This window comes from Dipodomys merriami, unplaced genomic scaffold (assembly GCF_024711535.1).
Source record: "Dipodomys merriami isolate MVZ:Mamm:240054 unplaced genomic scaffold, mDipMer1.0.p SCAF_622, whole genome shotgun sequence".
In the NCBI taxonomy this organism is placed as follows: domain Eukaryota; kingdom Metazoa; phylum Chordata; class Mammalia; order Rodentia; family Heteromyidae; genus Dipodomys; species Dipodomys merriami.
The window spans coordinates 178-70,995 of NW_027206205.1; the positions used below are offsets into that span (position 1 = coordinate 178).

The following is a 70,818-nucleotide window of genomic DNA, read 5'->3' on the forward strand; positions in this document are numbered from 1 at the left end:
TAAACTTACAATTAAACAGCTAAAGCAAAAAAAATTGTCAAACCTATGAAGACTGAACAACACATTGCTGAATGACCAGTGGGGCACTGAAGAGATTAGAATGGAAATCTGAAAGTTTCTGGTATTCAACAAAAATGAACACACAAAATACCAGCTCCTCTGGGACACATTAAATGCAGTACTTACAGGAAAATTTATAGCTTTGAATGCCTACATCAAGCAATTGGGGAAATCTCAAATCAGTATTTTTATCATGTACCTAAAGCTCCTTGAAGAGAGGAACAAGTCCAAATGTAAGTAGGCTGAAACATATAAAACATTAAATCAGAAATAACTAAATAAAGACAAAATAAAACATAGAAAGATCAACAAAACAGAGCTGGTTCTTTCAATAAATTAACAGACTTGACAGACCCTTACCAAATCTGACTAAAAAGAGAACTTATATAGATAGAAAGACAAGTAGAAAACTAACAGAGTGGGAGAAGGTCTTTATTTGCTCTGCAACATACAATGTCCTCATATCGCAAATATTCTTAGAGCCCCAAAATTAATGCCCCCCAAAAAACAAATCCTCATAGAAACAACAACCCTCATAATATAATTGAACTTAAGATTTAAGGACAGACCTCTCTGAAGAAGAAATATGAATGGCCAATAGACACATGAAGAAATATGCAACATTTCTGGCCATAAAAGAAATGCAAATCAAAGCAAAATTGAGATTCCACCTAACCCCAGTTTGAATGCAGAAAACTAATAATAACAGATGCTGGGCTGGTGGGGATGTGGCCAAAAAGGAACATTACTACACTACTGGTGGAAATGTAAACTTGTTCAAATACTCTGTAAAGAAGTATAGAGGTTCCTCACTAGAGCTCCCCTATGACCCAGCAATGATGGATCAAGAAAATGTTGTATATATTCACAACAAAATTCTATGCTTCCATCAGAATGATTGACATTGTCCCATTTGTAAGAAAATGGAATCATTTGGGAACATAATAATTCAAACAAGCCAGACCCAAAGAATCAGAGGCTACATGTTTTCACTCATTTGGAAAAACTAGAATATTTCTAGGATATTCACAGTAGCTCAATAGCAATACACATATCACCATAAAATGATGCTTATCAAAATGAGCTCCAAGAAATGGATAGAAGATTATTGTATAGTGAATTGTTTTTAGTTATTTCTATTTAGTTTTTCCCCTTTGGTTTATTCCCTGTACTCACTGTTTTTGATTTCTGTACCCTTTGTCTTATTCATAAGTTAATCTGACTTGGGGAAAGGAAGGGAAATCACAGAAATGGTGGGACAAAGATTAACCAAAGCAAGAGTGATATTCACTAGACACTATGTTAGAAATAAACTTTACAACTTTGTGGGAGTGGGATGTCAGTGTTGGGGGAAGAAGAAAAAAATGTACTCATTATTTATGTAACTGTAACCCACCTCTCTGTATATCACCTCATAATAAAAAAGACAAAACAATAAGAGAACTCATGCAAATACAGAAAATTAGAGACAAAAATGAGACCACAACAGATATAAGCAAAATTGAGAATGTTATAAGACAGCACTTTGAAAATCTGATGCCAATCACCTGAAGAATCCTGGAGAAATTGATGCGTTCCTATACTGGATCTGAAGCAAGAAGTAACACATAAGAAGAAATGAAAATGAAATGTCAATAAACCACTTCCCATTTCAGAAAAATCTATGACTCAATAAATTTACCATGAAATTAAGGCCTGCAAAGAACTTACAATACATAGATGTAACTCTTCAATGGAATAGAAAGGGAAATGGAATTGTCGAACACATTGTATGATGCAGAATTAGACTCTTCCCCAAATTATATAGGGACTCACCAAAGAAAGAGAACTATGAACCCAATTCTTTGATAAGCAATGATGCAGAACTTCTTAATAAAATTCTCACCAACTAATTTCAGCAACAAAAAATAATATTGTATGATCAAATAGGATTCATCTTAGGATACAATTGGATTCAATATTCTTGTCAATAATCATAATACAAAACATCAGCAGAAGCAGGTAAAAGAAAAACATGATTGTCTATAGGGATGTAATAATAGCTTTTAACAAGCTCCAATACCCCTTTATGATTGTCGGAGAAGCTAGAAATGCATGGAACATACCTCAATATAATTCAGAGTATATATATGACAGATAATTAGCATTTACCCAGTGGAAGCATGAAGACATTAAAATCAGGAATGAGACAATGATGTTCACTCTCTCTACTACTCTTCAATAAGGTAGTGGACTTTCTAGCAAGAGCAATAAGCAAGAGAAAAACATAAAGGGGATCCAAATAGGGAAGACATAAAACTATCCCTTTTTACAGATGAAATGATCCTGTATTTAAAGGACCCTATAGCTTCCTCCTTCAAGTTACTAAAGGTGATGCTAACTTTCAGCAATGTAGCAGGGTATAAAAACCACAAGAATCAGTAGTTTTTGTGTTACCAAGAATGGAAATATCCAGGCTGAAATTCAGAAAACAACTTCATATGGATTAGCCTCTAAACCAAATCAAATCTAAACTAAACAACAACAACAAAACTAGGAATTAATGTAACTAAAAAATGTGAAGGACCTCTACTGTGAAAACTTTAAAAATCTAAAAAGGGAAATTGAAGGAGACTCAAGAAAATGGAAAATATTTTAATGCTCCTGGTTGGAAGAATTTACATGATGAAACTGCAATATGGCCGACAAAAAATTGACAATGCAATACTCATCAAAATCCCAACTATATTTTTCAATGCAGTAGAGAAAGCAATCCAAATTTAATATGGAATTACAAAATTACAGATGAAACAGAAGGCTTATGGGCCTATCATGATCTTACACACACACACACACACACAAACAAACACAGTGGAATTCTATTCACCCATCAGAGAGGATGACTTTTCACCAGTATTAATGAAAATGAAAGGCTTGGTAAAATTATACTAAGAGCAAAGAGAACAGAATGCAGACTCAGAGCAATATAAGTTTCATGGATTCATTCATTTATGGTAGCTAGAAGGTGCCCACAAATCTACAAGTAAACAAGACTGATTCTACCTCATCCCAGTTAGAATGGTCATTATCAAGAAGACTAACAATAGCAAATGCTGACATGGATGTAGCCAATTGGGAACTCTATTACACTGTTGGTGGGACTTAAAGAAACATAGCTCCCATGGTTTCCCTTATTTGTAATAATTAGTTCACACCAAGGATAATCTCATGTATTTTAATTTGATATTTTGTCCTATGTTGAGCATACAATATTATTGCTTTGCTTTATTGTTTGTTATTATTTCTGCTAACAGGCAGATATATTTAAAGAATTATGTTCATCTTATCCATTACTGGAGGAAGAGCATCCAAAAGAGCAACATTTACTAGGAAGAACAACTCCTACTTATTTAGCTTCATTCCTATGTAAGGCCAGTGTTGTCCCCTGTATCCTCATGTTGTACATTGTAACTCTATACCAGTTCATCCTGTATATCTACTATCTTCTACATTGTGACCTAAATGCCCCAGCAATTCCACTTTGCTTTACTTTTCAAAAAATTTCACTCTTAATGTTTGAGGTTGTGTGTGTGTGTGTGTGTGTGTGTGTGTGTGTGTGTGTGTGTGTGTGTGTGTGTGTGTGTGTGTGTGTGTTTACAAATATCAGAAGACAACATTTTTCCTCATTTAGAATACATCTTTCAGGTGATTGTAAGTTGTGGCTAATGGGAGAAATCTCTTGCTATTTTAAGGATGAAACAGAAAAATATATTTGTGCATGCACCACAGTTGTTTAATAGTCTGTAGTTGAACACTGAACTTCGATTTATATCTTGGCTGTTGTTGTGAATAATGTGAATAACAATGAACTACAGATATATTTATGAGTTACTCAGAGAGAAATAATCACATGATTGGTGGGTCAGTTGATATTTCATCTTTGAATTTCTTTAGAAAACTGCATACTACTTTCTACAATGAGAGTACTAACCTGTATTTTGACCAAGAGTGAAGAAATTTTCCTTTTCTCCACACTCTCACCAGCCAACATTATTACTTTTTTTTTAAGTTTTTTTAAAGGGCAGTTTTTTACTGTGTGCAATACCCAAGATGACCTCAGACCCAAATCCTTTTACTCCAACCTCCTAAAAGCTTCGAATTACAAGCCTTTACCATCACACCTGGTTCCTTTGATTTTTTTGATAAGAGTTATAGTAGTTATGAAGTAGTATCATAGTAATTTTGAATTGCATTTCTCTAATGACTTTTTCTTACAAAACATTAAACCAGTATAGAAGTTGTATTAAACACAACTTTGTAAACCCACTGGCAATTTTCAGGGCTTTTTGGAAAACATGTCTATTCAGAAATTTTGTCCATTTTTAATCAAGTTTCTTGTTAATCTCATCTTTAATCTCTCTATACAAAAGCAATAATTTATTCAAGGTAGTAGAAAGGAAAAAATTAAGCAACTCCTAACATTTTTTAGTTTTCAATAACATGATATTGATTAAATCATTTTCTGTTAATGCTTGAGACTATATAACTCAATTTAGTTAGACCTTATACAAGACTATATGTATTTTATTTTACGTTGATTTTTCTTTCCAAAGCCTGTGTGACTAATTTCCCTTCGTTTCTTTCTGTCTCATGTAGTTCAGATTTCAAACAAAAGAATAAATGGAAGGAAGCGAACAAAAAAAAATACATTTCCTCTCATCTGATGATGCCTCTACAAGAATGAGGAAAGACCTATGATAAAATATCAAAAAGACAATTTATTCTTCTGGGTTTTCATTATCTTTGTTATTTAACTTAAATGATGTAAAACACACTATACTGCTCAGATACTTTTATGTTTTCTCAGTTTTGTACATTTTCTTTTTTTTGGGGGGGGGGATCCGGTCAAGGGGCCTGAACTCTGGGCCTGGGCGCTGTCCCTCAGCTCTTCAGCTCAAGGCTAGTGCTCTACCACTTGAGCCACAGCACCACTTCCGGCTTTTTTTTCTTTTTGCTTATGTGGTACTGGGGAATAGAACCCAGGGCCTCAGACATGCAAGGCAAGCGGTCTACCACTGAGCTACCTTCCCAGCCCTGTACATTTTCTTTTGGACTTCATCTCAGTCTACAACATTCCTTCATTATTATGTCCCTGATATTTTTACACTAACAAGACTGAAGATAACCAGTTTGATTTACAGCATGAAAAGTTATCCACCTGGCTTCCCTGGAAGCAGAGCATGATCAATAGATAACATTACTTCTGGTTGCTCACTACATGTAATGGTTTCCGTAATACTTATGACATTCTATTTAGTATTTTAAAAAAAACTTCTGGCTAAACTCAAAGCTCATTCATGGAAGTTTATGTTAAGTATTTTACAAGTTTTATTTCTCTTAATTCTTAAGATAACATTTGCAATAATGCTAATGTTATTACCATTTTAGTGTTGGGAAAAATTGTAATTAAAGGCACTAAGTGCATGGCCCAAAGACACACAGTGAGGAAGGAAATGAGTCAAAGTTTCCAAAAGTCTTTCTGCAATACACAAAAGGTAGGTAAATTCTCTCCATTCTCTTACACTCTCAATTCAATATTCATATTTTCCAAGAAATAATAGCATAGCAAATATTGCCCATGGTGATTGTTTTCTGTCACATTTTGTCTTCAACACAGACTGTGTTGGTGACAGTGGGTTATCATGCACAGAGCTGAGCTTCTAAATTGAGGTCCAAAGAGAGGCAAATTTCTTCTGTCCCACAGTTCCAGTTTTTTTAAAAAGTACCAAAACTTTTAAATATCACTTACTCTCTTTTAAGAATCCAAAAATGAAATAAATTCACATTTAATCAATGCAAAATACTTTAAAAGTAGGAGACAATAAAACAGGCCCCCATGAAGTAAATTTTCTTCTACTTTTAAAATTATTCTGAAAGCCTTGTATTGGTTAGTCACACTTATAATCCTATCTACTTGGGATATCTACTCAGGAGCCTGAGATCTGTGGATAACCATTGGAAGCCAATCAGGGCTTCCAAAACAAACAAAAAAATTCATGAAATTATTTTTCAAAATTTTTAATGAACTAGCAAAGACCCAGGAAAGAAAATGTAGTTCATATAGTACCTCACCAACCTAGAGAGGAACGACCTAGCATGGCCTTTAAGCCCTGATTTCAAACTCTGAGCACGCCAACACACATGCATGCACATGCGTTTGCACGCATGCATCTTTTCCCTTCCCCTCCCCAAATTAGAGAAGCGTAAATACAAGAGGCACATGCACCAACTTCAAATACAGTGAAAACAAGGGTTATAGCATGGGGGAGGAACATACAAAGAAACAAAAATTCACATCGCACATTATAAGTACGTTAGAAACAATAGCAAGAAACAAACAAAAAAAATACTTGTTTCCCTATCTTGGAGTTCAATTCCCTTAACATCATCATATCTGTTCATATGAACATAGTTTTTGACATTGTCTGCTTGCCCTAGACATATATTCGTTATTGAAAATAAGGGAAACCATGGGACCTGTTTCTTTGGACTTGGCTTACTTCACATAATAAATTTTTTCCCAAGTCTTTCCATTTCCTAACAAATTGGGTGATGTCATTCTTTCTGATGGAGGCATAGAATTCCCTTGTGTATATACACCACATTTTCTTGATCCATTCATGTAGTGGGGATAGCTGGGTTGGTTCCATATCTTAGCTATGGTAAATAATGCTGCAATAAACATAGTTGAGCTGGTAGTTTTAGTATGGTCTTTTTGTGATCATTTAGTAAATCCCCAAAAGTGGGGTTGCTGGGTCAAAGGGGAGCTTTATGTGGAATCGTTTGAGGAACCTCCATAATGCTTTACAAAGTGGTTGAACAAGTTTACACTCCCACCAAGAATGCTGTATGGTTCCCTTGTGGCCACATCCCCTCCAGCATCTGTTGTTGTAAAAATATGGAACGCTCCACGAATTTGCATGTCGTCCTTGCACAGGTGCCATGCTAATCTTCTCTGTATCGTTCCAATGTTAGTGTATGTGATTCTGAATTGAGCACAAAATATTTTTATATCAAAAGTGCAATTGGATTTTATTAAACTAGACGATTCAACAAAAAGGAAGTTCAAAAGAATTGTCATGAAATTTTACAACCATATATTTCTTACATAAGCACACATTTAAGAATAAAGTCAAGATTGACATGTCAAAAACAAAATAATTCCAGATATTTGTTGTTCAAGAAATGTGTAGGAGGAGGAATTCAATTATTCTATACAAGGCACCTGTCATAATGAACACTGCAGCAAGTGTTAAGGTTCGTTCAAAGTTTTAATGTTTTAAATATATTCAATTTTGGGAATTGTTTCAATTTTGGGAACACAAGCCTCAACAATATGTCAATACTATCCTCTTATTTATCTCTAAAGGTTTATGCTTCTGGTCTTTTAATATTAAAACTTCAAAAAAAATTATCTTTAGCAAGTTGTGCAAAGGGGTTTTGCTTCATCATGTCAGTGTTGAATAGAGTGTACGTGCATTTCAATGTTCAGTGCATCTGGATCATTGTCAAATTTTCCTTTTTTCTTCCTTCCCTTACCCCAACCCCACCTATCCCTTCAAGTTTCCTACTTATATTCTCACATATGTACATTGAGTGTTATGACTGTATTAGTCCACCATTTCCCTCTCCATCCTTCTGCCCTATTTCCTCTAAGCCTAGCTCCCCTTTTAAGACTTGTTTCAAATTTATGGTGTTTTGTTAAATATCTCTACCTTTGGCATTTGGCTATGGGCTTGCCACATCCTCTCTTCCATGTTTGACCACATAAATGAATATATTTCTCCACATTTCTAATCTCTGAATGGCTGAGATAGGTCTATTTTACTATTCACCTTCTGTCCTAAATTTAGAATTGCACCTTCAGGACCATCCTATAGAGCTTTTTTCTTCTCTACACACTGAAGATGGAAAGGAAATAATTTCCATGCTCTCAGCATTATGCTATCCATCATGAATTTCCATCGCTTATCACTTCAGCAGTCTATGTTTAGGGACAATCTTCAATTTCTGATGATAGGAGCACGAGTCAGTTTTACCTATGCAGATTCCACTATGTAGTGAGCCCTGTAGTCTTAAATTTTCAATAAGTTTCGAGTAACTTTTTATTAATAATTTAAAAAGTTTTATTTCAGTATTTGAAATACAGCCCCAATTATTTTAAAAGTTTCACAATAAGTTAGACTGAACTTTTCCCCCCATTTTCCCCATTAGTTCAGGTTAAGTCTCCATTGGCTTTATTGTTTGAGAGGCCAAGGGATGAGGTTAAACAGAGAGATGATCATTACTCAGATATCTCCTTCCTCTTCTGGTTTTGCTATTCTTGTTGAGAGGAAGACTGTAGCAGGGAAAAGAGTGATGCTTGACTTCACCATACAAGGGAACATTCTTAGTATGTCAATTATTGTTTCTCAGAATAACTTAAACTGCTTACTCTTGCCTTATCTGTAACAGTAACCTAACTGTGGCTTCCTTGGTGCAGGAGGAAGCACACTAACAGGTTACTACCTGTAAATTGGTATTTTATATATCAACTTACTACCAAAAATATAAAGCTTTGGCTACATAAATGCAACGGCATTGATTGTCCAACAATACCTTAGTGAGCAGTAGACAATTCTACCCAGCTACCCTCTCCTCTCATATCCTCCCTTTCACTCCCCTCCACTCATTTACCCTCCCATCCCTTCTTTCTTTGTGTCTCTCTCCTCCATATTAATCTCTATCTTCTCTCTTTTTCTTTTCCAGTAGCAAGTGATTTGGCTTATCAGTCAACACATACATAATTGAACAAATATTTATTGCACCTCTTTTTGTGATTATTTATTCTTAAGAAGTGAGTTCTAGCACAGCACCAGTGGCTTACACCTAGATACTCAGTAGGTTCAAATTTGACAATTGCAACTCCAAGCTATTTTAAGTAGATAAACCTAAGAGATTCTTTTCTGCACTTGTGGTAAAAGGAAGAAGTGAAGGTGTGGCTCAGGTGGTGTAGAGCAAACATTGAGAATTAAAGCCCAGATAGAGCTCAAGGCCAGGAGTTCAAACCCCAGTACCAGCACAATATAAAAAAAAAAACTGAGTCCTTTGTCTTAGAAGGGATATTTCTCCAAAAATTCATACCCAGGGCAATTTTCAAGGTCCAAGACTCTTTGTAAGGTTCTTTCACATCTTAAATTGATTCCTCTGCTTGATTCACATTATGGAAAATAGGAGTCACACTTCACATTAAAAAGTATGCACATTGCTGTACAGTTCTTACCATTTTTAAAGTAAAGGAAGCATGACAGAGGAATTCACCTCACTTGGGTGAGTTAGGTTTGACTCACTGACAGACTTTTGCAAGTAAATGAGGGTCTGTTTACATGTAAAGAAGTCTATGCAGATGGTTTTCTAGGAGAGAGAACAAGGTAGCTGTTGTCCAAGTTTGAATCAGAGTAAGTTTATTCCTATGATATGGTAAAGAGAAGCTCATCTCATAGAACACTATGCAGACAGTAATTTCAAGGATTAAAAACTCATGTCTATATAGTGAACAGCTAAGTTTTCACAAACAAAAAACAGTTTCCTAAGCCATGAAAATATAAGTTAGAGCAAAAGGAACTATGTTAAATATAGTTAATGGCTGAGTGACATGTATAAAAGAGTTCTATAATCACAATTAAACTATAAATTTTTCATCATGTCCCTAACAAGAATCTCTAAGATAGGCCTGGCTAAATCTGTCATAGAGGACTGGGTTCATGCAATTGTCAGTTTTGTTTAGGGTGCAATATCTTCTACAGTCGCTTGGGTTGCAAAGAGCTCACACCACATGCAGTGTCTGGAAAAACGTGCTGTCTTGTTAGGCACCTAAGGGATTTTTGTGCCACTGTGAATATTTATCGTTTTTCTTCTTATAATTATACCTGTAAGTGTGAAGTCATTTTGTGATAAGAATAATAGTTTCTGTACCCTTTATTCCACTAACAAATCTCGGATGTAAATATAGCCCGGAGCTCTTGGCTCATGCCTATAATCCTAGCTACTCAGGAGGCTGAGATCTGAGGGTCACAGTTCAATGCCAGCCCAGGCAGGAAATTCCAAAGATTCTTATCTCCAATAAACCACCAGAAAACTGTAACTGGCAAAATGTCTCAAGTGGTAGAGCTCTTGCCTTGAGCTGAAGAGCACAGGGACAGCACTCAAGCCCAGAGTTCAAGACCCACAACTGACCAAAAAAAAAAGTATGCATATATATATATATATATATATATATATATGTATAAATGATGAGATGAATTACATTTAAATATAAGTCAATATTTATGGTACACATTTAAAATATAACTATATATGATATATTTATAATATATACATATATTTATGTATAAGATCATATTATATCAATGTTTATAAATACATTTGTAATTAATATCCAAAGAGTACATCTGAAGATTTGGGGGAAAATGTAGAGTGTCTAAAGGCTTACTATTGACCCATCATACTTTCAATCATTTTTTCCACTTATGACAATGTCTGGAATACTAAGACAATGATTATTTTATTCCTTAAGATTTGGGGTTTGAAACATCTACTTACTTGGTAAGAAATCTACCAAAATGTAATCTTGAAATCACACACCACAAACTGGACATATACATCAATTTAGCAACTTACAGGTCTCAAACTTTTATTTGAATCCTGTATCTCACATACATTGTTTCCTTTGAGTCAGCTACGTATACAAACATTCCTAGATTTTCATCTTCACATACATCCCCATACTCACATGACATAGTAAACATAACATTATAATAAAAATATTATAGGTACTGAAAAAAACATCTTTGCAAAAGTAGATAAATTTTATTCTTTTAATTCAATTCACTATTAAAATACTGATGAAAGAGTAGCTGAGAGGATGTTTCAAATATGAGAGTGCCTGCTTAAAGAGAATGTTTCTCATTCCAAGCATCATTATATGCATCCTTCCTTCTCTCACATAAAAAAATAAGTAACTACAGAATCAACCTACATTTTCCCTAATCACTCATTGAAGAAAGAAATTGTAATACATATATGCATATACACAATGATATACTATTTAGCCACACATAATTATGAAATAATATCATCTTCAAGAAAATAGATAGAACTTTGGAAAGTAGTATGGAAGTTCCTCAAAAGACTCCACATAGAGCTCCCCTATGACACAGCAATCCCACTTTTGGGTATTTACCCAAATGTTTACCAATAAGACCACATTAAAGCTACCAGCACGATTATATTTATTGCAGCATTAATTACTATAGCTAAGATATGGAACTAACCCAGGTGCCCCTCAGTAGATGAATGCATCAAGAAAATGTGGTATATATACACAATGAAATTCTATGCATCCATCAGAAAGAATGACATTGCCCCATTTGTTAGGAAATGGAAAGTCTTGGAAAAAATTATATTAAGTGAAGTAAGCCAGGCCCAAAGAAACATAGGTCCCATGCAATATCTAGTATATGTCTGAGTCAAGCAGAAAAGGTCAGATAAGGTGATGTTAGGGAAATGAACCCTAAGATATGTATTCAAATGTTTTTTTTCTTTCATGCGATTGTTTCTTACACATTTATAAGATTATTTCTTTGTTGCTTTGTATGTCCCTCCCCCACAGTATAACCCCTGCTTTCACTGTATCTGATGTCGGTATAATTTGTGGAGGGGAAGGGGAAAAACAAATCGTTTAAATAGGGATACAGGGGGACCCATTGCAACAATGAGATGTACAAGTCGTTATGTCGAAAACGAACTTTACAACTTTCGTGCGGGAAAGGGGGGCGGGGAGGATTGGGTGGGGGGGTGGGGGAAGGATGGGAAGGGATGGGAAGGGGAAACAAAGGAGGAGGGTACAATGCTTGATAAGAAATATACTCATTATCTTGTCCATGTAAATTTAACCCCTCTGTACAGTATTTTCAAAATAAAAAAATAGAACTGGAAACATTCATATTAAAGAAATTATCCATACTGTAAAAAACAAATACTAGATTTCTCATATGAAAATATGAATAACCCAGAAAATAAAATGAATAACCCAGGTGTAAAAGATAGAGCTGATTTAATTTGGAAAAAAGTAAGAGAGGAGATGAAGAGAAATACTGTGCAGTAAATATGTTCAAATATTCAATATGTTGGTATGACATAATAAAACATAAGTATAAAAATAGGCTAATGAAATTAATAAAAGGAATAAAATTTAGCAAGCTACATTATATGGACATATGTGTATAACACAATAAAATACTGTGTAAAGTTAATGTTTGCTAATAAAAAGGCAAAAATTCATTCCAGTTGTTATAGAGTCATATGTTTATTTCCATTTTTTGCTCAGATATTTCCCTGATAAAGTAAAAGGAGAAATAGGTTTTGTTTATTTAGAAAGACAAACGTCCAATTAGCATTAAATTATTCTAGTTAATTACTGTCAATGTGAAATTGCTCAACTTAATTATTATATTTAGAATATTTCCAATGCACTCTTCAAAATATTACCCTATAGGCATATACTTTTTGCTGGGGCCAGCTGCTCCATGTCCCGGTGGAAGACGTTGGGAGGGTTGCTGATAACCGGGCCCAGGGGTGCCCATGGCAGAAGGAGTATCCAGCTCCCCTCTGTCAAAGGAGACACAAAGCATGGATGGATCTACTGAGAGCTTCAGGGCATAGCCATCCAAATGTCACAAAGGTCCCTGGGAGAACTGTTTTATGGTGACAGCCCTAGGGCCTGACATCAGGGCCCCAGCGCTGTCCCCGACTTTCTTTGTCTCTAGGGGACCACTCTTTCACCTGAGCCATGGTGCCACTTCCACCTTTTTCTGTGTATGCAGGACCTAGGAATCCAACCCATGCTTTCTTGCATGCTAGGTGAGCCCTCTACCTCTAAGACACAATCTCAGCCCTGGATAGCTGTTCTTCTATGACCCCTCAGGCTGTCTCAGGACAGTCTCCAACATCTATACCAAGTCACACATCTATACCGAGTCTCTCAACAGCAGCCCTGGCTAGAAATGAACATACTCTGCTGTGTTGCCCATCATATTCAGCACCTTTGTACTCTGTGCTTCCTGTCAGATACTCCTTGTTAAGCAAGACCCCCTTTTCAAGTGCTGCCTCCAAGAAGACCATTCCGATCACCTTGGCAGAGCAGGAGCCTCTCCACTCTGCAGGCTGCCGGCTTGTCAGGCTCTGCATTCCAGCCAGTGTGGGTTGAGAGTGCATGAAGCGAAAGGCCTGGATTCCACCACCAGATCTCTGGAGGCCCTGATACACCACCCAGGGACAGGTGTTGTATCACACCCCATGAGAGGGGGCTTGAGGCCCTGGCAATGTGTGGGCAACAAGATGGGGCCATTTCTTTGTGTGGGCTTGAACTGAGGATCTGGGAGCTGCTCTCTGAGTTTTATTGCTCAAGGCTGGTGCTCTACCACTTGAGCCACAGCTCCACTTCTAGCTTTTTGGTGGTTCCATGGAGAGTAGTCTCCTTACGGGCTGTCCAGCTTATAGCTGGCTTCAAACTGTGATCCTCAGATCTCAGCATCTGGAGTAGCCAGTATGACAGGCATGAGCCTGAGCACCAGGTGATGGGCACCAAAGGTTGTTTGTTTTTTTTTTTTTTTTTGCTCCTGTTTATCTCCTGTCATCTAGCAAGCCCAAGTTAAAATAATCAATTACAGGGGATCAAAATTCTCTCTTAGGTCAGTTAATCCAAGGAGATAAAGTGTCTTTGGAAAAGGCTAGTCTGAGTTGGCTTAGGGGTATTTGTGTTTGTGTGTGTGTGTGTGTGTGTGTGTGTGTGTGTGTGTGTGTGTGTGAGAGAGAGAGAGAGAGAGAGAGAGAGAGAGAGAGAGAGAGAGAGAGAGAGAGAGAGAGAGTGTTGGGGATACCTACCCTCATCTCTGCAGTGCCTCATCCTCCCAGCAGGGAGTGTATCCAGGATCCTGACCCCAAGGAAGGTGTTTGGGGGAGGGTAGCTAAGGTCACATCCAAGGGGATGATCCGAATTCTGTCCTGCAACCTAAGCCTGGACAGATAAAGGAGAGGAGAGGTTTAGGGGAACATCAAGGGGAGCCCCTTACCTTTGGCTACAAGTACAGAAGAAAACTGTATCCATCTTTCTTGGTAGTCAGATAAAAGTTGTACACTGTTCATTTATTTTATGATTGTGTTAGTCTTAGGACTTGGATTCAGGGTCTGGGTGTTATCCCTGAGATTCTTTTTTCAAGGCTGTGGCTCTACCACTTGAGCCACAGCACATCTGGCTTGTGTGTGGGTTTGGGGAGGGAGGTAGTTTATGGGAGATAAGAATCTCCTGGACTTTCCTGCCCGGCCTGGCTCTGAGTCATGACCATCAAACCTCAGCCTCCCGAACAGCCAGGATGATGGGTGGGAGCCATGAGCTTCTGACCACCACCATGCGGCTTCCTCCTTATCCATAGCAATGACTTGGCTCTGTCACAAGAACAAATGTCCTCCGGGAGGTGTCAGGTCTGGGCACTTTCCTCTGCACCCCACCCCCCTAACCAAAACTACACTCGCCAGCAAAGGGTAGTAGACAAGGAGTGTTTTCATTGTCTTATAGCCAGGCCCTGACCAGATAGGTGGGGGTATGGGTCAGAGTCCCGGGATCGTGCTGGGCAGGGGGACAAGGCAACATCTCCTCATCCACTTTCCTTCAACGGTGTAGCAGAGGGATGTGAGGAAGGAATCAAGGGATGGACAATGAATAGCCATCAAAGTCTAGCCAGGGTACAGAGGGGCTTACCTCATGAAGCTAGTTCAACAGGCTGAGCAAAACAGCTCCTGACCCTCAGCCCACCTCCAGAATGAGAGGGACACCTTGGGTTCCAGCCACATGGGGATGCTGGGCCACCTCCTCCAGCACCTATTCAACCAGTTCCTGAAAGAGAAAGAGAGAGGGATAGAGAGAGAGGGAAAGAGTGGGGAGAGAAAAAGAGAGGGAGAGAGGAGAGGGGGAGGAGGGGGTGAGAGAGAAAGAAAGAGGAAGAGAGGGCCAGAATTACACTTAAGCCAGGTGCTGGTGGCTCAGACCTATAATCGTAACTACACAGGAGGCTGAGATATGAAGATCATGGTTCACAGCTAGCCCAGACCGGAATGTCTGTGAGACTCTTATACTCAAAGAACCAACAGAAAACCGGAAGTGATGCTGTGGCTCATGTGGTAGAGCGCTAGCCTTGATCTAAGGAGCTCAGGCACAGCATCCAGGCCTCAAATTCAAGCCTCAAAAATGAAAAAGTGGAAGTCCCACCACAAGAAGTGGACTGAATAACACCCACTGTCCTAGGAAGTATGGCAGAGAAGTCAGGCTTAGCTTCCTGTCAGCTGGAAGTCAAGAGTAGGTCACTTGGCTTCTCAATGCCTCATTTTCCCCAGCTGCAAGACTGAATACAGTGAAGGATCCCCTTCCTCATGGGGATAGGTTAATGATGAAAGAAAGCCATGTTTTGTTTCATAATCCTACACTTGTTGCACGATTTCTTCATGTGCTGTGGAACCAGCACTGGAACCTTTCATCGTGTATGACCCCCTCCTCTTCCCCCACCAAGACCTGGCACACACTGTAATGGTTTGTTGGATAAACGAATGAGCATCTGTCTATGACAATACTACAGAAAAGTCCCATCCAATTCAGGTAAGCATCCTGGGTGAGGGCAAAGCCTGATGTAGCTGTCCAACAGTTCTACCTCCTCCCTCTTCCCACCCTCCTGGTGCCACCGCACTTAACTGTTTTGGTTCCAAGGATGTGAGCCATGATGTACTCACTGTATTTTGGGGCCTCTGGGATGCCTATCTTCTCAAAGATCTCTGTCCGGCCACTGACCAGCTGTGTGGCACTCAATTCCCCACTCAGCTGTGAACAAGGTTGCCCTGAGGTGAAAGCCTGGCTCAAGGGGCCTCCTCTCCACTCCCTGGGGCCAGACAGGATGGTCCACCATATCTGGCCCCCAAGTTTCATGTTCCAGAGATAGGACCCCTGAGGCATCCCAGGTCTCTGAATCTCCCAGAGTCCAGTACAGTTCCTGGGAATTGTCTCTACTCACAGCTAGTAGGCTGCAGATAACAAGGTCACAATCTCTGCTCCCCATGACATCCTCGACTGTAGTGATCACCCTAGAGAGAGGTTGAGAAGTATCGGCAGCTGTCAGAGAAAGGCAGTCAAGGCACGACGTTCATAGCAGGAGACCATCTGGCTTGGGAACTCTGCTTGTGCTGCTTTGAACGTCATTGTTTGGTGGCTGAAATGGTCCATCTAATTTGACCCAGAATCCCAAGCATTAGTAGAAATTGCCAGCTTCAAGGAAAAACCCTGGAAAACCTGGCATTTCACATGTCCCAATCAAACTTAAAGGTTTCCAAAGTCAGTGGTCCCCTTTTCCTTCCAGACAGCCTACAGCAGGTTATAGAAAATGGCATTCAGAGAGCCTCAGGTAACTGCCATGTCCTGATCCCAAGTAGGCTCCAGCAGAGGGAACACACTTGCCTACCATTGCGCAGCTGGAAACAGCCCAGGAGGGACACAGATTGGAGTCTGCAGAACTCCAGGGAGGACTGCCCACCAGTGCACTGCCCCTGGAGGGAATCCATGCCACCATTGGGGGCCTGGAGCCCCCTGCCAAGATGTACACCGCCAATACCCTGGGTAAGATTCCCCTCTCATCCTTGGTCGTGGTGAACCATCTGCCATGTCACACCGATCGTCACTTCCCAGACCCTCCTAGATTCACAGCCCCTGCCCTACTACCCCCATCTCGTTCCCTATTTATGTTTGGCAGACTCATTCCCAACCTTGAATTAGCTCCAACTATACACACCAGAGCAGACTGTCTGGCTGGATGAGTGCGGCTGTGGTCACAGTAGCCTCATGAGCCTTCTGGCTAAAGACAGAAGAGCAGGTGTCCACACTGGTCTGTGGTTCACACAGGCCTCCTAGGGGAGACCCATTCAGGCCCAGGAGTTACTGTGGGCTGCAGGAAAGGGGAAGAAAGAGGTGGAAAGGAACATCTACTGAAACCTTCCCTAAAGGAGCCATGAAACGGTGAAAGAGAAAACAAAAATTGTGGCTGGTCTCCTAATGGGCATTAATGAAAAAAGAACAACAAATAAAATGCTTTTGCTCTTTCTAGACCCAGTGACTTAAATATATTTTCATTGTTCTCATCCTCCCTGCTCTCCCAACAAACACACACACACACACACACACACACACACACACTCACACACACACACACACACACAGAAACACAAACACAAATCTAAATCAGTGACAGAAGACTCATCTCTCTCTCTTACACACACACACACACACACACACACACACACACACACACACACACACACACACACACACAACACATAAACACAGACTCAGAGCAGTGCCTTTCTGGAGTTTGTTACTTTCTCATCTGAGCAATGTACCAGCTTGAGCAGAGGGGTTCCCTTGTCAGAACCAGGGGCAACCACCCAAGGGGAACAATGCTCTAATTATGCAGAACCATCCTGCCTCCCCCTTTCTCCATTGCCAGACCCTTCCTCTTGGGAACATCCAGCTTTGACTCCTCATTCACCAAAACCCTAGGCCAGGACGCTGGGTGAAGGAGTCCCGAGACACATGGCTCCTCAGAGCCTGGACAGAATACAAAGCAGGGGGTCATGGTGCCTCCAGAGTGGTGTATGACCTGGGGTGGGGGCGTTGTTGGGGACTTTGATGGGGTCCTAAAGTCTATATACATGGATAGAGTCCCTACTTTCAGCCTACATACTTTGGGGCGACTTGGCAGATTCTTGGGGAGGACAAGGAGACCAGATGGACTGGGAGCACTACCAGAAGCTGGCAGAGCTGGGAAATGTGATCACCCAGTCAGAACTGTTGACAGCTGGGGTTGGGGGTACAGGCTGGTGTATGTCTCTCAGAGGGGGTGTGTGTTTCTCCCAAATATCCACTTTCTATCTGACCCCAGTGCCCTCACCTCTCTAGTGGGCTCTTCTGGGAATGTCCTCAGGTGAAAGGGTGACTGAGCACAGAAAACAAGGGCTCACACAGCAAGGGGGCCTATCTTCTGTATCCAACACCCCCCTCCCCAGCAAAAAGGAAAAGATCTAAGAAGGCAGGTGTGGAGGTGCTACTCCCCATCTCTGACTAAAGGCAGCAGGTTCCCACCAGGGAGAGGAAGGGTGCAGATGCATGGCTGTGTGGCTCCCACTGCTCCAGACCAGGGGCTCTGTGGTGCCCCTGGATGGGTGCTCCTCACCCATCCCTGCAGCTCCCATTTTCCTGGGACACTGGATGCTAGGGATGGGGTTGGGTTCCCCAGGTCAACACCCAGCTCCAACCCCCACCCCTGGGGTGCATTTGTGGCAGAGCCAGGGCGGACTGTGGGGTGCTGGGGAGATGCAGGTAGGACAGGAGAGGGGAGGCGAGAGGTAAGGTTCAGGGTCCGCGGGGGTGGGGTGGAAGGGGTAGAGTGGTGGAGTCACAAGGTGCAGGGGTCACGCCAGGTGCTGGCCTGCAGGGCGGCCACTCACGTGAGCTGCTGGGAGAAGCTGTAGGCTGCGACTCTGGGTGCGCGACCTGAGTCTGAGGACCCGGGGCGGGGACCAAGTCAAGGCCACAAGCCCCACAGGGGTGCGCCATCTCCACCAGGTGACTGCAAGAGGCTCCACCAGTCCGAGCCTGCAGCACCATGTTTGAAAGGCAGCGCTGTTGGGAAGGAGCGGGGGTGTCCGCTGGTGCATGGCCGGGCAGCGCTCAGCCTCTTCTCCTTCTCCTCAGCCGCTGTCGCCCCCTCAATGGCCTCCTCCTCTGTGGCCGCCGTCTCTGCCTCAGCAGCTGCTCACTCTCCCGTGCTCCCCTAACCGGGACCTCAGACTCAAGGCCGCCATGGCTGCTATGTCTCCGAGGGGCTACACGCGGCCATAGCCTGCCATGCAGGCTCTGCACGCTCTATGCAACCAGCCAGGACCCACTCTATGATCGGAGCAGCCGCCAGCCACTGAAGCCGTTTCCACTGGTGCTTGTGCTCATGCTCGCTCTTCTCCCAGCTCTGTTTCTGCCCCACACTCCTCTCCTGGGCCAACCCGCCCCTACTGCGCACACACCCCTACCCCCTTGGGCCCCTGGCCATTGCTGCCACCAAAGTGTGCCCCTGGGCCCTGCCCCTCCTCCCCTGGGCCCAGCCCCCCAGCCCTGGCCACAAGTGCAGCCCTGACTGGGCCCTGAGGCTTCCAGACCATGGCAATTGCAGCCTTACCTCAGCTCAGCACTACACCCCACCCCCAGTACTGGTCCGGGAGATCGAATCTCCCCTCAGCCCCACCCCTGGAGGAGACTCTCCTCCATCCCCCTCCACTCCACACACCAAGCAGGTGCATAGTGAAACTTGTGTGTGTATGTGTGTTTGTGTGTGTGTGTGTGAGTGTTGGGGATAACTACCTCTCAAGGACTCAGAACATAGCACCCTTTGGGATGACTCAACACACAGCACACTTCCAAAAACAGCACAAAGCACCCTGTGTAAAGGACTCAGCACACAGCTCCCTTTGAGGACTCAGCATGTAGTATGCTGGGTAGAGTACTCGGCAAACAGCACCCTTTGAAGGGCTGAGTATAAAGCACCCTGTGTAAAACATCCAGTGCACAGCACCCTTCGAAAAAATCAGCACATAGAACAATTTTGAAGGGCTCAGCACATACCATACTGTGGAAGCAATCAGCAAACAGCACCATTTGAAGTACAGTACACAGCCCTCTGTGTAAAGGACTCGGCGCACAGCACTCAAAAAACTCACCTCATCCCTCTCTTCGCAAGGGCTCAGCACATAGCAGGACCCTTTGGGATGCAGTAGCTCACCACACCTTTTGAGGGACTCAGCATACAGTACGTTGTGTAATGGACTCAGCACACAGCACCCTTTGAAAAACCCAGGATGGCCCACTCTTCTCAGGGACTCAGCACATAGCACCCTTTGGGATGACTCACCAAACAGCACCTTTTTGAGGACTCCGCACAAAACCCCCATGTGGGAAGGACCCAGCAAATAGTGCCCTGTGAAGGACTCAGCACATAGCTGTATGTCACAAGTTCAGCTGTCATTAGAATTAGGGTGCTTTCTTCAGTATCACCATTCTTCAGAAATACTGCACAAATCATACTAATTCACATTTAGACAACCTGTGTTTTATGGGGGAAGGTCAGCTGGGGTCTTGAACTCAAAGCTTGGGGGCCCTGTCCCTGAGCTCTTTGGTTCAATGCTAGAGCTCTACCACTTGGAGGCACAGCTCCAATTTTGTTTTTTTTGGGTTGTTCTTTGGCAGGTCTTATGGTGATAAGTAAGGCCAAGTTGGGGTATCCATGGGCAAAGGCTCTTAGCTCAGCCTGGAGCTGACCTCTCCCTTTTTTGTGCCCGTGGTAAGCCAGGCTTCCAGGAGCTCTCTTGGCCTAGGGTGGAACAGACCTGCTCTGGCATCAGCAATCAGGGTGAGCAAAAGTCAGCTTGGCTCTGGTCACTTCCCCAAATTGAACTCTAGAGGATGATGGCACAGGGCCGCATGTTTCACATCTGGCCCCCAGGGTGCAGGAGTAGCCCACCATAGGGATAGTACTTGAGAGTTGTGTTTACTCTTGCTTCCTTGGGGCCCCCATCATGATTCAAAGCCACCCTGGACAGGAAAGCCCTTGAGACTCTTACCTGTAGGTAACCATCCAAAAGCAAGTGGGGCTGTGGTTCAAGTGGTAGAGCACTAGCCTTGAGCAAGAAAACTCTGGGATAGAGCCTATGCCCTGAGTTCACACACACACACACACACACACACACACACACACACACACACACACACACACACACACACACACAGACACCACGTGCATGCAAAATCAGAGATTTCTACACTACAATCTTTTCCCACTAAGCCTGATGGCTGCTGGCCTAGGTATTTGATGCATACACCACCACCTACTTCCTATTTATCTGAGGAATGGCCATATGGGTTTGGGAGGGGGGAGAATCATCCTAGCTGAGAATGTGGCTCAGTGGTAGAGTGGTCACCTAGCATGCCTGAAGCCCTGGGTTCTATTCCACACAGAAAAGGCTGGAAAGGGAGGTGGGGCTCAACTGGTAGAGTGCCAGTCTTGATCAAAAAGAGCTCAGGACAATGGCCAAGCCCTGAGTTCAAGCCCCAGGACTGGAAGAACAAATCTTTGTTGGAGGCTTTTTATTTTGCTTTGAAAACAATTTATTCTTTGTGATAAGCATAACATGGGCCTCTTTCCTGGCCACCAATGGGCCATTAGATAACCCTTGAGTTTGGGCCACCTCCTGGCAGCCTCTGCCCTACCCGACCCCCAGTTTAACCTTCCCATCACCCGGCTGATGGAGGCCTGAGAGAAAGCCACCTGGCCACCTACTTCTGGTGGCTGCCAAGGCTTATGAGAGTCAGTATGTCACATAGAGAGTCATCATCCACATCAGATTACAGGAGAAAGTGGGGGAGCACTCCTTCTCTGAGCCTGGGAGCTGTGGGCAGATCTGGATGTGGGGCATCTGGGGCAGGACATACTCCTTGGGGGAGTCCACTATGGGGTTGGGAACCCTGACCTCTCCTCTGGCAGTTTCCATGCTGTCTTCAAGTTGCAATTCTTCAAAACCTTTCTGCTCCTCCCTCATTTCACCTACCACAGGCCCTGAGGCATCTGAAGCAGTGCTGGTGGTGGGGAGCTCAGCCTGTGCTGGCATCTGGAGACTGCTGTCTGTGCCTTCCCCTGTGAGGAGCAACAGCAGCTCCCACAGCACTGTCCTCTTCTCCATCTTCTCCTGGGACAGCCAGTGCATGCACTGGGCTTTCTCCCAACACAGCTCACTCAAGACCAACCTCTACTCTTTACACACCATGAGGGACTCCTCGATGGTTCGGATGTGTGCCGAAAGCTGGCTGCATCAATGGTGGAGCTCACCTGTTGGACTCTGGAAGTCCACCTCATCAGGTAGGTCATGGAGGAAGCAGATTTTCTTTTCAGATGCCCATGTGTCCCTCTTCCCATCCCCATGCATGCTGTGGTGGCAGCTCATGGGGCAGAGGGCCTGTGGCTCCAGCTCAGTCTGTCACTGAGCTGCCTGGTGGCCCGGGTGCCTGCAGCGGGCCCATGCTCCTGTGGCAGGATTTTCCCCCTGTGGATCTCAGCCTCCGAGTGTTCTAATAGAGCCTAGTCCATCTACCAGGCAGCATGGAATGTGGGCATGACCACTATTCTTGTATCCCATTGGTCAAAAAGAACCATGAAATAATGGGGGTGTGGCCGGAATCCTGTGATGCATGCAGAATGGGCAGAGTCAAGATGACAGTGGCTCCCCCAGCCCCTTTCCCAGGGAACTCTGTCCAATTCAGTTGGGGACAAGAGGGTGACGTGCTTTAGCTGGATGGCTGCACAGATTGTTGTGTATGTCTGTTTGTTGGCAGTCCCAGACCTTGAACTCAGGATCTGGGCACAGTCCATGAACTGCTTTTCTCAAGGCTAGCCTCAACTAGTGAAGCCACACGGCTCTACTTCTGGCTTTGTTGGCACTGAATTTGGACAGGGGTTTCAAGGACTTTCCTGCTTAGGGTGACTTTGACCATAGCCTTGTAAGTTTCAAGGAGGACCTGTGCTGCTGCTGCTGCTGCTGCTGGCCGCCCTGCTCTGCGGCCTGGGCCCAGGAGGCCGGGGTGAGGCCTTGGTGGTTTCTAGTTCCCCCACTCTCTTTGGTGGTTTCTTGTTCTCCCCCCTTGGTGGTTTCTAGTTCTTCCCTTGGTGATTTCTAGTTCTCTCCTTTTTGGTGGTTTCTAGTTCCCCCACCTTGGTGGTTTCTAGTTCCCTCCCCAGTTTGGTGGTTTCCAGTTGTCCCTCTTTGGTGGTTTCTAGTTTCCCCCCCTCTCCTGGTGGTTTCGGGTCCCCCCCCTCAGGGCGTGGGGCTGGGCTGGGGTTGTGGGGTGGGGAGGTGGCAGTGGATTTTCAGGTCGGGCCAGGTTGTTGGAGGCCAGGGCCTGGTCCTGTTGGCCTGTCTGTCTCTGTGTCTGTTTGTCTGTCTGTCTGTCCATCTGTGTCTCAGTCTGTCTGTCTGTGTCTCTGTCCATCTGCTTCTGTCAGTCTGTCCATCTCCTCTCGGTCTGTCTGGCTGTCTGTCTCCTCACAGTCTGTCTGTCTGCCTCTTGGTCTTTCTGTCCACCTGGCTGCCCATCTGCTTCTCCTGTCTGTCTGTCCGTCCATCTATTCGTTCTGTCTTGGTCATCCATCCCTTCTCTGTCTGTCTGTCTGTCTGTCTGTCTGTCCCTCGGTCTCTGCATCTGTCTGTCTCCGTCTGTCTGCAGGTCCATCTGTGTCTGGGCCCCTATCTGTCCATGTGTCTGTCCGTCTCCTCTCTGTCTGTCTCATTGTCTGTCTGTCTGTCCATCTGCCTCTGGCTCTGTCTGTCTGTCTGTCCATGTGTCATCCTCTTGGTCTGTCTGTCTGTCCATCTCTGTGTCTGTCTGTCTGTCTGTCTGCCTGCCTCTCAGTCTCTCTGTCTGGGTCTATCTGTCCTGTGTCTGTCTGTCTGTCTCCTCTCTGTCCATGTCTTCCTCTCTGTCTGTCTGCCTCTTGTTCTGTCCACCTGGCTGTCCATCTGCTTCTTCTGTCTGTCATCTGTCTGTCCTGTCTTGATCATCTGTCCATCCCTTGTCTGTCTGTCCGTGTGTCATCCTCTCGGTCTGTCTGTCTGTTCGTCTCTGTGTCTGTCTGTCTCCCCATCCGTCCGTCCGTCCCCAGCACCCATCCTCTTCCCCCCTCAGGCCAGGCTGACTTTGACCTCGCCGACGCCCTGGATGACCCAGTGAGTCCTGACCTCTCACCTTTCCCCCCCCATGGCTTCACCCTGGCCGCTAGGCCTCATGTGGGGCCTTGATCCAGGTGTGGGCCTGAATCTCATGTGACCCTTTGCCACCCACTGAGGCCTTGGGTTCAGGGGTCAGGGGGGGTCAGGGAGGGGTCAGGGGAGGTCACGGGTCACCACCCTCTCTCTCTTTGCCCGCAGATCCCACCCCGAAGCCCAGCTCAGGTGAGTGGGGTCCTCCCCCCTTCCCCACACCAGGCCCACTCAGGGTGGGGAAGCTGAGGCATGGCCCACTCCTGGCACACAGGGCTGTACCCGCAGCTGCTCAACCCGCCCAGGTCGCGACCCCCAGGAGGAGTCAGGGGAGTCAGGGATCAGGGGAAGGAAGGGGGTAAGGGGGGGAGGCCGGCCTCCATCTTCCCTTGCTCTCTCCCCGCAGACGTCACCTCCCACCCCGATGCCGGCCTCCACCCAAGCCCCGACCCCCGCCAGGCGCAGGAGATGAGGACATGGAAGGGGGGGAGGCCCGGATGTGGAGGCTGGGGATGGAGCGGCCCGGATGTAGAGGCCCAGATTTAGGGACCCCAGTGTGGAGGCCCGGATTTAGGGACCCGGATGTAGGGACCCAGACATGGAAACCCAGATGTAGGGACCCGGATATGAAAGCCTGGATGTAGAGACCCCAGTGTGGAGACCCAGATGTAGAGGCCCGGATGTAGGGACCCCAGTGTGGAGACCCGGATGTAGAGACCCTAGTATGGAGACCCGGATGTGCAGACTCCAGTGTAGAGACGCGGATGTAGAGACCCCAGTGAGGAGGCCCAGATGTAGAGATCCGGATGTAGGGACCCGGATGTGGAAGCCTGGATGTAGAGACCCGGATGTAGGGACCCCAGTGTGGAGACCTGGATGAGGAGACCCGGATGTGGAGACCCCAGTGTGGAGACCCGGATGTAGAGACCCAGATGTGGAGACCCCAGTGTGGAGACCCGGATGTAGAGGCCCAGATGTAGGGACCCAGACATGGGATCACGGATGTAGGGACCGGGATGTGAGTACCCCGATGTAAGGACCCAGATGTAGGGAACCCGGGCTGACCCCGCCCCCTCTGTTCACAGGTGGCGGTGGAGGCTATGGAGGCTCACACGGTAAGACGGGGAAACCAAGGCAGGGGGAGGAGACCCGGATGTAGAAGATGCGAATGAGGAGGAAGGGATGTAGGGACCTGGATGTAGGGACTTGGATGTAGGGAACCTGGATGTAAGGACCCGGATGTAGGGACCCAGAAGTAGGGACCCGGATGTAAGGAACCCGGATGTAGGGACCTGGATGTAGAGACCGGATGTAAGGACCCAGATGTAAGGACCTGCATGGAGGGACCCGGATGTAGGAATTCAGATGTGGGGACCCGGATGTAGGGAACCTGGATGTAGGGAACCCGGATGTAGGGACCCAGATGTGGAGGCCGAGCTCCCAGGGCCGCGTCTCTCCTCCCCCTCTCCCCCAGGTGCTGGCAATGAACATGTGATCCACGGAGACCCCCCCAAGGTAAGTCCCGCCCCCTCGACCGCCCCACTTCCGTTCCCTCGTGATCTGGGCCCGGGTGTGACCCACAGCCTTCGGGACCGCTGCCGCCTCCACTTCCGGTCTCAGTGCGAACTTCCGGTCCGGAGAGAAAAGGAACTTCCGGTCTCTGAGTTCCTGGGGACTTCCAGTACAGATTGTCTTGGGACTTCCAGCCTGCATGAGAACTTCCACTCCTGACAGTATGTGAACTTCCGGTCCAGAGTATTGGAACCTCCAGTCCTGATTGGGAACTTCCGGTCCCTAGTATATAACAACTTCCAGTTCCGACTAGGGACTTCTAGTCCCTAGTGTATAGGAACTTGCGGTCCTGATTGGAAAGGCACTTCCGGTCCCTAGTATATACGAACTTCCGGTCTTGACTGGGCACTTCTGGTCCCTAGTATATAGGAACTTCCGGTCCTGACTATGGGCACTTCCGGCCCTGACGATGGGGAGTTCCAGTCCCTAGTGTATAAGAACTTCCAGTCTTCACTGTGGAGACTTCCGGTCCCTAGTATATAACAACTTCTGGTCTTGACTATGGGGACTTCTGGTCCAAGTGTACAGGAACTTCCAGTCCTGATTGGAAGGGCACTTCCGGTCCCTAGTGTATAGGAACTTCTGGTCCTGATTGGAAGGGCACTTCCAGTCCCTAGTGTAGAGGAACTTCCGGTCCCTAGTGTATAAGAACTTCTGGTATTGACTATGGGAACTTCTGGTCCCTAGTGTATAGGAACTTCCGGCTTAGACTGTGGAGATTTCCAGTCCCTAGTACATAGGAACTTCCCATCCTGACTGGTGATTTCCGGTCCCTAGTGTATAGAAACTTCCGGTCCTGATGGGAAAGGCACTTCCGGTCCTGATTGGAAGGGCACTTCCAGTCCCTAGTGTGTAGGAACTTCCGGTCTTGACTGTGGAGAATTCCGGTCCCTAGTATATAACAACTTCTGGTCTTGACTATGGGCACTTCCGGTCCCTGTTCATGGACACTTCCAGTCAAGGCTGTGATAGCACTTCCGGTCAGGCACCCTTGTCCCCCCCCTTCACCTTGGCTCGCTTCCTGTTTCTGGGCACTTCCCGACCGGAAGTTGCAGGGAGACGCCCCACCGCCCTTCCCGGGTGTGTTCACCCCCGCACTTCTGGATCCAGTCCCGCCCCCTCCAGGCAGCGCACTGGCCCATGTCGTGTCCCCCATCGTGTCCGTGGTGGTCGTGGCCCTGGTGGGTGCTGCCATCACCTACTTCTAGTCTGGAGGTCGCAGATGCTGCTTCCGGGGCGCGGGCCAGGATGCAGGTGGGAACCGCCCCCTCCCAGGGTGCTCGGATGAGGAGAGGCGCGGGGCGGGGCCTCACATGATCCCCCGCGGGTGGCTGCAGCTTGTGCCTCCCCTCCCCCACCAGGCCCCTCCCCGGTGTGAGGCTGGATTCGAACCTGGGGCCTCAAGCAGCAGGTGGAATCAGAAGTGGACGAAGGAGCCTGGAGGGGGAAGGACGAATAAAATCAACATAAAGTGTGCATGCGCGCTGTCAGGCCTGTCTGCCCAACCCATCTTTCCATTGTGCATGCGTAGGCTCCGCCCCTTTGGAGCCACTCCCTGCACATGCGCGGTGCGCACGCCCAGGCAGCGTTTCCTTCCCCTCTGGCGTCTGTGCAGTGTGGAGACAGGCGCTGGGTGGGACAGGATTGTGATGGACAGCTAGAGCGTCCCGTCAGTCACTTGTGGGCGGGGCCTCGGCTTGACATGACGTAAGATGGCGTAGGAGGCGTGGCCTGGAGGTGAATGACAGCCCGTGTGGCCATCTAATTGCAAGGGGGCGTGGCCTGAAGGTTACAGACAGGACAAATGTCCACACAACAACCAGAGGGTGGGACCTGGAGGAGACAAACAGCCCCTGTGGTCTTTCAACAGCCAGGGGGCGGGGCCTGGAGGTGACAGACAGCCCCTATGGCCTTCCAACAGCCAGGGGCAGGACCTGGAAGAGACAGACAGCCCCTGTGGCCTTCCAACAGCCAGGAGGCGGGACCTGGAAGTGAAGGACAGCCCCTACGCCCATACATTCACTAGTGGGCGGGACCTCTGGGTGATGGGCATAAACAGAGTCCACAGAACTAGCCACGAAGGGGCGTGGCTTCACACAGATCGAGTCTCCAGCTATTGGCTTGGCAGGGGATGGGGCCCAGAGATGATGGACAGCACCCCCTGCCTTTTAACCTCACCCAAGGAAGAGGCCGAACTGGACCCGCAGCTTCCCTGGGTGGGAGACAGGCGTGTCAGCCAATCAGAGCAGGGGGTGCGGCTGGAGGAGTCCCCGGGGAAGCCAATGGGGCCCTCCCTCCAGAGAAGACCTGGATATCATGCAGGTGCAATGCATCCTAGGCCTAGGGAGACACAGACCTCCGACCTCGACTTATCCTACTGCAATAAGGAGCTATAGGCCCACCTGGGTCAATCCCTGGAGAGGTCATTGGGGTCCCCTGGGACAGGCACAGAAGGGGAAGAGTTTGCAGGCCTGGTCATCCACCCATCCATCCACCCAACCACCCCCCCCAGAGTGGTCCAACATCCAGGTACCCCACATCTCCAATCCCGCTGGGCCAATCTGAATCCGAGTTCACGTAGTTAGGAGCAGGACTGTGGTGTGAGGTCCAATCAGCAGCGAGTTGGATTTGTGGGGGGGCTAAGGGGTGTGTCTTACAGCTGGATCAATGACAAAGGAATTAGGAAAGTGAGGGAGGGCCTTTCATGGAATAAGCCAATCAGGTGTGAATCTAGGTGGTGGGACGTCCTGGAGGAGGGCGGGACCAAGCTTGTATCCTAGCAACCCACCGGAAATGGCCTGAAATGGAAGGCAGGACTAGTTCTATACCCTAGCAACCACCAGAAATGATCTGAAATGGAAGGTGGGACTAGTCCTATACCCTAGCAACGACTGGAAGTGACCTGAAATGGAAGGTGGGTCTAGTCCTATACCCTAGCAATGACCGGAAGTGGCCTGAAATGGAAGGTGGGAGCAGTCCTATACCCTAGCAACGACCGGAAATGACCTGAAATGGAAGGTGGGACTAGTCCTATACCCTAGCAACGACTGGAAGTGGCCTGAAATGGAAGGCGGGACCAGTCCTATACCATAGCAATGACCGGAAATGGCCTCAAATGGAAGGCAGGACCAGCCCTGTATGCTAGCAACAACTGGAAATGACCTGAAATGGAAGGCAGGACCAGTGCCCGGCCTCTGACCCCCGTGACCGCTGACCCTGCCGTGCGGTACGGTGCTCATGAGGTTTTATTGTGTGGGAAGCTAGAGGAGAGAGGCCCGGATGTGACAGGGCTCCGGATGGGAGGTTGGGGAAAGGCCCTGGATGGGAGGCCCGAGGTGGAGTTCAAGGATGAGAGGCTCAGGATGTGAGAGTCCCAGGATATGTGAAGCCCTGGGTCTGAGAATCCCATGATGTGAGACTCTCTGAATGTGAAAATCCCCGGATGTGGGAATCCCCAGATGTAGGAGTTCCCAGATGTGAGAGTCCCCACATGTGAGAGTCTCTGGATGTAAAAGTCCCCGGATGTGACAATCCCGGGATGTAGGAATCTCTAGTTGTGGGAATCCCTGGATGTGAGAATCCCTGGCTGTGGGAATCCCCGGATGTGAGAATCCCTGGATCTGAGAATTCCCGGATGTGAAAATCCAAAAATGTGAGAATCCCCGGATGTGAGAGTCCCTGGATGTGAGATTTCCCCAGATGTGGGAATTCCCTGGTCTGAGCATCCCTGGAAGTGGGAATCCCCGGATATGAGAATCCCCGGATGTGGAAATCTCTGGATGTGAGAATCTCTGGATGTGAGAATCTCCGGATGTGAGAATCACCGTATGTGAGAGTCTGTATGTGGGAATCCCCGGATGTGAGAGTCTCTGGATGTGAGACTCTCCGGGTGTAAAAGTCCCCGGATGTAGGATTCTCCGGATGTGTGAATACATCCCCGGGAATCCCCGGATGTGAGTCCCCAGAAGTGAGAATCCCCGGATGTGAGAATCCCCAGATGTAGGAATCCCCGGATGTGGAGAGTCTGTATGTGGGAATCCCCGGATGTGGGAATCTCTGTATTTGAGTATACCCGGATGTTTAATACTCGGATGTGAGTCCCTGGATGTGAGAGGCGCAGGCCAGGATCTGCCATAGCCCCGGGCAGTTGGGGGTTGGGGGTCGGGTCGGGGTCAGAGGTCGGGGATCAGGTGGTCGCAGGCGCAGAGCGGTCCGGGCACGCAGCAGGGCTGCAGGCGCAGGCTCCAGGTGTTGTGTGCAGGGGCGAGGGGCGGGGCCGCGCGGGGGTGGCGCGTGCGCAGCATCCAGGCCACTGCGGCCTCCACGCGCCTGCGCGTCGCCATCGGGCCCCGCAGCGGGCGGGTCTCCCCCGGGTCCGCCGTCAGGTCAAAGAGCAGTGGCCGCCGGTGGCGGGTCATGCGCCGCCCGGAGCAGGCGCAGGCAGGGAAACCGAGGCAGGCGCCCGAGCCCAGCGGGTCGAAGCACGGAGTGGCGAAGTGCAGCTTCCACACCGTGCAGCCTGCGGGGGGTGGGGAGAAAGGAGTAACATCCGGGGCCTCACATCCAGGATTCCCATCCGGGAATTCACATCCAGGACATCACATCCGGGGATTCACATCAGGGCATTCACACGCAAGACCTTACATCCGGGATTCCCATCCAGGACCTCACATCTGGGTATTCACATCCGGGGATTCCCATCTAGGACCTCACATCCAGGGATTCACATCCAGGCCCTCACATCCGGGGATTCACATGCGGTACTTCACATCCGGTGATTCACATGCGGGGCCTCACATCCGGGACCTCACAGCCAGGGATTCCCATCTGGGACCTCACATCCGGGGCCTCACATCTGGGGATTCCCATCCGAGGCCTCACATCCGGGATCTCACATCCGGGGCCTCACATCCAGGGCTTCTCATCCACTACCTCACATCTGGAGCCTCACATCTGGGAATTCCCATCGGGGACTTCACATCCGGGACCTTACATCCGGGGATTCCCATCTCATGCCTTCCATCCAGGTCCTCACATCCCGGGATTCCCACATCCGAGGATTCCCACATCCAGGTCTCCCACCCCAGGCCTTGCATCCGGGTCCCTGCGCGCTCGCATGCAGCCCCCTCCCCCGCCCTGGGGCCCGGCGGAGGTTGAGGCACTCACTTGGGCGGTTGAACCAGCGCACGGCGTGCAGCCGGGCCTCGCAGTAGTGCAGCAGGAAGTTGTGGCCTGCGGCCTGCGCTGTCCTCAACAGCGCGGGCATCAGGTCCTGGCCGTCCACCTCCCTGCGGGACCCGGATGTGCAGGCTTCTGAGCGCTCAGAGACTCGGATGTGCAAGCCAGAGCCCCCAGAGACCCGGATGTTAAGGCTTGAGCCTGTAGAGACCCAGATGTGCAGGTCTAAGACCCAGGCCTCTGGTCTTAGAGACCTGGATGTGTAGGCCTGAGGCCTCAGAGAGCCGAATATCCAACCTTCTGAGCGCTCAGAGACCCGGATGTCCATGCTTCTGAGCCCCCAGAGACCCGGATGTGCAGGCCTGAGATCCCAGAGACCCGGATGTGCAGGCTTCTGAGCCCTCAGAGACCCAGATGTGCAGTCCTGAGCCCTCAGAGACCCGGATGTCCAGGACTGAGACCTGGGCCTAGGTACTCAGAGACCTGGATGTGCAGCCCTGATGCCTTAGAGACCCCGATATGAAGGCCTGAGTCCTCAGAGACCCAGATGTCCAGGCTTCTGAGTGCTCAGAGGCCCGGATTTGCAGGCCTGAGCCCTTAGTTACCCGGATGTAAAGGCTTCTGAGCCCCCAGAGACCCGGATGTCCATGCCTGAGCCCCGGGTCTTGGGTCTTAGAGACCCGGATGTGCAGGCTCCTGAGCCCCCAGAGACCCGGATGTGCAGGTCTGAGCCCTCAGAGACCCGGATGTGTAGGCTTCTGAGCCCCCAGAGACCCGGATGTGCAGGCCTCAGCCTCCCCCCCTCAGGATCCCTGAGGCCCCGGATAACCCCCCTTCCCCCCCACCCCGTGGGGACCCAGGCCGGCGAACGACTACCTGTCCGATGGAACCCAGCCCCCGGCCAGGCGCACCACGGTGGGGAACAGGTCCATGAGGCTGGTGGGCTCAGGCACCAGGCGCCCTGCAGGCAGCGTCCCAGGCCAGCACGCCAGCCCGGGAACCCGGATGCCACCCTCCCAGCCACCCATGCCTTTGCCACCTGCAAGGGGGGAGCGAAGGGCAAAGGTCAATGGCGGGGTCGGGCCGCGTGGGAGTCCCCGCCCATCCTGCCTCAGTTTCCCCCTCGCCTTGGTGCACGCCGTTGGAACCCCCGAGGCGGGCGCCCCAGGCCCGGGCCTCCAGCGAGGCACCGTGATCCGACGTGAAGTAGACAAGGGTGTGGCGCCCCAGCCCTGCACCGTCCAGCGCCGCCAGCAGTCGCCCTGTGGGGGGGGCAATGGATCCGTGCCTCAGTTTACCCCCAGCGTCCACCGTGCCTCGGTTTACCCCCTACATGCACCATGCCTCAGTTTACCCAACATGCATCGTGACTCAGTTTACAAATTTCCATCGTGCTTCAGTTTATCCCCAATGCCCAGTGACTCAGTTTACCCAACAGGCACCGTGCCTCAGTTTACACCCAATGCTCACCGGGCCTCAGTTTACCCCCATCCCAGTGCCTCAGTTTACTCAACCCACTCACCTCGTCCCCGTGCCTCAGTTTACCCAACATGCACCATGCCTCAGTTTACACAATATGCCCAGTGCCTCAGTTTACCCAACATGCACCATGCCTCAGTTTACCCAACATGCCCAGTGACTCAGTTTACCCAAATACACCGTGCCTCAGTTTACCCCAATACCCAGTGACTCAGTTTACCCAAATGCACCGTGCATCAGTTCACCCTGAACATGCACCGTGCTTCAGTTTACCCAACATGCACCGTGCCTCAGTTTACCCAAGTGCACCATGCCTCAGTTTACCCCCAACATGCCCAGTGACTCAGTTTATCCAAGTGCACCGTGCCTCAGTTTCCCCCATCCCACTCACCCCATCTCCATGCCTCAGTTTCCCCCAACCCACTCACCCCACCCCCGCGCCTCAGTTTCCCCATCCCGCTCACCCCGACCCTGTGCCTCAGTTTCCCCATCCCGCTCACCCCACCCCCGTGCTCAGTTTCCCCCATCCCACGCACCGTGCCTCAGTTCCCCCCCTGCACTCACCCACCATCCAGTCAAGCTCCTCCATGTTGTCGCCGTAGGCGCTGTGCGAGCTGCAGCCCCAGAAGGCGGGTGAGGTGACCAGCGGGACATGGACGTGGAGGAAGGAGACAAGGAGGAGGAAGGGGCGGGCCTGGTGCCTGCGGACCCACGTCAGACCCCGCCCCCATCATCAATAACCTCACCAATAACCGACCTGATCAGGTATTGCCAATAATCGATCAGATGATTGATAATCGATCCTGATCTGATCGAAAATACCAATAATCGATCCTGATCTGATCGAAAATACCAATAATCGATCGTGATGTGATCGATAATACCAATAATCGATCATGATCTGATCAATAATACCAATAATCAATAGTGATCTGATTGAAAATACCAATAATCGATCGTGATCTGATCAGTTATTACCAATAATCGAACAGATCTGATCAGTTATTACCAATAATCAAACATCATCTGATCGATATGACCAATAATAGAACATGAGCTGATCAGATATTACTAATAATCGAACAGGATCTGATCAATAATACCAATATTCGATTGTGATGTGATCGATAATACCAATAATCGAACATCATCTGATCGATAATACCAATAATTGAACATGAGCTGATCAGTTATTACCAATAATCGAACATCATCTGAACAGTTATTACCAATAATCGATCATGATCTGATCAATACTACCAATGATTGATCGTGGTCTGATCTGAGGTCTACCAGATGTCTCTACAGATCTACTAGATGGAACATCCAAGGACCTGAGGTCTACCAGATGTCTATAGAGATCTACTGGATGTAACATCCTGGGATTTGACGTCTACCAGATGTCTCTGCAGATCTACTGATGGAACATCCGGGAACCTGAGGTCTACCAGATGTCTATAGAGATGTACTAGATGTAACATTCAGGGATTTGAGGACTACCAGATGTCTATAGAGATCCATTGATGGAACATCCGGGGATTTGAGGTTGACAGTTGACTATAGAGATCTACTGGATATACATCTGGGCACCTGAGGTCTACCAGTTGACTATAGAGATCTAGTAGATGTACATCAGGGGATCTGAGGTCTACCAGATGTCTATAGAGATCTATTGATGGAACATCCAGGGATTTGAGATTGACCAGTTGACTACAGAGATCTACTGGTTGTACATCCGGGGATCTGAGGTCTACCAGATGCCTATAGAGATCTCCTAGTGGAACATTCGGGGATTTGAGGTTGACAGTTGACTATAGAGATCTACTGGATGTACATCCGGGGATCTAAGGTCTACCAGTTGACTATAGAGAACTAGTAGATGGCATCTGTCCCCCTCCCCGGCCCCAGGCTGACCTGTGGATGAAGGCCTCAGCCTCCCGCAAGAATAGCCCCACGCTGGCCTCGAACCTCAGAGGCTGCTGGACGACCTGGTGATCCCTCATCAGGAAGCAGTCGGCGTGGACGATGAAGACACCTAGGAGGCAGGAGGTGCAGGCCAGGAGCAAGGCCCCACATCCGGGGCCCAGCACCCTGGGCACCCAGCGCAGGCCCAGCAGGCCCGTGAGATTCCCAGCGGCCAGGCAGAGCAGGGAAAGCAGCAGCAGCTGCGCCCCCAGGTCCAGGGGCCCTTGCAGACGCACTCGCTTCTGCGAGGGCTCCGCTTGCAGGCAGTCCCCCATCAGGGTGAAGGGGACCCCGAAGAAGGAGTCGAACCTATGGTTCAGGGGGTGGTGGCAGTGGTGAGTGGGGGACTCACAGTTGAGGCCCAGGTGCCATTTGCCTGGAGGGGAAGAGATGGATGGATGAGTGAATGGATGGGTGGATGGGTGGATGGATGGGTGGATGGGTGGATGGGTGGATGGATGGGTGGATGGATGGGTGGGTGGATGGATGGGTGGATGGATGGATGGATGGATGGATGGATGGATGGGTGGGTGGATGGATGGATGGATGAATAGGTGGATGGGTGGATGGGTGGATGGATGGATGGATGAGTGGATGGATGGATGGATGGGTGGATGGGTGGATGGATGGATGGATGGAGGGGTGGATGGATGGATGGATGGGTGGATGGATGGATGGATGGATGGATGGATGGATGGATGGATGGATGGGGGATGGGTGGATAGATGGATGGGTGGATGGATGACTTCTCTCTTTCCTATGAGGCCGGTGGCATATCCCTGCTGCTGCAGGATCTTGGCGAAGGTGATCTCGGAAGTGGGCAGCCCGCCAGACACGGCTGCCCACTGCAGCACGCGCGCCCCGTTGGTGGTCACCATGCCTTCCAAGAGAGAGAAGGACCCTAGGTCAGTGATGATGGCGTCCTGGGTAAGGAGGGGGCATCTAGCACCTTCAGGGGGAAGGCCTGCTGTGTCTGGGATAGCCTGGGACCTGCCCACCCGGGGTGGAAAGGACCCCAGCCCTGGGAGCCCTCGGGGGAAACCAATATGGCATCACTTCCGGTTTCCTGGTGGTTCAGGGGGGAAGTCCCAGAGTCTCAGGGATTTGAACCTGAGATCCTCAGAGAAGTCCTCCCCTCCCTCTGGTTGACCTCCGTGCCCTAGATGTTGGGCCTCAGTTCCCCGGATGTTGGATGTTAGTATCCCGGATGTTGGCCCTCATCCCCGGATGATGGAGTTCAGTGCCCTGTATGGTGGATATCAGGACCCCAGATGTTGGACTTCAGTTACCCGAATGTTGTAGCTCAGTTCCCTGGATGTTGGATCTTACTACCCCGTATATTGGAGCTCAGATTCGGGTATGTTGGCCCTCAGATCCCCAGATGTTGGAGCTCAGTTCCCCGGATGTTGGGGCTCAGGTTCCCGGTTGTTGGATCTTAGTATCCCGGATGGTGGATGTCAGATCCTCGGATGTTGGAGTTCAATTCCCAGAATGTTAGGCCTCAGATCCCCGGATGTTGGATCTTAGTACAATGGATGTTAGAGATAAGGTCCCCGGATGTTAGAGTTCAGTGCCCTGGATGTTGGTGCTCAGATCCCCGGATGTTGGATCTTAGTAACCCGGATGTTAGAGATGAAGTCCCTGGATGTTAGAGCTCAGTACCCCGATGTTGGTGCTCAGTTCCCCGGATGTTGGGCTTTAGATCCCCGGATGTTGGGTCTCAGATCCCCAGATGTTGGATATCAGGTCCACGGATGTTGGATCTTAGTACCCTGGATGTTGGCTCTCAGATCCCCGGATGTCCCGCCCCCGCCTCCCCCCCCACCGCTCCTTCCGTTCCCCGGATGTCCCACCCCCCCATACTGACCCAGGCGCACAGGGTAGCGTCCCGTCAGGAAGGTTGCGTGGCTTGGGCTGCAGACGGACGCTGCTGCCAGGTGCTGGGTCAGCCGCATGCCATCGCGGGCCAGGCCGTCCAGGTGCGGGATGCTGTGTGGGGAGAGGGAAACTGAGTCACAGCCAAGAACATAGGGGACCTGGGGTCTAACATCCGGGGATCTAATGCCCAAAATCCCAGGAGCTAAACTCCAACATCTGGGGCCCTGAGATCCCACATCCGGGGATCTAAGATCCAACATCCGGGGACCTGAGATTCCACATCCGGGGTACTAAGATCCAACATCTGGGGACCTGAGGTCCAACATCTGGGGACCTGGCATCCAACATCTGGGAACCTGAGGGCCAACATCTGGAGATCTAAGATCCAACATCTGGGGCCCTGAGATCCCACATCCAGGGTACTAAGATCTATATCTGTGGACTGGGCTCCTACATCCGGGGTCTAAGGCCCAACATCCGGGGACCTGAGGGCCAAACATCTGGGTATCTGATCTCAAACATCCAGGGACCTGACATCCAACATCCGAGGTACTAAGATCCAAGATCCGGGGAATTGAATTCCAACATCCGGGGACCTAACATCCAACATCCAGGGATCTGAGGTCCAACATCCGGGGGCCTGATCTCCAACATCTGGGGTACTAACATGTAACATCCGGGAACCTGATTTCCCACATCTGGGGTATACTAAGATTTAACATCCGAGGACCTGATCTCCAACATCCGGGGCACTAACATCCCACATCCAGGGATCTGATATCCAACATCCGGGGACCTGATCTTCAACATCCAGGGAACTGAGATCCAACATCCTGGGAATTGAACTCCAACATCCGGAGACCTACCATCCAACATCCGGGGACGTGAGGTCCACTAGATGTCTATACAGATCTCCTGGTGGAACATCCGGGGAACTGAGCTCGAACATCCGGGATACTAACATGTAACATCCGGGGACCTGATATCCAACATCGGGGCAGTAAGATTCAACATCCGGGGACCTGATCTCCAACATCCGGGGACCTGATCTTCAACATCCGAGCACCTGACATCTAACATCCGGGGTACTAACATCTAACATCTAGGGACCTGATCTCCAACATCCGGAGCACTAACATATAACATTCGAGAACCTGATTTCCCACATCTGGGGCATTAAGATCTAACATCCTTGGACCTGTCCTCCAACATCCGGGGCACTAACATCCAACATCTGGGGAACTGAGTTACTAGATGTCTATACAGTTCTCCTGGTGGAACATCCAGGGATCTGAGCTCCCACATCCGGGTAACTAAGGCCCCACATCCGGGCCTCCCCCTCTGCTCACCACAGGCTGCGGTTCCCAAAGCTGTCCAGGTCGCCCAGGCCCAGGTCATCGGCCAAGAGCAGCAGGAAGTTGGGGCGCGAGGGGGTGGGGCCTGCGCAAGGGCCAGGGGGGAGGAGGAGGAGGAGGAGGAAGGCGAGGGGTGGGGCTGCGCAGCCGCTGTGCAACCTGAGGAGGAGAGAGAGGAGGAGGAGGGATGGATGGGTGGATGGATGGGTGGATGGATGGATGGATAGGTGGATGGGTGGATGGATGGATGGATGGGTGAATGGATGGGTGGATGGATGGATGGTTGGAGGGATGAATGGATGGGGAATGGGTGGATGAATGGATGGGTGGATGGATGGATGGATGGGTGGATGGATGGGTGGATGGGTGGATGTATGTATGTATGTATGGATGGATGGATGGATGGATGGATGGATGGATGGATGGATGGATAGGTGGATGGGTGGATGGATGGATGGGTGGATGGATGGATGCACAGTGGATGGATGGATGGGTGGATGGATGGATGGGTGGGTGGATGGGTGGATGGATGGGTGGTTGGGTGTATGGATGGATGGGTGGATGGATGGGTGGGTGGATGGATGAATGTTTGGATGGATGGATGGATGGATGGATGGGTGGGTGGATGGATGGGTGGGTGGATGGATGGATGAATAGGTGGATGGATGAATAGGTGGATGGGTGGATGGATAGATGGGTGGATGAATAGGTGGATGGGTGGATGAATAGGTGGGTGGGTGGATGGATGGGGATATGGATTGATGGATGGATGGGTGGATGGATGGATGGATGGATGGATGAATGGATGGGTGGGTGAGTGGATGGATGGTTGGGTGGATGGATGGATGGATGGGTGGATGGATGGATGGGTGGATGGATGGATGGGTGAATGGGAAGAGGGATGGAAGGACTCCCCCTCCCTCCAGGCCCTCTCCTGACCAACTTGGCATCCAGGATCCCGTCCTTCCCATGATGCTCCCCGTTTCATGGAAGAGAATGCTGGAAGCAGGAAGTGGGGAAGAGCTGAGTAACATCCGGCCACCCCAGGGCCAGGCTGCTGTTGCCCCCACCAGTACATCAGCCCCTCACCTCGTCTTTCCAGGCCTGTGGCGGGGCCCTGCAACCCCCACCCCGGTGGGACATCCGGGGGGGGGCTTCATAGAACAATCGAAGCCCTCCCACCCCGGGTCCCCACACCTCTCCCCGTGTTCCCCAGAGGACGAACTCACATCCATAGTTCTCTGCCATCAGCGCCTGGGCCTGCTGCTCTCCCTGCCAGCCAGGAAGCTCGCAGGGCTCAAATGTCCATGTCACTCCAGCAGCCAGAACTCCACAACATCCCTCCAAAATAAAAGTCCCCTTGTTCCTTGGAAAGCACAACATTCCCCCCCTCCAAAATAAAAGTCCCCTTTGTTCCTTAGAAAGGAACAGGATGTGGTGCTGAAGGGGAAGGCGGGGAAGGAAGGGAAAAGCCCGGAGTTGCTGGGCTGGGCGCCAAGAAATTGCCAGGCCTGGCAGAGGCAGGAGGAAGGGGAGGCGGGAAACCTCGAGAACTACATGGAAGGCTGCAATAATAGTCAGGACCGTCAGGGAGGGTGGCCTGTGCCCAGGGGGCGTGGCCTGCACTCAGTAGGCCGTGGCCAGAGCTGAGGAGGGCGTGGCCTGGGCTGGGGAGGAAGTGAGGGACTCAGGAGGGCTTGGCCTGTGCTGGGAATGTAGTGAGGGTCTCAGGGGGCGTGGCCTGTGGTCAGGAGGGCGTGGCCTATGCTGAGGAGAAAATGATGGTCTCAGGAGGGCGTGGCCTGTGCTCAGAAGGGCGTGGCCTGTGCTGGGGAGGAAGTGAGGGACTCAGGAGGGCGTGGCCTGTGCTGGAGCTAAACTGAGGGTCTCAGGAGGGCGTGGCCTGCAATGAGGCAGAAGTGAGGGTCTCAGGAGGGTGTGGCCTGCAATGAGGCGGAAGTGAGGGACCTATGTGGGCGTGGCCTGCGCTGGGGCGGAAGTGAGGGTCTCAGGAGGGCGTGGCCTGTGCTGGGAAGGAAGTGAGGGTCTCTGGAGGGCGTGGCCTGTGCTGGGAATGTATGAGGGCCCCAGGAGGGCGTGGCCTGTGCTAGGAGCGGAAATGAGAGTGTGGCCTGTGCTGGGCAGAAATGAGGGGTCTCAGGAGGGTGTGGCCTGTGCTGGGGCAGAAGTGAGGGTTTCAGGAGGGCGTGGCCTGCGCTGGGGCGGAAGTGAGGAAGAATTCCATCCAGAAGCAGCACGGCTGCTTTATTGCCTCCGATTCTGGGATAGGACCCCAACGGCCCAAAGCGCAGCTGGAGCCCGGAGCCAAGGTGTGGAGCGCCTGCTCCGCCCACATCTGGGTTCCACCTCTCACATCTGGGTCTCAACCCCTCACATGTGGGTCCCAACCCTCACATCCGGGTCCAAACCCCTCACATCCAGGTCCTGGCACCTCCCAGTGGGCCTGGAGATAAGTGACATCCTGGTACTCGCCTCCACGTCTGGGTTCCCGGACCTGGAGATCCCTAACATCCGGGTACCCACCCCATATCTGGGTTCACGGACCTGGAGGTCCCTAACATCTGGGTACCCAGCCCACATCCGGGTTCATGGACCTGGAGGTCCCTAACATCCGGGTAGTTCCCATTCCACATCTCGTTCCTGGACCATCAGTGGATGTGGTGGGACCTGACATCCGGGATCCCCACACCACATCCGGGTCCTAGACCCTGTCAGTAGAAGGAGAGGAGCGTGACATCTGGGACTCCACACGCCACAGCTAGGCCCATGGATGTGATATCCGGGTCCCATCCAGCATATATCCGGGTCCGTGCCACAGTCCACATCCGGGTTAATGGACGTGGACTTACATAACATCCGGGTTCCCCACGCAACATCCGGGTCCTGGCCCCTGAGTGGACCTGCAGATAGGTTATATCCGGTCCCCCAGTCCACATCCGGGTCCTGGCTCCTCAGTGGAACTGGAGATAGGTGACATCCGGGTCTTCCCCTCCACATCCGGGTCCTGGCCCCTCAGTGGACCTGGACATAAGTGACATCTGGGTCCCTGACGCCACCTTCAGGTGAGTGGACATGGAGGAGGGTGACATCCGGGTCCGCCAGTCCACATCCGGGTCCTGGCCCTTCAGTGGACCTGGAGATAAGTGACATCTGGGTTCCCCAGGCCACATCTGGGTCAGTGGACGCAAATGAGGGTGACATCCGGGCCCCTCCCAGTCCACATCCGTGTACTGGCCCCTCAGTGGACATGAAGGAAGGTGAGATCCGGGTCCCTCCTAGTCCACATCCGGGTCCTGACCCATCAGTGCATCTGGAGGAAAGTGACATCCGGTTCCTCCATGCCACATCCGGGTCAGTGGACATGGAAGAAAGTGACATCCGGGTCCCTTCTAGTCCACATCTGGGTCCTGGCCCCTCAGTGGACCCAGAGATAGGTGACATCCGGGTCTTTCCCAGTCCACATCTGGGTCCCTCCCAGTCCACATCCGGGTCCTAGCCTCTCCATGGCCTCTGGTCGGACCGCAGCTTCTGTACAGCGCGCGCAGGTTCGGAACCCCACATCCAGGCATCTTCCGGCTGGGGCCCAGGAGTCTTGCTGGAGCTGGACATCTGGTTCTCACGCGCTTTCCTGGCAACCGAACCCAGCGGCCTAAAGGCAGGAATGAAGCCCCACATCCGGGTCTTCTCGGTCTGTTGCCCGGCAACCGAACGCAGATGCGGTGGAGCCCAACGTCCTGGTATCTTCACTTGGTTGCCCGGCAACCGAACGCCGCGGCCTAGCGGCGGGAATGAAGCCCCACATCCGGGTCTCCTCAGTCCGTTGCCCTGCCATGGCACCCAGCGGCCTAGTGGCGGGAATGAAGCTGAACATCCGGGTCTCCAGCACGCGGGGGCGTGTCCGGGTGGCGCCCCGGGGTGGGAGTGGCAGATGTAGGCGCCGCGGTCGCGCTCGGAGGCGGCGCGCACCTCCAGGCTGCCGTCGGCGCCCAGCGTGAAGCGGCCTCGCCTCTGCAGCCCATGCAGCACCAGCCCGCCAGGCAGGCGCCAGGACACCGGAAGCATGGAGGTGGGGCAGCGCAGCCGGAAGCTGCCGCCCAGCGCCACACGCAGCGCCGCTCCCGACACTTCCCCAAGTTGGCGGGGCAGGCGGGCCAGGGGGCGGAGCTGCCTCAGAGGGCGGAGCCAGCACACCAGGGGGCGGAGCCAGCGCCCAAGATGGCAGGGCAGGCGTGTGATGGGGCGGAGCTGGCGTGCCAGGGGGCGGAGTAAATGCCTCAGAGGGTGGAGCCGACGCCACAGTGGGCAGAGTCCGCGCCCACCATGGCGGCAGCCGCACCCACATCCGGGCTTCGCCCGCCGGGTTGCGCGCCACACACGCCACGGCGTCGCTGCCACCGCTGCGCAGCACATGCACATCCGGGATTTCCAATGTCCCGCGCGCATCCACGCTGATCCCTCCCCCCCATGCGACTGCGATAGGGGACTGGAAGTACCAGCCCGCCCGGAAGTTCCCACAGCAGGTGGGGCTCGGGGACGCCATCCGCCTGGCAGTGCATGCGCAGACGCACCACGGGGGAGACCCGGATGTCGTCGTTCAAGTCGTCATGGACGTCAGGCTTGAACCGGATGTGCGGCGCCCGCAGCTGCACGTGTAGGCGCACGGTGGCGCGCCGGCCCCGCCCCGCCACGCACGTGTACGTGCCTGCGTCGGCCCGCCGTGCTCCCCGCAGGCGCAGACGCCCATCTGGCAGCACCCGGAATTGGGCGTCCTCCAGGCCGGAAGTGAAAGCCACGGGCTGCGAGGCCGGCGTCAGCCAGGTCACTGCGCGCGACCCTTGGGTCACGGGGCACGTGAGGGTCACGGGGGCGCCGTAGGGGACAGAGAGTTCGGGGGGTAGCGGGGCGGAAGTGGGAGACGAAGAGGAAGCAGGAAGTGAAGGGGAAGCCTGAAGTGAAGCAGGAAGCGAAGGGGAAGCAGGAAGTGAAGAGGAACCAGGAAGTGAAGAGGAAGAGGAAACAGGAAATGAAGAGGAAGAAGGAAGAGTCTGAGAGGAAGAGGAAGAAGAAGAAGGAGGAAAGGAAGAGGAAGAAGAGGAAGCAGGAAGAGATGGAGAAGAGGAAGAAGAAGGAAAAGAAGAGGAAGCAGGAAAAGAATGTGAAGAAGAAGGAAGAGACTGAGAAGAGGAAGAGGAAGGAAAGGAAGAAGAGGAAGAAGGAAGAGACTGAGAAGAGGAAGAGGAAGGAAAGGAAGAAGAGGGAGAAGGAAGAGACTGAGAAGAGGAAGAGGAAGGAAAGGAAGAAGAGGAAGAAGGAAGAGATTGAGAGGAAGAGAACAGGAAGGGATGAGAGGAAGAGGAAGAAGGAAAGGAAGAGGAAGAAGGAAAAGAAGCAGAGGAGGAAGCAGAGGAAGAGGAAGAAGATGAAGGATGGTGAGAGGAAGAGGAAGGAAGAGATGGAAAGGAAGAGGAAACAGGAAAGGAAGAGGAAGAGGGAAAGGAAGAGGAAGAAGTTGAATGATGTTGAGAGGAAGAGGAAGAAGAAGGAAGTGATTGAGAGGAAGAGGAAGGAAAGGAAGAGGAAACAGGAAATGAAGAGGAAGAGGAAGAAGGAAGTGACTGAGAGGAAGAGGAAGAACCCGCCCCAGGCTCCGCCCCCCATCCGTGGTCACACATCCAAGGTCTAACCCAGGCCCCAGGTCCCAGATCCCCACACTCCCATCAGGCCTCGCGACCCGAACATCCGGGTCTCCCAGGACACCGGATGGGACATGGAGGCAGTGGTGGGCAGTGCAGTCCTCCCTGGGGTCGGCGTCCTGGGTCACGGGGGTCACGGGGGTCACGGGAAGCTGGGGTTGCAGATAGGAGGCGCCTGACCCAGCCGCCAACTCCACGCGCAGCCGTGCAGGCGCGTCGCCTGCCGCGTTGCGCGCCACGCACACATACTCCCCCACGTCGCGTGACGTCACCGGACACACGGAGAGCGTGCCGTTGGGAAAGGCGCGGACCCGGATGTCAGAGCTGGGGAGGGGAGAGGGAGGGAGGGCAGGAAGGAAGGAAGGAGGGAAGGGTGAAGGAAGGATTGGAGGGAAGGAAGGAGAGAATTTAGGGAAGGAAGGAGGGAAGGAAGGATTGGAGGGAAGGATTGGAAGGAAGGATTGGAGGGTAGGAAGGATGGAAGGATCGGAGGGAAGGAAGGAAGGATTGGACGGAAGGAAGGAAGGATTGGACGGAAGGAAAGATGGAAGGATTGGAGGGAAGTAAGGAAGGATTGGAGGGAAGGAAGGAAGGAAGGATTGGAGGGAAGGAAGGAAGGATTGGAGGGAAGGAAGAAAGGAAGGAAGGAAGGATTGGAGGGAAGGAAGGATTGGAGGGAAGGAAGGATGGAAGGATTGGAGGGAAGGAAGGAAGGATTGGAGGGAAGGAAGTATAGAAGGATTGGAGGGAAGGAAGGAAGGAATGTAGGGAAGGAAGGATGGAAGGAAGGAAGGATTGGAGGGAAGGAAGGAAGGATTGGAGAGAAGGAAGGAAGGATTGGAGGGAAGGACGGAAGGATCGGAGGGAAGGAAGGAAGAAGGGAAGGAGGGAAGGAAGGAAGGAAGAAGGGAAGGAAGAAAGGAGGGAGGGAAGGAGGGAAGGAAGGAGGGAAGGAGGGAAGGAAGGAGGGAAGGAGGGAAGGAAGGAGGGAAGAAAGTAATAGGAGGAAAGACCATAAGGAAGGGAAGACAAATTTGAAGCCAATGTTAGTTATTCGCACATGTGACATATGCATCCAATACTCATCTTGTATCGATCCCTGATCGATCATCTATGATCGATCACTAGGGTTCTACCTTGCGATCTAGCAAGCCAGGACCTATCAATTACCTATTCACTGCTAATGGATCTACCATCCCCACCTCATCTCTATCAATATTTAATCGATAATCGATTTGTTATCTATGGTCTACTGTGTCTATGTCATCTGTCTAATCCATCCTCTATCAATTAACTATCTATCAAGGGGTATCATCTTTATCCCAACTATGGGTGGATAGATGGATGGGTGGATGGATGAGTGGATGGATAGGTGGGTGGATGGATGGGTGGATGGATGGGTGGATGGATGGGTAGATGGATGGGTGGATGGATGGGTGGATGGATGGGTGGATGGATGGGTAGATGGATGGATGGATGGGTGGATGGATGGGTGGGTGGATGGGTGGGTGGATGGATGAGTGGATGGATGGGTGGATGGATGGATGGGTGGATAGATGGGTAGATGGATGGGTGGATGGATGGGTAGATGGATGGATGGATAGAAGGGTGGATGGGTGGATGGATGAATGGGTAGATGGATGAATGGATGGATGGGTGGATGGATGGATGGGTGGGTGGATGTATGGATCGATGGGTGGATGGATGGGTGGATGGATGAGTGGATGGATGGATGTGTGGATGGGTAGATGCACGGGTGGATGGATGGATGCCCCCCACTTCCCACACTCACCTGCTCCCAGCATCCACCAGTCGCCCATCTGGCTGCCTCCAGAACACGCGTGGGGCGGGGTCCCCGCACGCATGGCAGTGCAGCGTGAGGTCAGCGCCGTGGGGCATGAGCGTGGCGAGCGGGCCTCGGGGTCGGACGCTGGGAGGGAGAGGCGCGTGCGCGGGCGTGACTTCGACGTGCACAGTGCATTTCGCGATGCTCAGCGTGTTCACGGCCACGCACTCGTACTCACCAGCATGGCGCGGGGCCTGCAGGCAGCGCAGCACCAGCGTGCCATTGGGGAGGACGTAGATGTCGCTGAGTCGAGGGTTCGTGTGCACATGCACGGGTCTCGCGTGGGTCCCGTCAGGCAGACGCTAGTGTAGGGCCGCAGGGGGCCAGGCCTGGGCTGTGCAGGGCAGGTGCAGGGTGAGGCCCGCGTGGGCCGACACCAACTCCGTGGGCGCCTCACGCAGCACGGGGGGAGCGGGGGAGGCGTGCATGACATTTCCACGTGTGTCAGAGCCACGCATGCGCGCTTCATGTGTATCAGGTGAGTGTGGAAGGGATGTGATCGTGTCCCTTTCACGAGTGATATTTCCACGTGTGACCATTGTGTGAGTGTCAGATTCATGCGTGACATTTACACGCATGTCAGATCCATGCATGTGCGGTCCAAGAGTATCAGGGCTATGCAGAAGAGACCTGATCGCATCCATTCCATGCGTCCCTCTATCTGTCTGCTCTATGTCTGTCTGCCTGTCTGTCCGTGCGTGTGTGTTTGTCTCCCCAGTCATCCTGTGCCGCACACGGCCAGGAACACAGACAACAGACAGACAATGAAGGACTTCGCCCCATGCCCTCTGACCTGTCCATGCCCTCTGCCCTCCCAGTGACCCCTGACCTCCCTGTGACCTCTCCATGACCTCTGAGTACTCTGTGACCTCTGACCTCCTGTGACTCCTGGCTTGCCCATGACCTCTGACCTCCCAGTGACCATCCCGAGACCTCCCCGTGACCTCTCCATGACCCCTGAGTTCCCCATGACCTTTGACCTCCCATCCACTTCTCACCTGCCCATGGCCTCTCACCTCCCCGTGACCTCTTCATGACCTCTGACCTCTCTGCAACCACTGACCCGACTGTGACCCCTGACTTCCCTGTGACCTCTGACCCCCCATGACCCCTAACCTCCCCGTGACCTCTGACTGTCTTGTATCCTCCCTGTGACCGCTAACCTCCACCTCCTATCTGGCTCCCCTCAGTCCCCTGCCCCCACGCCAAGAGCCTGCAGGAAACAGATGGGTAAACTGAGGCTCACCCGTGTCCAGCTCGTTCCAGGTGCCACGAGGCGGGGTCACAGCGGGCGGGGCCGGGGGTCGCAGGTCAAAGGTCCCAGGGTCACTGTCAGGGGAAGTCGCAGGACAGGAAGGGAGGGCATCCGGGCCACGGCCGTGCAGGGTTGTAACCACGGGGTCACGGGGGTTCGCCGTGGGGCCCAGCCAGGCGCGGTGGGCTTTGTGCTGTCGTCCCCGCCTGCGGCCGCCGCCAGGCCTCCTGGGGGCCGGAAGTAAGGAGGCCGGAAGTGAGGAGGACAGAAGTGAGGAGGACGGGAGTGCAGAGGTCAGAGCAGCGGATGCTCTAGGGGTGGAGGCCGGAAGTGGGGATGTCAGTGTCAAAACCAGAAGTGGAGAGGTCCGTGGGGAGACCGGAAGTGTGGAAGTCGGAAGTGGGGATCTCCGAGTGGTAACCGGAAGACGGGTGGTCCGACTGGAGACCGGAAGTGGGGAGGTCCGTGGGGAAACCGGAGGTGTGGAAGCCGGAAGTGGGGATCTCTCAGTCGAAAACAGAAGTGGGTAGGCCGAAGTAGTGGAGGCCGGAAGTGGGGATTTCCGAGTGGAAACCGGAAGTGGGGAAACAGGAAGTGGGGTGGTCCGAATGGAGATCGGAAGTGGGGATCTCCGCGTGGAGAACGGAAGTGTAGATTTGCGAGTGGAGCCCAAAAGTGGGGATGTTCGAGACAAAACCGGAAGTGTGGAAGCCGGAAGTGGGGTGGTCCGAGAGGAGACCGGAAGTAGGAATTTTCAAGTGGAAACTGGAAGTGTGGAAGCAGGAAGTGCAGGGGTCCGAGTGGAGACTGGAAGTGGGGAGGTCCATGGGGAGAGCGGAAGTGGGTAGGCGGAAGTAGTGAAGACAGGAAGTGGTGATGTTCGAGTGGAAACCGGCAGTGTGGAGACTGGAAGTGGGGTGGTCTGAGTGGAGACCGGAAGTGGTGAGGTCCGAGTAGAGACTGGAAGTGGGTCGACAGAAGACACAGAGACCGGAAGTGGGGATATTTGCGTCGAAACCGGAAGTGTGGAAACCGGAAGTGTGGACGCCGGAAGCGGGGAGGTCTCCATGGAGACCGGAAGCAGGGTGGGCGGGGCCCGGATGTGCTCGGCAGCCACTGGTGGGCGCGGGCGGCGCGGTAAGGCGGGCTGGAACCTGCGGCTGGCGGGGGCGGCGCGTGGGACGGGAGGGGGAGGCGGAGGCGTCGGACGCCGCTGCCGCCCACGCCCAGGGGCGCCCGCAAGACGCCGACGCCACAGCCGTGCTTCCCCGGTGCCCGGGCCCGAGCTTGGTGCATCAACAATGACGTCAGCGCCGCGCGACGCCCCCGCGGCCGCTTCCGCAGCGGCGCCCACCATCATGGAATCCACCATTTTTGAACCCGCCATCTTGGCCTCCACCATCTTGGAATCCGCCATCTTAATTCCCTCCATCTTGGATTCCTCCATCTGGGATTCCGCCATGTTGGTTCCCTCCATCTTTGATTCCACCACCTTGTTTTCGGCCATCTTTATTCCTTCCATCTTGTTTTCTGCCATCTTGATTCCTTCCATCTTGGATTCCGCCATGTTGCTTTCCACGATCTTGTTTCCATCCATTTTGGATTTAGCCATCTTGGCGTCCACCATCTTGGAATCCGCCATCTTCGTGTCGGCCATGTTGGATTCGGCCATCTTGGTTCCCTCCATCTTGGATTCCTCCATCTTGTTTCTCTCCATGTTTGATTCTGCCATCTTGGTGTCCACCATCTTGTTTTTGGCCATCTTGGAATCCGCCATGTTGGCGTCGGGCATGTTAGATTCTGTCATGTTTTCGGTCATCTTGCTCCCCTCCATTTTGGATTCCGCCATCTTGGTTTCCACCATCTTGGAATCCGCCATCTTAATTCCCTCCATCTTGTTTTCCGCCATCTTGTTGCCTTTCATCTTTGTTTCCGCCATCTTGTTTTTGGCCATCTTGCTTTCCGTCATCTTGGATTCTTCCATCTTTGATTCCGCCATCTTGGCTTCCGCCATCTTGTCCCCCGCTGCCCCGCCCACACTGACGTCCCCATCCCAGCGCGCCATCCCCAGCGCGTTGGCGGCCACGCACACATAGCGTCCACTGTGCTGCGGACCCAGCGCGGGCAGCGTCAGTGTCCCGTCCGCCCCATCCCCGACGCCGTCCGTCCCCAGCTCTGTCCCCGCCCAGGCCCAGCGCCCGCCGGGCAGCAGCCAGCCAACGCGCGCCGCCGGCTCCGCCTCTGCCCGGCAGCCCAGCTGCAGCGCGGCGCCCACAGGCAGCGCCAGAGCCGTGGCCGCTGGCGCCCGCGACGCCACCACGAACACACGCTGCGCCCGGCCTGCCATGGCGGCCTCAAAGCCACCGTAGGCCACAGGGCCCGGGGCTGCAGATGGGGCATAGGCCGCGGGGGCTGTGGCTTCAGAGGCATCAAAGGCTGCGGGGCCTGGGGCTGCAGACAGAGCGTAGGCCGAGGGGGCTGTGGCTTCAGAGGCATCAAAGGCGGCGGGGCCTGGGGCTGCAGACGGGGCTGCGGGGCCTGTGGCTTCAGAGGTGTCAAAGGCTGCATGGCCTGTGGCTTCAGACACGGTGTAGGCTGCGGGGCCTATGGCTTTCTCCTCTGTGTAGGCCTCAGATCCTATGGCTTTTTCCTCAGTGAAAGCCTCGAATTCTATGGCTTCATTTGCACCATAGGCCTCGGATTCTATGGCTTCATTCACAGCGTAAGCCTCGGACTCTATGGCTTTTTCTTCACCATAAGTCTGAGATTTTGTGGCTTTTTCCTCAGTGTAGGCCTCGGATCTCATGGCTTCATCTGAGCCATAGGCACTGGATCCTTTGGCTTTCTCCTCAGTGTAGGCCTCAGATCCTATGGCTTCATTCATGTCATAGGCCTCAGATTTGATGGCTATCTCCTCAGCATAGGCCTAGGATCCTATGGCTTTCTCCTCAGGGTAGGCCTCGGATCTTGTGGCTTTTTCCTCAGCATAGGCCTCAGATCTCGTGGCTTTCTCCTCAGCGTAGGCCTTGGATCCTATGGCTTCATTCACACCATAGGCCTCAGATTCCATGGCTTCCTCCTCCACGTAGGCCCCGGACCCCGTGGCTCCGTCCCCGCCGTAGGCCACGTGCCATGCCTCGGTTTCCCCGCGGCGCCCCACTCGGGCCTCCCAGCGGTACCATCCAGCATCAGCCTGGTGCACCCCGCGGATCTCCAGCGTTGTCCCCCCGTCATGGCCGCCGTCCTCATCGCCCAGCAGGACGGAGCCGTCGGGCCGCGTCCAGGCCACGCATGGTGTTTCCGAGCCCTGCGCCGCACAGTGCAGCCGCAGAGTCTGCCCCGGGGTCACCACGTGCACGTCATCGGGGTCATCACGGGGGTCGAGGGTCACCCAGGGTGCGTCCTCCGGGTCCTCGGGGCCACGCACGCACACCGTCCACGTCAGATGTATGTGTGGCCCGCGCAGCCCGGCCCAGCACAGCGTCAGCTCGGGCTGCAGAAGTCAGGCAGGCCGTGCCCACAGCCGGGCCACCACGCCCGGAAGTGACATCGGCGACGATGACGACGCACCAGGGCCGCGAACCAGGCGGTAGGCCTTGCCCACATCCGGGTCATGGACATCCAGGAAACTGGCCTCAGGGTGGGCGTGGCCTCCATCCTGGTCATACCCGGGGCCTACATCCGGGTCTCTGTCCTCAGAGTGGGCGGGGCCCTCATCCGGGTCATTGACATCAGGGTCTCTGTCCTGAGGGTGGGCGGGGCCTATGTCCTGATCATATTCATGGCCTACATCCGGGTGTCTGTCCTGCTGGCGGGAGGGCCCTACATCCGGGTCTCGGGCTTGATACATATAGCCTACATCCGGGTATTTGTCCTGCAGATGGGTGTGGCCTACAACCGGGTCTCTGTCCTGAGCGTGGGCAGGGCCTACATCAGGGTCTCTGGCTCCCTGGTGGACGTGGCCTATATCAGGGTTCCTGGTTCGATGGTGGGCCTGGCCTACATCTGAGTCTGTGGCCTGATACATATGGTCCACATCCGGGTTTCCGCCCTGACGGTGGGCGTGGCCTACATCCGGGTGCCTGTCCTGATACAGCTCATCCCCATCAGGGTCTCTGCCCGAGGGTTGGGAGTGGCCTTCCCCGGATCCATCTCCCAGGTCCCCATCCAGGTGGGCATGGCGCGGCGCCTCCGGGTCCAAGCGCAGCATCAGCGCGACGTCATCAGTGTCATCGCCTCCCACCAGGCGGCGGGCATGTGCGAGGTGGGCAGGGTCGGCATAGCAGACGAGGGCGGCACTGAGCATCAGGCGCACGTGCGCAGGGGTGTCGGGGACGAGGCCGGGCCGCACGTTGAGGTCGCGCACGACGGGCGCGCGCCACAGGCGGCAGGCAAGGTGGGCAGTGCGGCCACGGGCGTCTGTCAGCCTCAGCCGCACCTCGCCCACATCCTCCCCGTCCTCCACTTCCTCTTCCTCTGCCTCCACTTCCGCTTCTGGCGGCTCCTCGCCATCCGCCGGGTCAGTGAGGATGCGCGGCGACCGACAGCGCATGCGTGGCGGCAGGCGACGCAGGTCCAGGCCGCGGCGGTCAGTGGGGCTGGCGTAGGCCGCGTACGCCTGTTCCTTCCCACAGCGCAGCAGGCCTGCAGGGGGGGACGGGAGAGGGGCGGGCTGACATGGGACACGCCTCCCTGGGGAGCCTCGGCCACGCTCCCGCCGCGCCTGACTGGCTGGAGCTCAGCCACGCCCTTCCTGGGGGTTCTCAGCCACGCCCCCGCCATGCCTGACTGGCTGGAGATTGGCCACACCCCCTGCCGAGCCTCAGCCACACCCCTGCCCTGCCTGACTGGCTGGAGCTCAGCCATGCCCCAGTGTCACCTCAGCCACGTCCTCATCTCACCTGACTGGCTGGACCTCAGCCACGCCCCCGTGGAGTCTTAGCCACACCCTCGCCCTGCCTGAGTGGCTGAAGCTGGGCCACACCCTCCCTGTGGAGCCTCAGCATCGTCCCCGCCCCGCCTTAGTGGCTACACCTTGGCCACGCCCCCTGCAGCTCCTCACTAATGCCCAGCCATGCCCAGCCACACTGCTGCCGTTTTTTACTGGCTGGAGCTCGGCCACGCCCCCCTGGGCACCTCAGCCACGCCTCTGCCCCACGTGACTCGGGGAGCTCGGCTACTCACTTACGCCCAGCCACGACTGTATCTTGGTCACGCTCCCTCTCTGCATCGCCTCAGCCCCGCCCCGCCCTCTCATTGGCCTGCGCATGACCACGCCCCCTCTGCTCACCTCGGCCCCGCCCCTGCAGGCCCTCCATCCAGCGCGCGCGGCAGCCGCAGGCCCAGGGGTTATCCTGCAGATGCAGCGCGCGCAGCGCGGGTGCGCGGGCCAGGGTGCCGGCAGGCAGCGCTGCCAGGCGGTTCCCAGCCAGGTGCAGCATGCCCAGCGTGCAGGCCGGGACCCCGCGCACATGCAGCGTGGCCAGCCCCTCAGGCGCCAGCGCCGCCAGCCGGTTCCCATCCAGACGCAGCAGCCGCAACGATGCCAGCCCCAGCAGTGCCCATGGGTGCACCGACTCCAGCCGGTTGTGGTCCAGGTACAGCCGGGCAGGCGCCGCAGGCCCCGCAGGGAGCCCATGTGCAGTGCTCGAAGCTGGTTGTAGCTCAGCTTCAGCACCTGCGTGGGTCAAAGAGGGCATTTCTGGGATCCGAAGGGCCACTTCGGGGTCACTTCCGCCCCACTTCCGGTCTCTTTCACCCCCTTCCGGTCTCACTTCTGCCCTATTTCCGTACCACTTCCTGTCACACTTCTGCTCCACATCCGGCTTCTGCCGAATTCTGCCTCTACTTCCTCCCACTTCCGAGTACATTTCCTCACTTCTTCCATTCCCACTTCTGCCCCAGTCTCACTTCCTCCCTACTTCCGACTTACTTCCGCCCCAGTTCCGGGTCACTTCCTCCCCACTGCCGGCTGACTTCCGCCTCTACTTCCTCCAAGTTATGGCCCTACTTCCTGTCACTTCTGGATCCATATCCTCACCACTTCTGCCCCACTTCTGGCTCACTTCCGCCTCACTTCAGCCCCGACTTCCTCCCACATCCTATCCATTTCCTTCCTTATTTCTGCCCCACTTCCGATCCTACCCATGGTCCTATTTCCACTTTCTTCCACTCTTCCGGCTATATATCATTCCCCACTTCTGGGTCACTTCCGCCCCCACTTCCTCCCCACTTCCTTCCCTATTTTCACTCCACTTCCGGATCCATATCCTCACCACTTCCGTCCCACTTCCGCCTTACTTCCGCCCCTACTTCGTCCTGCTTCCTCCCCACTTCCTTCCCTATTTCCAACCCACTTCTCACTTCCGGAACCCTATCCTAACCACTTCCGACCCACTTCCACCCCTAGTTCCTCCCACTTCCTCCCCACTTCCGGCTTATTTTCGTCCCTACTTCCTCACACTTCCTCCCTACTTCCCGATTTCCACCCCACTTCTGGCCCTACTTCCACTTCCAGATCCATATCCTCACTACTTCCGACCCACTTCTGCTCCACTTCCTTCCCTATTTCCACTCAACATCCGGCTACACTTCCGGCCCTACTTCTTCCCAGGTCCTTATCCATTTCCGTCTCACTTCTGCCCCACTTCCGCCTCCCTTCTGCCTCGACTTCCTTCCATGTCCGTCTCTACTTCCTCCATTGATTCCCTACTTCCTCCCCACTTCCTTTGCTATTTGATCCCCATTTCTCCCTGTCTTCCTCCGCATTTCCCCCCTCCTTCCTCCCTATTCTTTTCCCACTTCCTTCTTCCTCCAACTTCCTTCCCACTTCCAGCCCTACTTCCTCCCACTTCCGTATCTATTTCCCCAAACTTCCACCCCACTTCCTTCCCTACTTTGTCCCACTTCACTGCGTATTTCTGCCCCACTTCCTGCCAAACTTCCTTCCACTTCCTTCCAATTCCGCCCGCTCCCTGCGCACCTGCAGTGCACCCAGGTCGCTCAGGGCGCCCTCGGTGATGTCCGCGATCTCGTTTCCGTGCAGCCGCAGCAGCTGAAGTCTCGCGAGACCGGAGAAGGAAGCGTGCGTCAGGACCCAGATGTGGTTGAACCTAATTCAACAGATGAGAGGACAGGAAGAGGAAATCAGGAAACCAGCCTGAAAACCAGCGCTGGGAGGGCAGGACTTTTGTTTCCGGGTCAGGGTCAAGAATAATGAATCATTACTCATCATCATCTTCCTTCCTTCCTTCTTTCCTTCCTTTCCTCCCTCGCTTCCTTCCTTCCTTCCCTCCCTCCTTCCTTCCTTCCCTCCCTCCTTCCCTCCTTCCTTCCTTCCTTCCTTCTTTCCTTCCCTCCTTCCCTCCTTCCTTCCTTCCTTCCTTCCTTCCTTCCTTCCTTCTCTCCCTCCTTCCTTCCTTCCATCCTTCCCTCCTTCCTTCCTTCCTTCCCTCCCTCCCTCCTTCCTTCCCTCCCTCCTTCCTTCCCTCCTTCCTTCTTTCCTTCCCTCCTTCCTTCCTTCTATCCTCCCTTCCTTCCCTCCATCTTCCTTCCTTCCCTCCTTCTCTCCTTCCTTCTTTCCCTCCTTCCCTCCTTCTTTCCTTCCTTCCTTCCTTCCTTCCTTCCTTCCTTCCTTCCTTCCTTCCTTCCTTCCTTCCTCTTCCTTCCCTTCCTTCCCCCCTTCCCCCCCCAGGCCTCACCCGAGGTTCACGCGCTCTATCTTGGGGTCCAGCACATGGGGCACGGCCCTGAGGCTGCGGAAGGTGCAGTGGAGCTCGGTGGGGACGTAGCAGGCGCAGGTCCTGGGGCAGCGGGTGGCAGGGGCTGGGTGGGGGCCACACAGGAGCAGCAGCAGCAGCGAGGCCCAGGGGCGGGGGCCCCCCATCCTGGGGCTGGGATGGAGGGGGGGAGGCTGGGGATGGAGGCCCAGGGGTGGAGGCCCAGGGAAATGGAGGCTGGAAGTTGGAGGCCCAGGGAAGGAGGCCTAGGGATTAGAGGCCAGGGTGGAGACTGGGGATGGAGGTCCAACAGGGTGGAGGATAGGGGTGGAGGCTGAGGAAGGAGACTGGAAGTTGGAGGCCCAGGGGCTGGAGGCCCAGGGATGGAGGCCTAAGGAAAGTGGAGGTCCAGGGATGGGGGCCTCAGGGTTAGAGGCCAGGTATGGAGACTGGGGATGGAGGTCCAGGAAGGTGGAGGCCAGAGGTAGATGCTGAGGATGGAGACTGGAAGTTGGAGGCCAGAGAAGAAGGCCCAGAGGTATTGGAGGCTGGGGATGGAGGCCCAGGGATGGAGGCCTAATGGGGTGGAGGCTGGGGATGGAGACTGGAAGTTGGAGGCCCAGGGAAGGAGGCCCAGGAGGGTGGAGGCTAGGGATGGAGGCCCTGTGGATAGAGGAAAGTAGGCCAAATGGGGTGGAGGCTGGGGATGGAGGCCAGGAGTGGAGGCTGGAGATGGAGGTCCAAGGGGATGGAGGCCCAAGGATGGAGGCCAGGGATGGAGGCTGGAAGTTGGAGGCCCGGGGATGGAGGTTCAAGGATGTGAGGCGACCTGTGGGGGTCAGGGAGACAATGGGGAGGAAGAGGAAGGAGAATGGGAAGAGGAAGGAGATGTATCAGAAGAACAGGAAGAGGAAGAAGGACATGGACACGAGGAAGAGGAAGGGGAAGAGGAAGAGGAGATGGGAGAGGAAGAGGAGATGAAAGAGGAGATGGAAGAGGAAGAGGAGATGGAAAAGGAGACAGAAGAGGGATGGAAGAGGAAAAGGAGATGGAAGAGGAGACGGAAGAGGAGATGGAAAAGGAAGAGGAGACGGAAGAGGAAGAGGAGATGGAAGAGGAGATGGGAGAGGAAGAGGAGACGGAAGAGGAGACGGAAGAGGAGATGGAAGAGGAGATGGAAGAGGAGACGGAAGAGGAGACGGAAGAAGAGACGGAAGAGGAGATGGAAGAGGAGACAGGAGAGGAAGAGGAGATGGAAGAGGAGACGGAAGAGATGGAAGAGGAGATGGAAGAGGAGATGGGAGAGGAAGAGGAGATGGAAGAGGAGAAGGAAGAGGAGATGGAAGAGGAAAAGGAGATGGAAGAGGAAGAGGAGATGGAAGAAGAAGAGGAGATGGAAGAGGAAAAGGAGATGGAAGAGGAGACCGGAGAGGAGATAGAAGAGGAGATGGAAGAGGAAGAGGACATGGAAGAGGACACAGAAGAGGAGATGGAAGAGGAAAAGGAGATGGAAGAGGAGATGGAAGAGGAGACAGAAGAGGAGATGGAAGAGAAGATGGAAGAGGAGATGGAAGAGGAGACAGAAGAGGAAGAGGAGACAGAAGAGGAGATGGAAGAGGAAGAGGAGACGGAAGGGCAGATGGAAGAGGAAACGGAAGAGGAGATGGAAGAGGAAGAGGAGACAGAAGGGGAGACGGAAGAGGAAGAGGAGACGGAAGAGGAAGAGGAGATGGAAGAGGAGATGGAAGAGGAAGAGGAGAGGAAGAGGAGATGGAAGAGGAAGAGGAGATCGAAGAGGAGATGGAAGAGGAAGAGGAGAGGAAGAGGAGATGGAAGAGGAAGAGGAGAGGAAGAGGAGATGGAAGAGGAGAGGAAGAGGAGATGGAAGAGGAAGAGGAGATGGAAGAGGAGATGGAAGAGGAGACGGAAGAGGAGACGGAAGAGGAGATGGAAGAGGAGACAGAAGAGGAGACAGAAGAGGAGACGGAAGAGGAAGAGGAGATGGAAGAGAAAGAGGAGACAGAAGAGAAGATGGAAGAGGAGACGGAAGAGGAAGAGAAGAGGGAAGAGGAGACGGAAGAGGAGATGGAAGAGGAGATGGAAGAGGAGACGGAAGAGGAGATGGAAGAGGAAGAGGAAATGGAAGAAGAAGAGGAGATGGAAGAGAAGATGGAATAGGAAGAGGAGACAGAAGAGGAAGAAGGAAAACACCAACCAACAGGAATATGATCAGGAAGTCGAGAGACACAAGGAAAAAGAGACCGGGAAGACCTGCTCTGTCTGTCTGTCTCTGTCCATCTGTCTCTCCATGTCTATCTCTCTGTCTTTGTCTGTGTCTGTCTGTCTCTGTGTTGACATCTGTCTGTCTGTCTCTTATCTGTCTGTCTGTCTGCCTTTCTGTCTCTGTCTGTTATCTGTCCATTGGTCTCATGTCTGTCTGTCTGGTCTGTCACTCCCTGTCTGCCTCTGTGTCTGTCTCTTATGTCTGTCTCCCTCTGTCTGTCTCTTATCTCTGTCTGTCTGTATCTGTCTGTCTGTGTCCCTGTCTGTCTGTCTGTCTGTGTCTGTCTGTCTGTGTCTCTGTCTGTCTCTGTGTCTGTCTCTGTCTCTTATCTCTGTCTGTCTGTTCTGTCTGTGTTGACATCTGCCTGTCTCTGTCCATCTACCTCTGTCAGTCTCTCCCTGTCTCTGTGTTTCTGTCTGTCTGTCTGTCTCTGTCTGTGTCTCTCTGTCTCTGTCTGTTATCTGTCCATTGGTCTCATGTCACTCTGTCTGTCTGTTCTGTCTTTCCCTGTCTATCTCTGTGTCTCCATCTGTCTGTACATCTCCGTCTGTCTGTCTGGGTTTCTCTATCTCTGTCTCTTGTCTGTCCATCGATCTTGTCTGTCTGTCTGTTCCATCACTGTCTGTGTTGACATCTGTCTGTCTCCACATCTCTGTTTGTCTCTGTCTTTTGTCTCTGTCTGTCTGTGTTGACGTCTGTCTGTCTGTTATCTCTGTCTCTCCCTGTGTCTGTCTACCAGTCTCATGTCTGTCTGTCTCTGTCCATCTGTCTCTTGTCTCTGTCTCTGTCCGACTCTCTTCCTGTCTGTCTGTGTTTGTACATCTGTCTGTCTGGATCTCTTCTGTCTCAGTCTGTCTCTGTGTGTCTTTTGTTTCTGTCTGTCCGTCTGTCTCTGTCTATCTGTCTTGGTGTCTCTTCTGTCTCAGTCTGTCTGTCCCAGTCTGTCTCTTGTCTCTGTCTGTCTGTCTCTCTGTGCCTGTGTCTATCTCTGTTGGTCTGTTCTGTCTGTCTGTCTGTCTTCCTGTCTCTGTCTATCTGTCTGTGTCTCTTCCTGTCTGTCTCTGTCTCTGTCTGTCTGTCTCTCCGTGTCTGTCCATCTCCCTTCCTGCCTGTCTCTGTGTCTGTCTGTCTGTCCATCTGTCTCCTCTGTCTGCCCATCTGTCTGTCTGTGCCTGCGTCTGTCTGTCTGAGTCTGTTTCTTCTCTGTCTCTGTGTCTACATGTCTGTCTCTTCTATCTGTCTGTCTGTACCTGTCTCTGTCTGTCTGTCCCTGTGTCCGTCTGTCTCTTCCTGTCACTGTCTCTACATCTGTCTGTGTCCTCTGTCTGTCTGTCTTTGTCTTCCTGGCTCCATCTGTCTGTCTCGTCTGTCTCTCTCCATCTGTCACTTGTCTTTGTCTGTGTCTGTCTGTCTGTCTCTTGTCTTTGTCTATCTGTCTCTGTGCATCTGTCTCTCCCTGTCTGTCTCTGTGTGTACATCTGTCTGTCTGTCCCTGTCTGTCTCTTCTGTCTCTTCTCTTTGTCTGTCTGTCTCTCTGTGTCTGTCTGTGCCAGTTTCTCTCACATCCATCTCTGTCTGTCTGTCTGTCTGTCTGTTCTGTCTCTGTCTGTCTGTGCCTGTGTCCGTCCGTCTCTTCCTGTCTCTGTGTCTATGTCTGTCTATCTGTCCTGGCTGAGTTTGTCTGTCTGTGACTGTGCCTGTCTGTCTCTTTGTCTCTTCTGTCTCTGTCCATCTGTCTCTTGTCTCTATGTCTGTCTGTCTATGCCTGTGTCTGTCTCTATCCGTTTCTCTTCCTGTGTGTCTCTGTGTGTACATCTGTCTGTCTGTCTGTCTGGGTCTCTTCTGTCTCAATCTGTGTCTGTCTGTCTGTCTCTGTGTCTACATCTGTGTCCTCTGTCTGTCTGTCTGTCTGTCTGTCTGTCTGTTTCTGTCTTCCTGGCTCGTCTGTCTGTCTCTTCTGCCTCTCTCCATCTGTCACTTGTGTCTGTCTGTCTCTGTCTCATGTCTGTTTCTGTGTTGACGTCTGTCTGTCTGTCTGTCTGTATCTGACTCTTCTCTCTGTCGGTCTGTCTGCCCCTGCGTCTATCTGTTCTGTGTCTGTCCATCTGTCTCTCTGTCTCTGTGTCTGCCTGTGTCTGTCTGTCTCCCTGTCTGTCTCTTATCTCTGTTTGTTTCTGTTCTGTCTCTGTCTGTCTCTTGTGTCTGTCTGTCTATTCTATCTCTGTCTCTTCCTGTCTGTCTCAGTCTGTCTGTCTGTCCGTCTACCTCTGTCGGTCTCTCCCTGTCTCCATCTGTCTGTCTGTCTGTTCTGTCTGTCCATCTATCTCTCCCTGTCTGTGTCTGTGTCTCCGTCTGGCTCTGTCTCTCATCTCTGTGTCTGTCTCTTGTCTGTCCATCAGTCTCATGTCTGTCAGTCTGTGTCTGTTCCCTCTGTCCGTCTGTCTCTGTGTCTCCATCTGTCTGCCTGTCTCATGTCTTTGTCTCTGTGTATATGTCTGTCTGTCTGTGTCTCTTCTGTCTCTTGTCTGTCCATTGGCTCTCATGCCTCTGTCTCTCTGTGTCTGTCTGTCTCTTCTCAGTCTGTCTTTCTGTACCTGTGTCGGTTTCTTCTGTCTCAGTCTGTCTGTCTGTCCCCTTCTGTCTTCCTGTCTGTGTCTGTTTGTCTCTTTTCTCTTCTGTCTGTACTTGTCTGTCTTTTGTCTCTGTCTGTCTGTGTGACTCTTGTCTCTGTCCATCTGTCACTTGTCTCTATCTGTGTCTGTTTGTCCATCTGTCTCCTCTGTGTCTGCCCATCTGTCTGTCTGTGCCTGCGTCTGTCTGTTTCTTCTCTATCTCTGTGTCTACATGTCTGTCTCTGACTGTCTGTCTCTTCTTGTCTGTCTCTGTGTCTACATCTGTGTCCTCTGTCTGTCTGTCTGTCTGTCTGAGTCTGTTTCTTCTCTCTGTGTCTACATGTCTGTCTCTGTCTCTCTGTCTCTTCCTGTCTGTCTCTGTGTCTACATCTGTCTGTGTTCTCTGTCTGCCTGTCTGTCTCATCTGTCTCTCTCCATCTGTCACTTGTCTCTCTCTGTCTGTCCGTCTCTCTGTGCCTGTGTCTGTCTGTTCTCTTTGTCTGTCTGTCTCGGTGCATCTGTCTCTCCCTGTATGTCTCTTTGTGTACATCTGTTTGTCTGTCTGTCTGTCTTTTGTCTCTTCTCTTTGTCTGTCTCTCTGTCTGTCTGTACCTGTGTCTGTCTGTCTCTTCCTGTCTCTGTGTCTATGTCTGTCTATCTGTCCTGGCTCAGTTTGTCTGTCTGTGCCTGTCTGTCTCTTCTGATTCTGTCTAACTGTCTCTGTCTGTCTGTCAGTCATGTCTGTGTCTCTGGCTCATGTCTGTCTGTGTCTCTCTGTCTGTGTCTCTTCTGTCTCTGTCCATCTGTCTGTCTCTGTGTCTCTGTGTGTGTGTGTTCTGTGTGTCTCTGTCTGTCTGTACATCTTCGTTTGTCTGTGTGTCTCTCTCTGTCTCATGTCTGTGTCTGTCTTTCCGTCTCTGTAACTACATCAGTCTGCTCTTCTGTTGTCTGTCTGTCTGTTCTATCTCTATCTCTTCCTGTATGTCTCTGTATTCATATGTCTGTCTCTTGTGTCTTTCAATCCGTCTGTGCCTGTTTCTGTCACATCCGCCTCTGTCTGTCTGTCTGTTCTGTCTGTGTCTGTCTTCCTGTCTCTGTCCATCTGTCTTTTCTCTGTCTCTGTCTCTCTGTCTCTGTCTGTGTCTGTCTGTCTCTATCCATCTGTCTCTCCCTATCTGTCTGTCTGTCTGTCCGTCTATCTCTGTTGGTCTCCCCCTGTCTCCATGTCTCTCTCTGTCTGTCTCTGTCTGTCTGCCTCTCTGTCTCTGTCTGTTATCTGTCCATTGGTCTCTCTGTCTGTCTGTCTCTGTCTTCTTGGTTCTGTCTCTTCTGTCTCTCTCCATCTGTCACTTGTCTCTGTCTCTGTCTGTCTGTCTGTCTCTGTCTCATGTCTGTCTGTATGTTGATGTCTGTCTGTCTCAGTCTGTGTCTGACTCTTCTGTCAGTCAGTCTGCCCCTGTGTCTATCTGTTCTGTGTCTGTCCATCTGTCTCTCTCTGTCTGTCTCTGAGTCTGTCTGTCTCTTATCTCTGTCTGTCTGTCTGTCTGTCTGTGTCTGTTCTGTCTCTTGTGTCTGTCCTGTCTCTGTCTCTTCCTGTCAGTCTCTGTGTTCACATCTGTGTCTCAGTCTGTCTGTCTGTCTACCTCTGTCGGTCTCTCCCTGTCTCCATCTGTCTGTCTGTCAGTCTGTTCTGTCTCTGTCTGTTTGTCTCTGTCTGTGTCCGTCTCTGTGTCTGTCTCTTGTCTCTGTCTGTCTCTCTGTGCTTGTGTCTATCTCTGTCTATTGCTGTCTCTCCATGTCTGTTCATCTCCCTTCCTGTCTCTGTGTCTACAGCTGTCTGTCTGTTTCTTGTCTCTGTCTGTCTGTTTCTTCTACCTCTCTCCATCTGTCACTTCTCTCTGTCTTTTCTGTCTGTCTGTCTCTCTGTGTCTGTCTGTGCCGGTTTCTCTCATGTCCATCTCTGTCTGTCTGTTCTGTCTCTGTCTGTGCCTGTGTCTGTCTGTCTCTTCCTGTCTCTGTGTCTCTGTCTATCTGTCCTGGCTCAGTTTGTCTGTCTGTGCCTGTCTGTCTCTTCTGTTTCTGCCATCTGTCTTTCCCTGTCTGTCTGTCTGTGTCTCTGTCTGTCTGTGTCTCTGTCTGTGTGTCTCTGTCTGTCTGTCCTGTCTCTGTCTGTCTCTCCCTGTCTGTCTGCACATCTTCGTCTGTCTGTGTGTGTCTCTCTCTGTCTGTCCGTCTCTGTGTCTACATCTGTCTGTGTGTCTCTTCTGTCTGTCTGTTCTGTCTCTGTGTCTTCCTGTCTGTCTCTGTTAACATCTGTCTGTCTCTTGTGTCTGTCCATTTACCTCTGTCGGTCTCTCCCTGTCTCCATGTCTACATCTGTCTGTCTCATATTAGTCTGTCTGTGTCTGTCTGTCTGTCTGTCTCTATCTTCCTGTCTCTGTCTGTCTCTTTTGCCTCTCTCCATCTGTCATTTGTCTGTCTGTCTGTGTCTGTCTGCCCGTCTCTCTGTGCCTCTGTATGTCTGTCTCTATGTCTATCTGTCTCGGTGCATCTGTCTCTCCCTGTCTGTCTCTCTTCTGTCTCTTTGTCTGTCTGTCTGTCTGTCTCTCTGTGTCTGTCTGTGCCAGTTTCTCTCACGTCCATCTCTGTCTCTCTGTCTCTGTCTCTGTCTGTGCCTGTGTCCATCTGTCTCTTCCTGTCTCTGTGTCTCTGTCTATCTGTCCTGGCTCAGTTTGACTGTCTGTGCCTGTCTGTCTCTTCTGTCTCTGTCTCTCTCTCAGTCTCTGTGTCTCTGTATGTCTGTATGGTTGTCTGTGTGTCTGTCTGTCCTGTCTCTGTCTCTCCCTGTCTGTCTGCACATCTTGGTCTGTCTGTTTGTCTGTGTCTCTCTCTCTCTCTCTGTGTCATGTCTGTGTCTGTCTGTCTGTCTGTGTGTCTACATCTGTCTGTGTGTCTCTTCTGTCTGTCTGTCTGTTTCTGTCATTGTCCATCCCCCCTCCCCCCTCCCCAGGACTAAGTACTAAGTACTCAGCACCCCATTTCCCCCTGGCTTCCTATCACCCATCACCCTCCTCCTCCTCCTCCTCCTCTTCCTCCCACCTCCATCAGCCCCCCCTCCCCGGGACGCGAACGCGGGGCCGGAGCTCCTCACCTACCTTTCCAGGTTGGGGGGTTCACTGGAGATCCGGGTCTCTCGGTTGGTCCTGGGGGGGGTGGGGAGAGGGGGTGGAGGTGGCTTTGAACCACGATCCTCCAGGTCTCAGCCTCCTGAGCAACAAGGAAGGCTTGGCGAAGAATATGCCAATGACCGTCACCACCACAGTAACAAGAACAACAATAACAATAACCATTGTGACAATAATAATAACTATAATAACAATAGCAATGACAATAATAACCATGACAACAATAACAACTATAATATCAATAACAATGACAATAATAACAACGATAACAATAATAACCATAATACCCATAATAGTAATAACCATGGCAACAATAATAACTATAATAATAACAATGACAACAACAATAACAATAATAACCATCATGACAACAATAGCAGTAACCATAATAATAACCATCACCATAGTAACAATAACAACAATAACAATCATAACAATAACCCAAACATCATGACAACAATAACAATAATAACCACAATACCCATAATAGTAATAACCATGACAATAATGATGATCATAACCATCATATTAACAATAACAGTAACAACCATGATAGTAAAAACAACAATGTCAATAACAGTAATAATAATAACTATGATGAGAATAATAGTAATAACAATGAGGAGGAAGAAAAGGAGGAGGAGGAGGAAGAAGAGGAGGAAAAGGAGGAGGAAGAGAATGGGTTGGACCAGCCACAGGGGGCGTGGCTTCATGGATGGATGAATGGGTGGATGGATGGATGGGTGGGTGGGTGGATGGATGGATGGGTGGATGGATGGGTGGATGGATGGATGGGTGGATGGATGGGTAGATGGATGGATGGGTGGATGGATGGATGGATAGATGGGTGGTGGATGGATGGATGGGTGGAAGGATGGGTGGATGGGTGGATGGGTGGGTGGATGGGTGGATGGGTGGGTGGGTGGGTGGATGGATGGATGGATGGGTGGATGGGTGGGTGGATGGATGGATGGGTGGATGGATGGATGGATGGATGGGAGGATGGGTGGATGGATGGATGGGTGGATGGATGGGTAGATGGATGGATGGGTGGATGGATGGATGGATGGGGAGGAAGAGGAGGAGGAGGAAGAGGAGGAGGAAGAGAGGAAGAGGAGAAGGAAGAAGAGAAAGAGGAGGAGGACAGGAGAAAGAGGAGGAGGAGGAAGAGGAGGACCATGACACCCTGCACCCCTAAGGTGGGTTTTCCATTACCTCTGGGACCTGGGACCCTGGTACCCCAGATTCCTGTGACCTGTGACCCCTGCACCCCCTGAACTCTGCACCCCAGGACCTTTGCTCCCTGGGCTTTTCCCCTCTGAACTTGGGGGAACCTAGGACCCAGGACCCCCGTGACAGATGCCCTCCCTCACCCCCCAGATTGGTGACCTCTGATCCCTGCACCCCTGAACTTCCCATTCCCCCTCTTCCTGACTCCCTCACCCCTGAACTTTGCACCCCAGGACCTTGGCTCCCTGATCTTGCCCATGTCCCAGGTGTCCGCCCTCCCCTGACCTGTCTCCCCCCTCCTTGACCTTTGAACTCCTTTGCTGGCTGCACCCCAGGACCTTTGCTCTCTGGGCCTTTGACCCCCTCTTCCCAGGAATCCTTGTGCTTTCCCCCCAATGAACTTTGGGGTCCTGGGAACCCCAGGATTGACCATGTTTCCCCCTGCATCTCCCTGACCCCTAACCTCTCCTCCTTGACCCCCAGAACCCCCAAATCCCTACACCTCCCCCTTTCCCCCCTCCCAGGATCCCCTGTACCCCAAGATCCCCTCACCCCCCTCCACCCCTCGTCCAGGCCCCCTCACCTGGTCTGTCTGTCTGTCTGTCTCTCTGTCCTGTATCTCCAGACAGCACAGCACAGCTTGCGGGCTCCTCTTTTATCCGCCCAGGCCCAGATGTCCCCACCCCGCCAAGCTGTGGCCTGAGCCTCAGCTCCGCCCCACACAGCCTGGGCTGAGGGGGGGTGTCAGTGGGAAAAGGAGGGAGGGGAATCAGGGAAGAAAAAGAGGGGGTGGGGGTCGATGAGAGGGGGATGGGGAGACCATGAATCCCCCCACCAGGCCAGGCGGGGAAGGGGGGGATGCTGGGGAGGGGGAGGGAGAAATGGCCGAAGAGAAAGTTCTGGAAGGAAAGAGAGAGGAGGAGGAGGAGGAGGAGGAGGAGGAGGAGGAAGAGGAGGAGGAGGAGGAGGAGGAGGAGGAGGAGGAGGAGGAGGAGGGGAGAGGAAGGGGAAAAGGCCAGACCTGTGGGCTGGGGGGCACAGAGCTGAGAAAGAGGGGGTGTGGGGGGGCGGGGGAGGAGGGGGGATAGACAGACAGACAGAGAGGAAACGCAGCCAGAAAGACAGAGGAATGGAGTCAGAGACAGACACACAGACAGACACACAGATAGACAGAGAGAGACAGAGAGACAGAGACAGACAGACACACAGACAGGCAGATAAACAGGGACAGACACACAGACAGACAGAGAGGGAAAAATAGACAGACACAGAGAGACAGACAGAGAGATACAGACATACAAATATAGACAGACAGACAGAGACAGAGAGACAGACAGACAGACACAGAGAGAGATGAACAGACAGACAGACTCAGAGAGACAGAGACAGACAGAGAGAATGACAGATGGACAGACAGAGACAGAGAGACAAAACACAGACAGAAACAGATAAACAGAGAGAGACAGAGACACAGAGAGACACACAGACAGAGATGGAGAGACAGACACAAATACAGAGAAACACAAGAGACAGACAGACACACAGGGAGGCAGATGAACAGGGACAGACACAGACAGAGAGAGAAAAATAGACAGACAGACACAGACAGACAGACAGAGAGATACAGACAAATATAGAGACAGACAGACAGAGACACACAGAGATACAGACAGATAAATATAGAGACAGACAGACAGAGACAGAGAGAGAGACAGACAGACACAGAGACAGAGAGAGAGAGATGAACAGAGACAGACATGGACAGAGAGACAGACACAGAGACAGACAGACACAGATAGAGACAAACAGATACAGAGACAGACGGACACAGAGAATGACAGATGGACAGACAGAGACAGAGACAAACAGACAGAGAGAGACAGATGAACACAGACAGACAGTCTCACAGACATAGACAGACAGATGGACACAGAGAGACAGAGACAAATACAGAGAAACACAAGAGACAGACAGACACACAGAGAGGTAGATGAACACGGACAGACACACAGACAGAAACAGAAAAATAGACACAGAGCGATAGGCAGAGAGATACAGACAGACAGACACAGAGAGACAGATGAACAGAGACAGACATACAGAGACAGACATGGACATAGAGATAGACAAAGAGACAAATAGAGACCGAGAGACACACAGACAGGGACAGACAGATAGACAAAGAGACAGAGACAAATATATAGAGAGAAACACAGAGAGACAGATGAACAGAGACAGTCAGACACAGAGAGAGAATGACACACAGATAGAGAAAGACAGAGACAGACAGACAAACACACAGATACAGGGACAAACAGACAGAGACACAGACACAAACACAGAAAAATGGAGTCAGAGACAGACAGACAGACCCAGAAAGAGACAGAGAGACAGACAGACAGACACAGACAGAGACAGACAAATGGACAGAGAGACAGACAGACACAGACAGATAACCAGAGACAGACAGACACAGACAAAGACACAAATGGACATAGAGACAGACAGACAGACACAGAGATAAACAGACCGACGGAGAAACAGACAGACAGAAAGTCACAAAGAGAAATAGAGACAGACAGAAATAGAGATAGACAGACAGACAGACAGACAGACACAGAGAGACAGATGAACAGAGACAGACAGACAGACAGACAGACAGAGAAATAGACAGAGAAACAGACAGGGACAGATGGACAGACAAATGGACAGACAAAGGCAGACAGAGAGACAGACAAATGGACAGACACAGAGAGACACAGAGTCAGACAGGGACAGACAGACGTACAGACAGAACCATAGAGACAGAGAAACGGTAAAAGAGAAAAAAGGAGTCAGAGACAGACAGACGGATGGACAGACAGACAGAGACAAATACAGAGTGAGACATAGACAGAGAGACAAACGGACAGAGACAGATAGAGATTGAGACACACAGAGACAGACAGATGAAGACAGACAGACACACAGAGAGACCGACAGACGAACAGACAGAGACAGACACAGAAAAATACAGAGAAACACAGAGACAGACAGACAGACACACAGAGACAGATGAACAGACACAAACAGAAACAGACAGAAAAATGGAGTCAGAGACAGACAGACAGACACAGACAGACAGAGACAGAAAGAGACAGAGACAGACATAGCTAGCCAGACAGACAGATGAACAGAGGCAGAGACAGACAGACAGAGACAGACAGACAGATACAGAGACAGACACACAGAGACATAGAGACAAATGGACAGAGACAGAGTGACAGACAAACAGACTGCAAAACAGAAAGAGACACAGAGACAGACAGAGACAGAAATACAGAGACTCACAGAGACAGACAGAAAGACATAAGAAGGAAGGAGAGAAGGAGGGAAGGAAGGAAGGAAGGAGGGAAGAAGTGGAGGGAATAAAGGAAGGAGGGAAGGAAGGAAGGAGTGGAGGGAACGAAGGAAGGAAGGAAGGAAGGAGGGAAGGAATGAAGAAAGGAAGGAGGGAAGGAGGGAAGGAAGGAAGGAAGGAGGGAAGGAAGGAAGGAAGAAGGGAAGGAAGGAGGAAGGAAGGAGGAAGGAAGGAAGGAAGGAAGGAAGGAAGGAAGGAAGGAAGGAGGGAAGGAAGGAAGGAAGGAAGGAAGGAAGGAAGGAAGGAAGGAGGGAAGGAAGGAAGAAAGGATGGAGGGAAGGAAGGATTGGAAGGAGGGAAGGAAGGAGGGAATTCATTCATTCATTATTCATTTCCTCCATTCCCCCTCCCCCTCCCCCCTTCCAGGAAGTGTTGGGCAGATTTCCAGGCGTTGAGAAGAGGAAGCCATTGGCTGGTTTCTGGTTGAGTCTGACACACACACAGGAAATCCATCAGCAATTTGTTCCAGAAGCTTCTAGAAGCTTGGTTGGGGAGGGGGGAAGGGAAAGACAAGACCATGCACATGAGCTAATCATCATAATAAATCAACAACAACAACAACAACAAGAATAGTCAAGGGACCCTGGACCAGTCACCGCAAAGGATCATGGGAAGGGGTGATGTCATCATCCATCCTCAACTTCTCCCATGGAGGAGAATCCCAAGGGATGAACGCAACTGGGTCCCAGATGTTGGGGAGAATGGGGGGGTGGGGAGGAAATAGAAACCAGCCCCAGCCCTGGCTTCTTTCTAGAACGTTCCATGGGTTGTCCTGGAAGCGTCTCAAGTCCTTAGATCAAACAGATCCCCTGGGAAAACCTATCATCAATAGACCATGAGAGGATCAGTATCAATACCAACACCAATACCAATATCATCAATACCCTCCTTCCCTCCCCCCTCCCCTCCAAAATCATTCCTGGGCCAAGGAAGGGGGGTGGGAAGGTTGGGGTGTGTCTGGGTGGAGGGATCACCTGCCTGGGGAATGTGCTGAGTTATTCTGAAACCTGGAGCTTTCTGGGACCTTCTGGAACCTTGGGAGAACTTTCTGGAACTTTCTGGATGGATGGATGGTGGATGGATGGGTGGATGGATGGGTGGGTGGATGGATGGATGGATGGATGGGTGGATGGGTGGATGAGTGGATGGATGGGTGGATGGATGGATAGGTGGATGGGTGGCTGGATGAGTGGATGGGTGGATGGGTGGATGGATGGATGAGTGGATGGATGGATGGGTGGGTGGATGGATGGATGGAGGATCGATGGGTGGATGGATGGGTGGATGGATGGATGGATGGATGGATGGGCGGCCCCCATCATTGCTGGTCCGCTCACCTGCAGGTAGGCCAGTGCGCACAGGATCTTGGCGGGCGCACAGGTAGCTGAGGAGTTGGCCACCAGGCACATAGTCCATCATCCTGTACAACCAGCGGTCATCGCGCCACGTGGAGAACCTGGGATGGGGTCAGGGGGAGGGAAAGGACACACACGTGAGGTGCTAGGTGCTTGCTGATTATCCAGAGTCCCTGTGGGGAAGTGCTGGGTGCTTGGTACCTGTCCTGAGTTAGTAATAGGCAGGTGCTGGGTGCTTGGTACCTGACTCATGTAAACAGTAGGGAGGTGCTGGGTGTGAAGTCCCGTTCCTGGGTCACCATGGGGAGGTGCTGGGTGCTTAGTTCCTATCCTCGGTCTCCATGGAGAGGTGCTGAATGCTTAGGCTCAGTCCTTGTTCCCCAGGTGGTGGTGCTGGGTGCTTAGTTCCAGTTCTGGGTTACTCTGAGGAGGTGCTGGTTGCTTAGTCCCTGTCCTGGGTCATCATGGGATGGTGCTAGGTTCTCAGTACCTCCCCTGGGTCACCATGGGGAGGTGCTGGGTGCTTAGTCCCAGCCCTGGGTCATCATAGGATGGTGCTGGGTGCTTAGTCCTGGTCCTGGGTTACTCTGAGGAGGTGCTGGTTGCTTAGTCCCAGCCCTGGGTTGTCATGGGATGGTGCTGGGTGCTTGGGAATCATCCTAGGTCACTATGATGAGGTGTTGGGTGCTTAGTCCCAGCCCTGGGTTACTATGGGGTGGTGCTGGGTGCTTGGGGATCATCCTGGGGAGGTGCTGGGTGCTTAGTTCCTGTCTTGGGTCATTATGGGATGGTGCTGGGTGCTTGGGGGATATTGTGAGTCACTATGGGAAGGTGCTGGATGCTTAGTCCCCACTCTGGGTCACCATGGGGAGGTGCTGGGTGCTTAGTCCTGGCCCCGGGTCACCCTGGGATAGTGCTAGGTGCTTAGTCCCAGCCCTGGGTCATCATGGGATAATGCTGGGTGCTTAGTCCTGGCCCTGGGTCACCATGGGGAGGTGATGGGTGCTTAGTCCTGGTCCTGGGTCACCATGGGGAGGTGCTGGGTGCTTAGTCCCTGCCCTTGGTCACCATGGGGAAGTGCTGGGTACTTACTCCTGGATCTGGGGCACCATAGGGAGGTGCTAGGTGCTCAGTCCCCATCCTGAATCACTATGGGGAGGTGCTGGGTGCTCAGTCCCCATCCTGAGTCACTATGGGAAGGTGCTGGGTGCTTAGTCCCCACATTGGGTCACCATGGGGAGGTGCTGGGTGCTCAGTCCCTGGGTAATCATGGAGAGGTGCTGGGTGCTCAGTCCCTCCCCTGAGTCATCATGGGGAGGTGCTGGGTACTTAGTCCTGGCCCTGGGTCACCATGGGGAGGTGCTGGGTGCTTAGACCTGGCCCTGGGTCACCATGGGGAGTTGCTGGGTGCTTAGCCCCCATCCTGGGTTACCATGGGGAGGTGCTGGGTGCTTAGTCCTGGCCCTAGGTCACCATGGGGAGGTGCTGGGTGCTTAGTCTTGGTCCTGGGTCACCATGGGCAGGTACTGGGGGCTTATTGCCCATCCTGGGTCACCATGGGGAGGTGCTGGGTGCTCAGTCCCCATCCTGAGTCACTATGGTGAGGTGCTGGGTGCTGAGTCCCCACTTTGGGTCACCATGGGGAGGTGCTGGGTGCTCAGTCCCTGCCCTGGGTCACCATGGAGAGGTGCTGGGTGCTCAGTCCCTGAGTCACCATGGGGAGGTGGTGGGTGCTAAGTCCCCAAAGCCAGGGCACCCAACGGCCTGGTTCCTGCCAGGCCACGCCCCCCAGGCCAGCCATCCAATGGCAGCATGCCCAGGCCACGCCCTCAAAGCCAGACTACACAATAGCATCACTGTTGCCAGGCCACGCCCCTCCAGGACCAGCCGCCCAATGGCCTTACTTCCAAGCCATACCCCCAAAGCCAGGACCCTCAATAGCCTAGTTCCTGCCAGGCCATGCCCCCTAGGCCCAGCGGCCCAATGGCCTTACTTCCAAGCCACGCCCCCCAGCCCAGCCGACCAATGGCATTACGTCCAGCTGCCCAATGGCGTCTTTCCAGGCCACGCCCCCAAACCCCAGCGGCCCAATGGCCTCTGTTCCAGGCCACGCCCCCCACTGACTCTCCTGTCAGCTCCACGCCCTGCAGGCCACGCCCACCGCGACGCCACGCCCATCAGAAAGCCACGCCCTCCAGCGTCCCCGCCTCTTAAAGGCGCCTCGTCCTGGAGGCCTCCACGCACCGAAGGTGACCCGGGGGCCGCCCGGGTCGGCGTCCTCGGGGTTCCTGCGCGCTTCCGCTTCCGCTTCCGGATCCGGACGGCATAGTGGTGGCCATGGCGGCGGCGGCGGCGACGCTCCGCGGCCCCGCCACGGCTGTATTTCCGGGCGCGGCCGCCGGCGCCGTCGCATCGATGTCATCAGCCGGCGCCAAGACGCGGGCGCGCATGCTCGCGCTCTCGGCGGAGCGCCACTGCGCATGCACATAGGGTTAGCGGGGAAGGGCCCGAACGCTCCCAGCGGAGAGCCATTGCGCATGCGCAGAGTGTTCTTCAGCGGGGACAGGCTGAGCCGGCCTGGCGGAGCGCCATTGCGCTTACGCACAGGGTTAGGCAGCTGGGAGGGGCTGAGCCAGCCTGCGCCAATGCGCATGCGCACAGGGTTCGTCAGCAGGGAGGGGCCTAGCTCTCCCGGCGGAGCGCCGCTGCGCATGCGTGTCCCTTGGCTGCTTGTTCCCACTGCCCTCCCGCGTGTGGACCCACGG

The 70,818-nt window shown here is 52.2% G+C and overlaps 4 long non-coding RNA genes and 1 other non-coding gene across 8 annotated transcripts; 1 reads left to right on the forward strand and 4 right to left on the reverse strand.

Moving 5' to 3' along the window:
- Nucleotides 1-6,991: 6,991 nt before the first annotated feature.
- LOC138815121 (U6 spliceosomal RNA) lies at nt 6,992-7,098 on the reverse strand. The gene has a single exon (XR_011368179.1). It is a non-coding gene; the product is annotated as a U6 spliceosomal RNA (small nuclear RNA).
- Nucleotides 7,099-22,451: 15,353 nt separating this feature from the next.
- On the forward strand, nt 22,452-27,068 carry LOC138815119 (uncharacterized). Of its 3 annotated transcripts, XR_011368175.1 has the most exons (8): nt 22,452-22,852; nt 23,954-23,994; nt 24,196-24,219; nt 25,113-25,142; nt 25,502-25,542; nt 25,648-25,760; nt 26,710-26,853; nt 26,961-27,068. It is a non-coding gene; the product is annotated as an uncharacterized lncRNA (long non-coding RNA). The 3 variants fall into 3 exon arrangements; XR_011368174.1 differs by having other exon boundaries at nt 25,502-25,760; XR_011368176.1 differs by lacking the exon at nt 26,710-26,853 and having other exon boundaries at nt 25,502-25,760.
- Nucleotides 27,069-34,472: 7,404 nt separating this feature from the next.
- Nucleotides 34,473-36,159, reverse strand: LOC138815112 (uncharacterized). Its single transcript, XR_011368166.1, has 3 exons — nt 36,089-36,159; nt 35,332-35,466; nt 34,473-35,101 (listed from the first exon to the last, which is right to left on the reverse strand). It is a non-coding gene; the product is annotated as an uncharacterized lncRNA (long non-coding RNA).
- A 1,320-nt stretch (nt 36,160-37,479) lies between these two features.
- LOC138815113 (uncharacterized) lies at nt 37,480-39,040 on the reverse strand. The gene is made up of 3 exons (XR_011368167.1): nt 38,684-39,040; nt 38,394-38,453; nt 37,480-37,613 (listed from the first exon to the last, which is right to left on the reverse strand). It is a non-coding gene; the product is annotated as an uncharacterized lncRNA (long non-coding RNA).
- Nucleotides 39,041-66,805: 27,765 nt separating this feature from the next.
- LOC138815114 (uncharacterized) lies at nt 66,806-70,417 on the reverse strand. 2 transcript variants are annotated; one of them, XR_011368168.1, is made up of 3 exons: nt 70,298-70,417; nt 68,036-68,154; nt 66,806-67,180 (listed from the first exon to the last, which is right to left on the reverse strand). It is a non-coding gene; the product is annotated as an uncharacterized lncRNA (long non-coding RNA). The 2 variants fall into 2 exon arrangements; XR_011368169.1 differs by lacking the exon at nt 66,806-67,180 and adding an exon at nt 67,468-67,517.
- Between the last annotated feature and the right edge of the window lie 401 nt (nt 70,418-70,818).